Consider the following 72,089-nt stretch of genomic DNA (forward strand, 5'->3'; position numbering starts at 1 on the left):
CGAACCTGCATACACATTCACAACATCGGGAGATTGGAAACAAATTGAGACACTCGCCGAGCAGCACCCGCAGCCAGCAACAGTGCAGTGGTTGGGTGCGTCGCTCTAATTTGCCAGTGTAGAACGTTGCGTCGCATTAGTTCCGCTTTTGGCGCTCGCGTGTAAAATCAAAATAAATGTATACTTTTTTATTTGGTCAGCACGGGGTGGCCAGTGACATGTCTACAGAGGCACGGGCCACCCTTGGCCTCCGTGTAGAACCGCCACTGATCATAAAGACCTTTCTGTTTAGTTATAAAATCAAAATTAACCTATTAATCATATTAATATGTTGTAGGGGGGAAATAGAACAGTATAAGACTTTCCCAAACACATTTTTATAGGTTCAAAAATAGTGTCTGTTATAGTTGCCAGCAAAGGACCCATGTATGACTTTTTGTCAATATCGCACACCCCTAGGCTGCGTAAACATGCAAAGGTAAGCTATTATTAGAGTAATAAGTTATTTTAGACTTATATGCGCATGCCCAGTTACGTGATTGGTCATGTTTCATGCGTTTATGGTGGTGTAGAGTGTGGATGAAGATTCTTTTTAAAATGCCAGTATAAACGAGGATCGTTTTCATTTTAAAATGCCGTTTTAAAACGCAAATGCTCTAAAACCCCATTCACACAGACCTCTGTGTTGTAATACAGTAATTTTGACAATGAGTGGTGCTATTGAGTTACATTGAGATGTACTGCCATCTAGTGTCTGTTTGAAGTTCTGGTTGTATCTTGTGAATAAACAAGTGAAAGCAACAGGTTATGGGCCCAGTGCATCGCTAAAAAGCTGTGTTACACGGAGATTTGTGTTAGATAGACAGTGTTGTGGAATTCACAATGGAAGATAAGCTGTTTATTGACAAGCTGAGCGGACCAGAGAACTGGGCAACATGGAAATTTCAGATGGAACATTTTCTGAAAGCGAAAGGACTATGGGGCATGCTAATGGAGACGGATGTCCTAGCTAATGATGCTAACGCACACACACAAGCTGAATTCGCAAAACGGAGAGAGAAGGCATTCTCTATGTTAGTGCTGAATGTAAGTACACCCCAATTGTATCTGATAACAAGCTGCAAAACTCCAAAAGAGGCGTGGGACACGCTAAAAGGACATTTTGAGAGAGATACTCTGGCAAATAAATTGTTTCTGAAGAAAAAATATTTCAGATGTGAAATGAAGGAAGGAGAAAGATTAAATGAACACTTAAAACGAATGAAGGAACTTACTGATCAGCTAGGAGCAATAGGTTCTGTGATTGAAGAGGAAGACCAGATTGTAACACTCCTGGGTAGCTTACCACAAAGTTATGCTACAATTGTCACTGCACTAGAAACAAAGATAGACAATTTGACACTGCAATTTGTTCAGCAAGCATTAATAAATGAAGAGCAAAAACGAGTCAATGCTACTGATATCAATGATACGTCAGGTGGTGCATCCGCCATGTCAACACAGTTTCGTGAAAATATGCAGGCTAACTCCAAAGCAGTGGGAGCTGAAAGACCCAGCTCGTGGAGATTTTACAAATGTGGGAAAGAAGGACATTTAAAGCGTGAATGTCCAAGTTGGAAAAAGAAAAATAAAACCCACAAAGCCAAAAGTATGATTTGTAAAGATGCAGATGACTTGTCTGAATGTGCCTTTGTTGCTGAAGAGGCAAACCCGATTAAGAAGCCACAACAGATTCTCAGTGGGAGCTGCTACAAGAAAAGGAAACACAGTGGAGTTCAAGAGGTCTCGCTGCTACATACGCTGGAAAGATGGAACACTCCAAGGAATGGGAACACAAAGATCTGATGGACTGTATCAGCTGGACGATGAAGGAAGTTCGTCTGTTTGTTATGGTGCATCAAGTGTATCAGTATCCGCCAGCCTGTGGCACCAGCGCCTGGGACACACCACAAAGCTGAAGGAACTGAAAGATCTTGTGACTGGAGTGGAGTTCTCTGCAGAGAAAGAGATTCCTTTCTGTGAAGGATGTGTGGAGGGCAAGCTCTCTAGAAAGCCATATAAGCCAGTGGGAGAAATACGCTCCAAACGCAAGTTGCAGCTGATCCATAGTGACGTCTGTGGTCCCATGCAGACTGAGTCTATAGGTGGAGCAAAGTACTTTGTGACTTTTATCGACGATTTCTCTAGATGCTGCAAGGTATATTTCATGAAACAGAAAAGTGAGGTCCTAAGCAAATTCAAGGAATTTGAGAAAACATACTCCAAAGAATGTGGACAAAACGTCACAAAACTGAGAACAGACAACGGTGGTGAGTACACATCAAAGGAGTTTCAAGAATATTTGAAGGATCAAGGTATTCACCATGAGTTAACTGTACCTCACTCACCACAGCAAAATGGAGTTGCAGAAAGAAAGAATAGGACGTTAATAGAAGCAGCTAGAAGTATGCTATCTCATGCTAAGTTGCCAAAGATGTACTGGGCAGAGGCTGTAGCAATCGCAGCTTACATACAGAACAGACTTCCAACATCTCTCCTGAAGTCAGAGACACCCTACGAGAGATGGTGTGACAAAAAACCTGACATGAGTCACATGAGAGTGTTTGGCTGTGTTGCTTATGTGCATATGCCTGACATAGAAAGGAGAAAACTGGACAAGAAAGCTGTGAAGCTTCGTTTTGTGGGATATGCAAACAACGCAAAAGGCTATCGTCTGTTTGATGAAGAGAAAAGGAGAATTCTAATTCGTCGTGATGTCATCTTTAACGAATCAGATTTTGATTGGAAAGATGAAGTGGAAGTAACCTGTTCAGAGAACGAGGTAACTGTGAACACAAATGAGAGTGGAACACAAGAAGAAGAGGTTGCTGTTGATGAAGCTGTTAGAAAAAGCAGCAGAATCAGAAGGGCTCCGAGGAGATATGGATATGAGGAGTTTGCTGATATGGTGACTGTTGATCATTATGCCAATATGTGTTGTGTTACAGAGCCACGCACACTGCAAGAAGCAATGATGAGTCCTAATGCAAAGGAATGGCAGGAGGCCGCTGACTTGGAATATGAGTCACTGCTGGAAAATGAGACGTGGGACTTAGTGGATTTACCAAGGGATAGGAAGGCCATAGGATCAAGATGGGTGTTCAAAGTTAAGCATCGTAGTGATGGACGAGTAGAGAGATACAAGTGCAGACTAGTCGCCAAGGGCTATTCACAGTTGTATGGTGCTGACTATGATGAAACCTTTTCACCCGTGGTACGATTCAGCTCAATTCGTACATTACTGTCTTATGCTATCCAGAATAATCTACATGTGCACCAAATGGATGTCGTGACTGCATTCCTAAATGGACACCTAGAAGAAGAAATCTACATGGAGCAACCAGAGGGATACATCAAACCTGGACAAGAACACCTGGTGTGCAAATTGAATAAGTCAATCTATGGACTTAAGCAGTCTCCGCGCTGTTGGAGCAAGGCTTTTACGGAGTACATGAAAGACATTGGATTCAAACAGAGCACATCAGATCCCTGTGTGTTTGTGAGATCAACACAAGAGCTTGAGATTCTTGCTGTTTATGTCGATGATCTAATTCTCATTACGGAGTCGATTGCAAGCATGAACGAGCTGAAAATGTCTCTCAAGAAACGCTATAAGATGAAAGACATGGGTGAATTGTCTTACATTCTGGGCATCTCTGTTGTCCAAGACAAAGCAAATAACTGCATCTGTCTTCATCAGAAGAGTTACATTGAAGCCATTCTTCAGAAATACGGGATGGACAATGCAAATCCTGTTGCAACTCCTGCTGATGTCAATGTGAAATTAAAGAAGGTGGATGGTGTCAGTAAATCGGTGGACCAAGGCATCTATCAGTCCATGGTAGGGAGTCTGATGTATGCTGCGATGGCCACACGACCAGACATAGCTCAAGCAGTGAGTGCTGTTTCAAAGTTTAATGCAAATCCAGATACTGCACATCTGACTGCAGTGAAAAGAATTCTTCGTTACTTGAAAGGTACAGCAAACCTTGCTCTCAAGTATCAGCGGTCAGAGTCTGGAACTTTAATCGGCTTCTCAGATGCTGACTGGGCCGGTGATCAGGATGACCGCCGCTCAACAACTGGCAACATATTCTTACTGAGTGATGGAGCAGTTAGTTGGCTTAGTAAGAAACAGGCAACAGTTGCACTTTCAACACCCGAAGCTGAATATGTAGCACTCAGTCAAGCTGCACAAGAGGGTACCTGGCTGAGACGATTACTGAATGATCTCGGAATGGATGCTTCACCTACAATAATCCTGGAGGACAACCAAGGAGCTATTCCAATTGCGAAGAATCCAGTGGATCACTCAAGAACTAAACACATAAGGCATAAAAAAAATAAGTTTGGTTCTGGTTGGTTGTCAGTTTAGGTCATGGGTCGGTAGGGAATTTATTTTATTTTTTATTTTTTTTTTACAGTGGCAGCAAGGGATAGGTAGGAAATTGTTAAATATTTAAATTGAATAGCGGATATATTTGAGGTGACTTTGGCCATATTGCGTGTTTGTCTCACGCAGCGCAGAGCCACGTATCTCCACGGATTATCTCTTTTTAATTTTGTGTGTGTGTGTGTGTGTGTGTGTGTGTGTTTGTGTGTGTGTGTGTGTGTGTGTGTGTGTGTGTGTGTGTGTGTGTGTGTGTGTGTGTGTGTGTGTGTGAGAGAGAGAGAGAGAGAGAGAGCAGTAAATGCAGCTGAACGAATACACTGCGTGTTTTAAAGTAAAAAATAAATAAATAACGAAACGCAATATGTGGAGGCCGGTGTTGAATCTGTCTAACTAGAATTAGTCTAACTTATGTGTGGGAAACACTGTATGATATGAAAAATATCTTACGTGAGCCTGTGACTAAAGTATAAAAGTGGAACTCTTTGTAGCATAATCAGGGCTTGACATTAACTTTTTTGCTCACCAGCCAAAGTGGCTAGTTGTTTTTCAAAGGTGCTAGCCAAAGTTAAATTGTATATGATTAAATTTGACTTTGGCATCCTAAAATGACTTTAATTCGAGCAAATTTACTTGCTAAATTAGATGCAGACTGAATTTCAAATGCAGTCTGACTACCCGAATTAAGACAACATTTATTAGCTGGTATATAGCTGGTATATCAGTATAGATCATATAAGGTGCATGAAAAACATGCTAGTAAGTAAGGCATAAATAGATTAACTTTGAATGAATATATTAAAAGTAGAGCAGGGGTGTAGAAGAAACACTAATTCTAAACTGAAAAGATAAACACAAAACCCATCGATAACCACTTTAAATATTTATTAACAACAGCAGTAAATACTGTCAAGATATGTACATTAATTTTACTGTCATGCAGATGTATTTTATAAGCTAAATGGTTTCTGATAAAAGTGATTTAAGACTTTTAATGACAAATGTCGGGAGGGCATTATTGTTACATAAAAATGATGCGTGAACCTCTCGATGGCGGGTTTCTTTTGATTTCGTGTGCATTCAGGTACGCTGAATTTCTCTTCGCTCTTGCCCTGAGAGTTTGCACGCAATTTATATCTAATCAATCACTTCCATGCAATTGTTTTATCTTTCCCGAAGTGTGTATGCGCTCAGACTGCGTCCTCTTGTGCATTGGCAAAGCCATCAGCTCTTGCGCGCTCTCTGGAAGGTGACGCTTTGGTCCGCAACGCCCCGCTGATCGCATGCGCGTCTCTCAACAGATCTCTGTGCGTTGCTCTGGGTGCAGAATGCTTATGGAAGTTGTAGTTTCCCAGTGTCGCATTGCGTATTGTTTATCATTTCGCATAACTTTTAAGAAAACAGACCCGCCTTACGGCCGATATCTTACCCGCGTTTGGCGGTGTTAAATGTCAAGCCCTGGTCATAATACCATCAATTCAAATATTATAATTCACTTACTGCCAGCAAAAATGAGCCTTGGTTTGTGCTCTCTGGAAGAGAAAAGCCCACTTGCATATCGTTGTTCAGCTCGTCTTTTTTGTTTGTAATTTACAACTTTCGGCGAGGCAAAAGATCACGTTGCTGTGCACGAAACAGCATCTCGAATGCACACCAAAAATTACCACTTTACCAGTGCCTTTGTAACTGGCGACAACGATCTGTGAACTATTGTGTTAACGACTGTGTAGCTGCTTTGTTTGTTGCTGGAGGACGCGTGCTTTACAAAAACGGTGCTGTACTAAAAGGTAAATTATAGTTCGCCTCAAAGGTTTTTTTATTTGTGTATTTATTTAATGTGTATTATTTCTTCCCCAAGCTCATAAAATAAATTTGGGTCGCACATAAATTGGCAGGGTCGGTCGGAAACCGGAACCAAACAAATTTTTTTTTAGGCCTAGACATTCGCTACCACTACATTCGTGAATGTGTGCAGAATGGGCAAATATAACTAAAATATTGTCCAACAAATGACATGAAGGCAGATATCCTGACCAAGCCACTGACTAAACAGAAGTTTGAATATCTTAGAAGAGAGATTGGGCTTTTTCCCATGTAATTGTTTAAAGTAATTACTGGTATAGGCACTGTTTTTTGTGTTGAGTAAAAGAATGGTAAATGTTAAGGTAAAAGAAGTAAGAAAAATGGATTCTTACAAAGTTTTTTGTTGTTGTTGTTTAGTCTGAATAACAATTATCTTGATACTGTTTATGAAGAAGAGCACGGCTCTTAGTAATATAATTTAGTATGAAGTGCCTTAATGCCATTGTAAAAATTTAGTGGGAGTGTTGTAATACAGTAATTTTGACAATGAGTGGTGCTATTGAGTTACATTGAGATGTACTGCCATCTAGTGTCTGTTTGAAGTTCCCGTTGTATCTTGTGAATAAACAAGTGAAAGCAACACTCTGGTCCCAGAAAATACCCGTAAAATTGCCAGACAAGCGTCTGTGTGAACAAAAACTCGTTCCGTTTATCTTCTGGGATCGTTGCCGGAAAGAGGACCTAGTAAAGCCCTTTTCACACAGAAATTCCGTTAAATACCCGTAAAATGCATCCTGGATTTTTCCGGAATAGTTAGAGGTTTTTTTCGTTCACACTGCCAAGATTACACAGCATCTGATGGTCCCGGAAAGACACTTGACATGTTGAAAGTCCCGCCCTCTCTTCCACGCAGCGTCTGAAGTTTGCATATTATATATTATTTCTCTCTCCAGAAACAACTCGCGTGCATTTTTGTTTATGATAAGACTACAAAGGAGCGCGTGAATGCACAGTTCCATGCTGGTGAATGATCTCAGCTTCAGAGTGGATATTTGACGAGCTCCCTGATTTCTGCTTTGATACAGTTTTCAGACATTTCTCATCGTGATTGTTTATATGCATTTAAAACCCGCATTTTGAGGAGCTGAACAGAACAATATATCTCGTTGGGATGACATGCGGGTATTTTCGTTTATGAGCGTCACGTGCTCAAATGAGCACATGACGCGATATTCTTTTATGCTGCTGAATGATCTCCGTTTCAACGCAGTAAGTAACGAGCTAACTTACCTGATATCTGCTTCAGTCTAGTATGCTGCCATTTCTCGTCGTGAATGTTGTAAATCCCTCATTTTAAAGAGTTGAACCAACTTCATGTTGCCATGACACGCGCGTCCTCACTACGGCATGTGCGTCATTGTTTATGCGTCTCATATATCATTTTCTGATAACTGCTTCAATCTAGTTTGCAACATTTCTCGTGGTGAATTTTTATATGCATGTTATCTCTCGTTGTAAGGAGCTGAACCATAACTTGCGTTGTGATGATGACGCGCGCGTCCTCACTTCGACACGCCCTTTACGGCATTCTTGTTCACACAGAGGGTTACCCGCGTATCTTACTAGGTCCTCTTTCCGGCAACGATCCCAGAAGATTAACGGAACGAGTTTTTGTTCACACAGACGCTTGTCTGGCAATTTTACGGGTATTTTCTGGGACCAGAGGTCTGTGTGAATGGGGTATAAGATACGCGGGTAACCCTCTGTGTGAACAAGAAGCCGCAAGAATGCCGTAATGGGTGTGTCGAAGTGAGGACGCACACGTCATCATCACAACACAAGTTATGGTTCAGCTCCTTACAATGAGAGATAACATGCATATAAACATTCACCATGAGAAATGTTGCAAACTAGATTAAAGCAGTTATCAGGAAATGATAAATGAGACGCATAAACAATGACGCACGTGCCGTAGTGAGGACGCGCGTGTCATGGCAACATGAAGTTGGTTCAACTCTTTAAAATGAGGGATTTACAACATTCACGACGAGAAATGTCAGCAAACTGGACTGAATCAGATATCAGGTAAGTTAGCTTATTACTTACTGCGTTGAAACGGAGATCATTCAGCAGCATAAAAGAATATCGCGTCACGTGCTCATTTGAGCTATAATAAACGAAATTACCCGCGCGTCATCCCAACAAGATAATATCGTTCAGCTCCTCAAAATGCGGGTTTTAAATGCATATAAACAATCACGATGAGAAATGTCTGAAAACTATATCAAAGCAGAAATCAGGGAGTTCGTCAAATATCCACTCTGAAGCTGAGATCATTCACCAGAATAGAACTGTGCATTCACGCGCTCCTTTGTAGTCTTATCATAAACAAAAATGCACGCGAGTTGTTTCTGGAGAGAGAAATAATAAATAATATGCAAACTTCAGACGCTGCGTAGAAGAGAGGGCGGGACTTTCAACAGGTCACTTGTCTTTCCGGGACCATCACATATGCCGGGTTAACTTGGCAGTGTGAACGAATAAAATATCAAGCGGTCCCGTAAAATTACAGGATGCCTGTGCCGTGTATCTTATGGAATATCTGTGTGAAAAGGGCTTAATGTAAACATGGCCTCAGTTGGTAGTTGCATACGTGTGTCTCCGTTGTTAAAGTTTATTGTATGATTTATCGTTAATTTGAGACTTATTTTAACAATCAGGAGTCATGTAAACATGACATCATGTGCGTCTTTTCTGGTCAGTCGTCATGAAAACATGGTGTTTGGAACAGAGTGAAAACAAACTACATATCACTGTATACCACCAGTAGGCTACCGGTAAGTTATATGTGAAATCACTAACTGTCTGACTATCAAACTAGACAAATATTTTTTTAGTTTGTCACATGTAGACTAATATAAAGGGGATAACGTTTTTAACCCATAGTGCAGGAATCACAAGTGTTTTGTTTTAGACATATAGTAAAGGTAATGGTTCAGTTAAAGGACTGTTAAAAGAAAAGCTGCAAATTAACAAACTATTAATAAACCTACCATATGTTGTAGGCATAAAAGTTATAAATTAGGAGATTTGTCATTTTGACAAAGGCTTAAAACGTACACTGTATATTCACATAAAACCATACCCACACTGCTGGTGTAGCCCACCTTTTGTCCTGAGACTTTAATATGGCATTAATGGCAAAAATGTGCTAGCTCACCATTAATTAGAAATAAAAAGGTTGGCAAAAAAATGCATCTGAAAACTCATCAGATTGATGCTTTAAAATATGTTATTTTAAAAAAATTCTAAGGGGGAGCATGCTCCTGAACCCTAGAGGGGTAATATTCTTCTCATCTTTTTCACCCCTGACCCATTTTCATGCCTGAAAGGTCTCCAAAAAAATCTTTATTTTGGAGTTAGTTGAACCAATGTTAAAATGATAGCTATTTTACAATAGACATATTATTGGTTTCTGTAGGAAAAAAGAGTGTGTGGTGGCAGCGGAGCTCATTGGGTGCTCAGCACCCCTAAAGCTCTAACCCTAGAATCGCCTCTGCTCCTCTGGCACCCATCACGCACCGGGTCTGCTATTCTGTATGGTGTAGCTTAAGTGCAACATGGAGTTTGAAGATGTAAAGAAAAACAGGAGAATTAACTTTAAGCTAGTTTGGAGGAAAGTCGGAAGTATGGAACCAGTTATACATTCTCACTCGTGCCAGTAGCCTACGCCTTCTTTGTTTTCCTTTGCTTAAAGGTGCAATTTGTAAGATATTTGCAGTAAAATCTCCAAAAACCACTAGGCCAGTGTTATATATTTTGTCCAGCTGATTACTATCAATATCTGTAATGTTTTCAACTACTTGTAAATCGTGAGAAAATTTCCATTAAAAACATTGACACGGGGCAGTGCAGTCTCCTGTCAATGACGTTAATATCCATGTGACCCTTTGTCACCGCCTTTACTGACGTAAACCACATGACCACACTGGTCGAGCTCGAAAAAATAAAATGGCGGCCAAGGAAGCGGCTGGAGCACAAATTTAGTGAAAATAAACGTATATTTTCACTTTTTAAGCATTTTAATTTCATTTCTAGCGAGAAATTTGTATTGTAGTTTTCAAATATGTGATTAGTTATCACAAAGGCGCTCTCTGTTTATATTTCAAACACGCTGCCTTTGAAGTGCGTCGGAAAGCCTTTCTCTGAGCGGCCCTCAGGCCTACGAGTCCGAAGTCATGTCCTCATGAGGCAGCGAGGCAAGTCCTCACTGCCTTGAGTTTTCGGACGCAGCCAGTGTTGTGGACAAATGCGGAACTATGCACTTGCTTATGGACTTATGGATATCTCTGTACCATCTGCCGCTGGTTGTGTCAGCTCCTGTAAGCGTACGGGCCAACCAAACGACCCAAGAAGAGTTTGGAACAAAACGAGAGACGATCAATTTGGTGTTGCATTATCTGGATAGAGAGAGCTTCACGACAACATTTAACTAGACCGAGATTCTGATCCTGCTTGTGTTTTACGCGATGGGTGAGTTGTTTTGATTCGTAACCCTTCAAAAAACGTATGCTATTATATTGATCACAACAGTATGTGTACTGTAGATTGTAATCAGCGCGTCTTCCCGCGGACGATATGCACATCAAAAGGTATTGTACAGCAATATAAATGGTCATTTTAAGACACTTCACAATAAGATTTGTACTGTCAATACATTATGTGAAAAATCATTGTAGATTGTAAGTTGAAAACTTAATTCTGTGTTTACCTTCGAATTTGGACTAATACTGTAATATCAATATGACTAACAATTTCGTTTTGAACATCACATATAAACTTACATAATGAAATAAACGTCATCAAACGCAACATTTATAAGACTTGATTACCTTATCCATCATCGTGATTTCTCGTCTGATTGATGGCTAAAGTTAAAGACTACAAATCCCATAATTCCACGCTGCTCCAGAGCGTCAGTAAACAACATCATTGTTTTTGTTTGATCTGGCGCCATCTTTCGGCGCATAAATACAAATTGTATCTTTAAGTTTTTAATATTTATACATTTTAACATGGAAACTTTATTGACATCACTCGAGTTAAAGGTGCAGTGTGTAATTTTTAGAAGGATCTCTTGACAGAAATGCAAAATATTATACAAAACTATATTATCAGGGGTGTATAAAGACCTTTTTATGATGAACTGTTATGTTTTTATTACCTGAGAATGAGACGTTTTTATCTACGTACACAGAGGGTCCCCTTACGTGGAAGTCGCCATTTTGTGCCGCCATGTTTCTACGGAAGCCCTTAACGGACAAACTTTTTTTACTAAGTTGTCTCCGTCAATTACATGTTTTTCCGGTGGCGGCTACCGTAGCTTCTCTATGCGTTTCAAAAGTGAGGGGTGAGCGGTGGACTGAGCCATTGGTTGCAATTCGCAACCTCACCACTGAATGCCGCTAAAATGTACACACTGCACCTTTAAAGGTGCTCTAAGCGAATTGACGCGTTTTAGACCATAAATTTTTTTTTGTTACATACAGTAAACATCTCCTCACTATCTGCTTGCTGCCTGTCCGCTGATCAAACTGTAAAAAAACGCGATCTCTGTAGACAGCTCAGGCTCGACAAACGACAATATCAACATAGTGGCCAAACCTAGCACAACAAAACATAACAAAGTGTTCCAGCCAATAAACAACAAGAAGGATTTGGGGGTGGGGGTTGGGCGCGTTCATGAAAGCACGGACGGGAGAGGGAGGGGGAGGCATTAGCTACGCTCCGTTTGTTTGAAAACATCAACAGGAAGTGACGTCGCACATTATTCGCTTAGAGAGCCTTTAAGGCGATTAGTGGACCTTTCCATTCACGGGTTTCATTTAATTCTATTTTTTAAACGTAAATGTAATATTTTTGTCTTAAGTTTTGTTTCAGTTTGCCATGCCTCCTGCACGGCGGTGTAAAAATAAGATCTTTTTAGACTTTAAAATTCAAACATCATATCCTAAATTGTTGGAATATATAATGTATTAATTTGGATTTATAGATGTTTAACATTAAAATCGATGCATGGGAATAATTTATATGAATTTTTTAAATACCCACCACTCTTAAATGCGCATGTTCCTTAAAATGTAGTTCCTTTCATGTCGTTTTAATAATTTACTTAAATCTTTTTTACTTTAAATGTTTACTTTAAATGTTCTTTTACATTTACATGTGCGTTAAACACCGCAAAACAATTTGGCTATGTTTTTAAATAGTTTTTAAAAAGATTACCTTTTTCTGATATGTGAGTCATTTGGACAAATAACGCTAGTCCTTGGGACTTTTGGGCTGTGTTATTGAAAAAAATCCAAAATTCTCTTCTGAGACATTGCGAAGCTGATAGATAGGCTACAGATAGCCTAGTAATTCGTTCTATGTGGCTGTGAGTGTGCGTGCTTGTGTGTTATGCTTATACGTATACGCAGCTTATGGGCTGAATCACATTCACGTTTTCAAAACAAATCTGATTGGCTAATACACACTGAAATAAATTAAATCATTTTAAAATTACTAAATTAATCATTCTCCCTTCATCATATTGGAACAGTAACAAACAACAATCAGAGACATTTATAAGCTATCATTTTATGGTCATTGCATACGCCCATGTCTCAGAGGTCCTCTGTGTTTTTAATCCCGTCCGAATCGGCCATGTCTGTGTTTTTCTCTGACGACCTCCGTAAGAATTCCAGAGCAATTTACCTACTGTTTTTCGCCGAACTCAGAGGTCCTCTGAGAAATGTAATCCCGTCCGAATGCAAATGTCTGTGTTTGCCCGCAATATCTTTTGAAAACGCGGTTCATTTCATGTTTTGGCCAACGTGATCTGCCGTAAGGTCTTACTAATGCGCGTATATTGTATTTCCTGAGTCCCATTCATTCAGATATGAATGTTTTTTTGCATTTGGCAAAATAAAATAATTAAATTAAGACGAGCTGAATATCAAACACTGTTCATTCTAAACACTGTAATCATTAACGTTATAAGAAACTCCGATCAAAGTTGTTCAACTCCGGAATGGTAATGTTAATTAATAAAGATGATACATTTTTATTAATCATTATTTCTTCATTTCTTTTGTGTTGATTATAAGCAGACAGTTATATAAAACATGTATAACGTTACTTTAGTAGGATTTGTATATTTTATTTTGATTTGTAAAAATTTTATTAATAAATTTCATGTTATGTCATAATTTTACATTTAAAGAAAAATATTAAACATTACAAACACGCATATCCAGAGCATGTGCTCTTCTGCAACGCCCAAATGCGTGAAACAGTCACTCCCATCTCTGGAATAGCCTGCATCATTTTAATCCCATCCGAATCTGTACATAAAATCACGTTGAAACTCAAACGTCGTTTGGAAAACTAATCCCGTCTGAATAGTGCTTTTGTTAATAAAACATCATAAAAGCAAGAAGGAGAGGCAGAAATATCATTGGCTATATCAATGTCCCAGGGCAACGTGGGGGTAACATCGTCCTTCGCGCTGCTATTTCACAGCATGGGGTTCTCCTCCATCATGCCAAAATGGGCCCTTAGAACACACCTCACATTCTCACATTTTTAGACCGATTGCACCACATTGTCACAGCAGGTATGAAATGCACCAGATACATTACACTGTCATCTGGGACAATGTGTCATTCCACCGCTCTGCTTTGGTCCAGAACTGGTTTCAACATCATCCACATTTGACCTTCCACCAAACTCTTCATTTCTAAACCCTATCGATGAGTTTTCCTCTGTATGGCGGTGGAAGGTTTAGGATCTCCAGGCTCAGGTATCCCTCATTCAGGCCATCGAGGATGCCTGTGACCAAGCTGTGCAAGGATGTATTCAACATTCAAGACGGTTCTTCCCACGTTGTTTTGCTAGTTTTTTACGATTGCTTACACACTATAACTAATTTTTTCCCACAATTAGCAAAACCTAACACTCAAGGAGCAAAACACAAGGCTAGATTGGCACAACTGTAAGCACATTGTCAGCTACACACATTACACAGTGATTTGCAAAACACTAAACACGCTTGTATACATCTGACACAGAAATATATCAGGATGTCACTTCCTTGCAATTCCAAAGCACTGACTGTCAAATGACCACACTTATGAGCCAATTTGTTAAACACAGCCATCAGGTGCACAAACACACTATTGCTAAATTGTAGACACACCAATCAGGTTTAAGCACTATAAAAATGCAGCAGGTTCTGCATTAAAGGCGGAGTCCATGATGTTTGAAAGCCAATGTTGATATTTGAAATCACCTAAACAAACACGCCCCTACCCCAATAGAATCTGGACCTTCTGTTGATAGACACACATACGCAACGCGGCATTTGATTTGATTTGATTGGCTATAAGTGTGTTTTGGTAGGCGGCCCGTCTTCTTTTCCAAAGCGTTTTTCAAACATCGTGGACTCCGCCTTTAATTCATATTGATGAGACAGGGTTCAAAATCACAAAAGCAAGACAGTATACACTGTCATTTGGGACAATGTGTCATTCCACCGCTCTGCTTTAGTCCAGAACTAGTTTCAACACCATTCACAGTTGACAGTACTATACCTTCCACCATACTCTCAGTTTCTAAACCTTATCGAAGAGTTTTTCTCTGCAGGGCGGTGGAAGGTTTACGATCTCCAGGCTCAGATACCCCTCATTCAGGCCATGGAGGATGCCTGTGACCAAGTTGACACCGTAGCTGTGCAAGGATAGATTCAACATTCAAGATGGTTCTTCGTGCGTTATCTTGCTAATGAGGATATTGCTTGTGATGTTGATGAAATTCTTTGGCCAGATCCAGCTAGGTGAAGAGATAATGTATAGTATCCCTGCTGAAAAAACAGCATAGACCAACATCATTCCCATGCTGGTTTAGTGCTGGTTTAGCTGGTGGTCACCAGCTGTTATTGCTGGTATGATGGTTTTTCCAGCAGGGATGACCGTAGTATTTTCTTTACAATATTGTTTTTTTTCTGATTATTTTTATGGTTGTTGTTATTTACTGTAATTCTAAGCTGTACTGGATACAGTATTTTACGCTTGTCTGTTGTTTGCTGAGCTAACAGTGTTATGCACACTACTGTAGTAGCATGACAACTGGGACATGTTTGGTTTTGATTCTTCATGTTGACTGATTTGGGTATATGGAGCGAAATCAATGATATTTTCCTCCGTCTGCAATATTGGTCATGTGTAGTGTTTGGTAAACTATTGTACACTGTAAAAAAATCCGGTAGAAATTGCAGCTGGGTTGCCGGTAAATTACCGTAGATTTAAATGTATGTTTTTTACTGGCAACATTTTGTTCAAAGTTTAATGAACATTAAACATTTACAAGTCTTCGTCTTTACAGAGCAAAACCAAAAAAAACAGCATCAAGCAAAACGTTCTGGGAAACAAAATCTGAAGCAAAAAACAGAAAAAGGTTGATGATGATTTCTGGTACCCAGAATGCCTTGCATGAGGCTGCCATTGTATAGTTTTATTCTGTAACTACACAATATTATTTAATAACCTATTAAATATTGAAGTATTCAGCTTGTCGCTGCTGGCTGTTGATGTTCTCTCTCACCGTGCATCTTAATTTGGCAAGACACAAAGAGGGCAAGAAAACATCTTGATTACTTGAGAACCATTGCAAACCTCTTAATTGGATCAAACTGAATCAAATGATCATTGTGTGTAAAGTTTTGAAAATTATTTGAAACTAAATCTCTTAACAGGAAATTAGTTTGTTATTTTATATGAGCCTATTTGTGAAATAATACACACAGCATATTACAACAGATGGGGACACATTTGAAATCAGTAAAAAAATACAAATGAGACCATGTTCTTGATGCCATGGGGCTTTTCACACCAGCACCTAAACGTTGAGTCATCTTGGTTCTGAACCTCGTTTTTAATCATAGGTTGAATATCGTTTTACATTTGTAATTTTGAAGTTTAGGTATGCACTGTGTGAAATTTACAATCCAAAAACATTGTTTATAACAACAAAAACATGGTGTCCCTGTACATTTCTTATAGTAATACATAAATGACATAATAATTAATAATTCATCATCCTAGTGATTCATAATTTGTATCAAGAGTTGCAAAAGAAAGAATTTGCCAAAATCAATGGTTAGGCAGATTGCATGAAATTTATTGAATGCCATTGTTTCTCTTTTAAGGAATGGCTATCCAACAAAAAAAAAAACTTCCTTGGAGTTACATATATCATATATTTGCACATTTAGATGCACACATACAAGCTAAGAAGTTGCATCCATATCATTTTTCTGTCTAATAATGTGCATAAATTGTCCATTAGGAAACCACTGAACAAGAGCAGTTAGAAGATTTCAATAATTCATTTTTAGTGTGGCTGTTATATTATCTAGAGCAAATTTCCTGTGTGTCCTAATGTTGCCAAAGCATCGAGTAACGCAAGCTGCTTTCTGTTTCCTATGCAGTCACATGTTTCAGTATATTGAAACCTTTATAGGAAATGGATATGAATAATACATTGCACTAAATTAAAAAATTAAAATAGAAAGAAAGAAAGAAAGAAAGGAAAAAAGAAAGAAAAAATAGCTTCTCTACAAGCTTTATTTTAAGAGTGTACATGCACTCACACCTTTATTTCACACCTTTACAAACTTTACACAGGCCTCTACATATCTTTTTTAGAAACAAGATCATCATACTATTAGATCATTTATTAGATCGTTTAAATTTAGTTCAGGAAAACAGAAACAGCCATAACACTGTTGTAAGCTTGATTTTATGCTTATGAAATATCGGGTGAACTGAAAGAAAGAAGAAACTACCTAGAAAGAAGTGCGAGAGAGAGAGAGAGAGAGAGAGAGAGAGAGAGAGAGAGAGAGAGAGAGAGAGAGAGAGAGAGAGAGAGAGGGGTGTGACTTTGAACGTGAGCAGAGCGATTAAAGGCTGGTGGAGCGTGCACTCCTGAGAGAGCGTGAGGAGCGCGTGCTGGAACAAACACATTGATCTCGATATACGAGGTGGGTTACAATAAATTATTACATTTTTAGTTAAATAACTGTCTAACCTTGAATATAGAGCATACGAGTTTAAATATAGCACGAGACGAAATAAAAAAACTCTCATCAATAATGATAAGATGGAAGTTGATGAAAGCTGAACTAGTTTCATTCGTAAAACAAACGCATATATTTTAATATACAACTGTTTAATAGCCCAACTATTGAGGGCGTGGTGCCTTGTCTTTCGTAACTTTCGTCTCTTCTTATGTTGTAACTTTGGTTGCAAGACAAATTTCCCGTCAATATGATGAGACACATTTATAGCTTTATACGACGTGCAATGCAGGAAAACCCCGTTGTTTATGTTTCACACGCAATATTCATGGTGCTGAAAACGAATGGTATGCTAAACCTTTTAGACAAAATGCTGTATGTTTTCCAAAATAATAATAATAATACATTTAGGAGGCTATATTATTGGAGTAGCTACAGATAAAAACAGCGCAAATTCAGTCAGGCTACATGTTTTTAAACAACAATACTTTGCTACGCCAGCTGCGGTGCAGGAGGAGGTTTTATGTGCACATTTTATGAGCACATGATGAAATAAATATGTCGTTTTTGTAAATTATTCAAATAAATGTCATTCCTTTGGTTAATTTGTTTCTTTCAAAAACAAATTGTTAAATGCTTCCTCGTGTGCAAGTCATTTTGGACAAAAGCGCATTGTATATGAATAAATAAATATAATGTCCTGCATAATAGCTGAAATTGACGCATTCTGTACTTGTATTCAAATATTTTGGTATATAACATATTGACATTTTGTTTATTACAGTTTTTTTAATGGCTAAAACATTTTTTTAACCATCCCTCATTTTCTCAAATCCTTAAACACAAATCCATATTGTCAAACTAAATTCACAGAACCCCTGAATCTTAGCAAAATCAAACAATTCCTTCAAAACTATTTCACCTGTTCTCAAAATCAAACTAAGCTTTTAAATCATACACACATAAGTATATAATATAAAACACTAGAGAGCATTAGACACTACCTTAAAAAATGGAAAACAACAGGACATCTGCTTACAGAAAAATACATTTGTATATAACAACACACGTGACAAGTACTGATAAAAGTCTCTAGTAATCATAAGTTTAGTTTAGTGAATATAGTGAATACTTTACTAAGTACTGAAAGTAGTCAGTTTTAAGATTACTTTAATTTTTTTGTAAAAAGTCAGCAATCCAGCTGCAAATTTTGCCAATTGCATCGTCTCTGGTGTCGTGTTGTTCCTCATACTCTTTATTTGCCTCTCAGACTGTTTCCAATCCACACAATTGGTAAAAATACCATTAGAAAAAAGTGTGTACAATTTTGTGTTTGCTTGATGACATCTGTTTTGTAGTTGTGTTCAAATTTTGCCTGTCTGGGTTTAGCATTTATAAAACAAGTGCATTGCATTGTGTGTTTTGTGAGAAGTTTGTGTTTAGAGTATTGCAAAAAGAGTGCAAATGGGTGTAGGCCACTGTGAATTTGGTTCGAGGGTTGCGGTGTAGTGTTTAGCAATTCAGAATAACTGTATTAATATTATTTATACCACAGGGCTGATGAATGCTTTATTCTGATTATTCATTGATTATTTATCTGTAAAGCGCACACCTGATTTGTCAAATGTCTTAAAAGAACCACTAGAGCAATGTCTGTGGTAACCGTGGTGTAAGCAGAATAATTGACTACGGTCCTTTGAACACAGTGTAATAGCGCTACGCTTCACCTCGTGCTGTACTACCACTTTGGGGTGTGCATTATTTTCGAATAATTAAATGGCCCGTCATCAATTATTCCTTACATATAGCCTAACATATATTTGCGCATTTGCAAATACAACATGAAGAAAGTCAAGGAAATGCATGCATGCTTTAGCTCATCCCAACATTAAGGTAATTTATTTTGGGAAATAATTTTGTGTCAGTTACACATATGACTGGTAAATGTCAAAGATAAAGAATGTTTTACCTTCCTTTTGTTATTTCTTGGATTGGATATTGTATGTTAAGGGATGACAGAATGATAAGCATACATGCTGTTTATGACAGGATGTAACTTTTAGTAGGGATGCACGATATATCGGCCGACATATCGTTATCGGCCGATAACTGCTTATTTTTAATATTATCGGTTATCGGTCTGATAGCAAAATTAGGCCAATAAGTGAAAGCCGATAAATTATGGATTATTTTGGTTTGTTGAACCACTTCACTTGCTCATTGCTGGCCATGGGGAGCTTTGATTGGTGCTTTCTGTGACATAGCACGAAGATGACACATGTTGCGGGCTTAAGAAGAGTATGCTAGTCTAGCACAAAGACAAGATCTCTGCGGTCTGGGAGTTTTTCATTGTGAAAATAATATGAATATTTATCGGCCTATATATATTGGTTATTGGCCCCCAAATATAAAGAGTTATCGGTTATCGGCCAAAATTTCCATATCGGTGCATCCCTAACTTTTAATTAAAGTGGCTCTCCTCCTGACTCTGTCCTCTCAGTGTGGCTCTCATGAAAAAAACACTAACTAAAGTTTGAAAAATGGGATCAGGAAGAATGTGACCTTTAATTTTGGGGTGAGCTATACCTTTAAAACATTTTATTATTGGTGAAACATTTTTGTGCCTAAGTAGCATTGCTGTATCAAATGTAGATAGATCACACAGTAATATAGTATATTATATTTTAAACCAATTATTAACTGATAGCTATTTTCCTGATTGGTACATGCAATTAACTCATGGGCAGTGTAGGCCTGGCATGGAAACTACTGCAATGAATAGACTTTATCGATGATGCTCTGTGGTTTTATAGAATGAAGCTTCATCTATTTCCTTCTTTCAGATTCAAGAGATTGCAGATAAATATGTTGTAATGAGAACATAAAACCAGATACATCACATCACTGACTGGAAGGAAGAACATTTTTTATATGAAGTGTGAGAAAAGAGGCGTTATTCTCATCACTGAGAGCTGTTCTTGTATAGTTATTTGAAAGATAACCATCATTATAAGCGTTACATCATTATAACCCCAACCGAATGTTAAGATAAGTGGTGCACCAGTATGAGATTCATCAGTGCTGCTTCTTAAAATATTTGCACCCCCCAAACGCAGAAAACCTCATGTGATTACAAATTTGCATCAGATTTACATTTAAACATTTGGCAGAGGCTTTTATCCAAAGAAACTTACAAAGTATTCATTTTTTATCAGTTTGTGGGTTCGTTGGGTTTTTGCACTGCTGACGCAATGCTCAACAAAAATACCTATGGATTTACTACAGTGGTTAGTGTAGTAAAAAATAGCCATGATTTTGAAAACCGTGGTTTGCTAATAGTAATCAATGCACCAAAAAACCACGGTTACTACACTTTTACCACAAAAGCTAACTACCACTGAGCTAAACAAACGTGATCTCATGAGATTAAATAGGTATATTTTTGTAAAGTGTGGTGGTTGTACCACACATACATTTACTTACGTTTTAATACACACGGAAACATATAATATCTACGCGTTGACAGGACTAATACGTTAATTATTTACATATAACAGCTTTACAGACGTACAGATTTGTACGTATTCCTATTTATAAATATTAAAGGGGACATTTCACTTTTTTAAGATGTCAAATAAATATTTGGTGTCCTCACAGTATGTATGTGACATTTTAGCTCAAAATACCATATAGATAATTTATTATAGCATGTTAAAATTGCCACTTTGTAGGTGTGAGCAAAAATGTGCTGTTTTGGGTGTGTCCTTTAAAATGCAAATGAGCTGATCTCTTGGCAGTGCTGTGGTATTATCCCCTTCTGACATCACAAGGATAACTAAATTTCAATTAACTATTTTTCACATTCTTGCAGAGATATTTACCAAAACTAAGTTACTGGGTTGATCTTTTACACATCTTCTAGGTTGATAGAAGCACTGGGGACCCAATTATAGCACATGGAAAAAGTCAGATTTTTATGATATGTCCCCTTTAAAATCAAATTGATTAAATATTTAAAATTCGTGTTTTCTGATATATTTAAGACAGATTACTCATCAGTTTATGCATCTAATGAAATGTTCATGACTTTAGTAAACAAGACTACACTTTAAAGCAACACTATGTAGTTATTTACATTTAAATAATGTCTCTAAAATTATTTCAGTGATAGAACAACTTTTAACTGGACAAATTGTACTGTTGCTGCAACCTGAGCAGCCTCCTAGCTGCTACAAGCACACTCTGAAAGTGTCGGTGGAGGGTAGGAAACACAGCTCCACCCCTCCCCCTGCCTGCAGAAGAGTGTCTGATACCAGGCACTGTTGCGCTTTTCAACCACATGGGGGAGCTGTAAGTCATTTTTACATGGAAACTACATAGTGTTGCTTTAAAACCTTAAAATGTATACAATTTCTGTAATCATTTAACCATTTTGTAATATTTAGTTTATTTGCCATGACACACAAAAGGCGTTTTCTCCTATACAACAATAATTACACCAAAACACAACATAAATTCACAAAAGTTGATCATTTTATAAATCCACATTTTTAAAATTCATACGATTGTGAGGAAAAGATCCAAATTCAGCCCTTTATCCAGCGATCTTGATCCCGGTTCTCATCAGCGACCACAAATGTCAAATCAAGCATTTATTGTGAAATCAAATTCAAATATTGCGCCTCAAGAAGCTTTACGACACATTTCACGGCACTGATATCAAACGCTCATTGGATCTTGCGTGCTACGTCACATATTTATGACACTGCCGTCTTTCAATCTATGTACTTTTGAAATTTGAATTGTGCACCTTTACAGAGAGAAGCCGGATTAATGATGACTTATGTTACGATTAAATGTTGCATATCCGTCTTCATTGTATGCTTTAGCATCTATTTAAACGTACAAAAAGTGGCGGCCGGTGACTTCTTTTTTCGAGGGCGCATGATGCAAAGTGAGCGTCTCTTTTATCATAAATGGGTTTGACGCAGCAACTTATTTTGACAGAACACATGATGCACGTGGTGTATATGACACGAAAGTACATTTTGTGTTTTGAATGTATTAACAGTGAGACCAGACTGGCTTAACATGAGCACTTTACAGCGAAACTTTATTAAACTCACAAAATGAGAATGTGTAATGCTCATAATGTCTTATTTTTCTCGTGCATCTCTTTTCAGATGTCCAACATGGTGACCCCTGCAGACTGGACGACTGCCGTCGAAGTTTTCGAGAACCAAACGCCAGACGGAAACACATCCTCGAAATTCATCGACTCGGAGTTTCGTTACACCCTCTTCCCCGTCTTCTACGGCGTGGTCTTTGTCTTAGGATTGGCAGCCAACTGCTACGCACTTTATGTATTGCACAATATGCGGGACTCTAAAGCCATGAATGAGATTCGCATCTACATGACCAACCTGACGGTTGCAGACTTGCTGTTCGTGTCCGCTCTACCGTTTTGGATCGGGTACTACGCGAACAATGGCGACTGGAAGTATTCGGATGTTGTCTGTCGTATCACAGGGTCGTTCTTTTTTATTAACACCTACTGCTCCATCTTCTTTCTTGCTGTTATCAGCATTAATCGTTACTGGGCTGTTACCAGGCCACTGATCGCCGCTTCTTCCGACTGCTGGAAACGTGGAGCGATCATCTCAGCGGGCGTCTGGGCCATCACTCTTTCAGCTTCGATTAAATTTCTCATTGATCCTGGGCTCCAGAAAGACGGCGAGAAAAACCGCTGCTTCGAGGGTTATCATAACGAGACTGATGATACGAAATACGCAGTCGCCACAACGCATTTCCTTATTATCGGCATGTTTTTTGTCGTCTTCTTAATGGTGATTCTGTGCAACATCTCGATCGCTCGAACTCTTCTGTCTCAACCCATCAGTCAGCCCCGAGCCAGTACGGGGAAGCGACCCGGCGGCACAAAGCGGAGAGCTTTGAAGATGCTGTTTGCCGTTGTGGGCGTGTTTGTGATCTGTTTCCTACCCCATCATGTGGTGCAGGGTCCGTGGGTTCTGGTAGTGTTGGGCCTAAGAAAAGATAAATGGAGCGATGAGACTCATCAACTCATTAATGATGCTCATCAGATCACACTCATGCTGATGGGATTTAATTGCATTCTGGACCCTCTGGTGTATTGCTTTGCCACCACAAAGTTTCGCAAATACATCCAGGGTCACTTTAAAAAGGTCAAGGATAAGAAAAACTGCTCACGTCAGACGCTAAGCACGGCTATGTCTTTGAAGAGCAGAAATTAGACCGAGTTATGAATGTTGCCAAAAGTATAGATGACTCTCGATGTTCGTTTATTAATTTATTAATTCATTTCACAATTCAAAGTTTGCTCCACAGTTACTTGCACGCATTGGTGGTGTAGCACCTAAACTATTTTAAGCGTTATTATTTTATGTGTTTGTTAAAAGAATGGCTTAAAATGAAAAATACAAACTTGTACGACACAAAGCTGTCGTATGGCTTGAGATAACTTGAAATTTAATCACATGGACCACTTTGCGGTTGTTGTGTTGTTTTTTTTAAGGCTTGAAGCATACAAAACCATGGGTTACAGATCATGGTTTTGCCAATGGTAAACTTTTCGTAAGGGTTGTTAGTGCAGTGTTTTGCCGACGGTTTCATGAAGAATGATAACGTTTATGCCAGAAGCTGAAGATTGACAAAGACAAATAAGAGGTCACATGTGGTTGATCTGTAAGATAGCTTTTATTTGTTCTCAAAATAACCTTGAAGTTGCTGTTTATCTTTTCAGTCTTTGCAGTTCAGTCTTTATAGCAGGACACAGTCTGCATCAAGGTTGTGAGTTTAACTGAAAACAAAACAAAAAATGTTTGATTGCACTGTAAGTCGCTTTCTATGTAATTTCTAATGTAAATGTATTTATAATCTTAAATGCACTTTGTAAAAAAACAGCTTTGAGGTAGTTTGACTATGAAAACAAATATTAATTGTTTTGAATGAATGGGCGTAAAGTAGCTGTAAGCAGCGTTTCTGTGCAGAATCATCACTGAAATTATAGCACTTAGGGGTTTCCCGGACAGGGTTTAGTTTAATCCAGGACCTTGACCTTTGTTTTATATTACGAAATTGCATAGTTTTTACAAAAATATAATACTGGTGTGCATCTTGAGACAAAACAATGGCACTGATATATGTTAAGGCAGCTCAAACATGCATTTTAGTCTGGGACTGGGCCTCGTCCAGGAAACTGCCCCATAATGTTTTATTAGTAGTATGATGAAAAAATTAACTAATATGCAGTTAAAGGTGCAGTGTGTAAATTTTAGCGGCATCTAGTGGTGAGATTGCCCTGCTCACCCCTTGCTTTTGAAACACATAGAGAAGCTACTGTAGCCACCACCAGACAAACAGGTCATTGTCGGAGACAACTTAGTAAAAACATTTGTCCTTTAAGGGCTTCCATAGAAACATAGTGGCCCAAAATGGCGACTTACATGTAAGAGGACCCTCGGAATGTAGATAAAAACGTCTCCTTCTAAGGTAATAAACACATAACGGTTCATTATGAAAGGTCTTTATACACTCCTGATAATATAGTTTTGTATATTATTTTGCAAGAGATCCTTCTAAAAATCACACACTGCACCTTTAAAGTATTGTTTATTATGAATTCATGGCAACTAATAACAAACAAAACCTAATTGTTAAGTGGTACCTTAATATGTTTGGTTTTATTAAATAATAAAAAATATCTATATTTTTATTGTTGTCAATATTCTTTTTTTTAAGTTATAACAACCTAATTATTAAAATTATTGAGTTTTGACTTGTGATGTTAAATTGACGTAACCAAGTTAAAGTAACAAAAAACATATATTGATATGATATAATTTTGACAGTGTGTTGTACATTTTTGTTTATATGTAAACTATATATATAATCCTAATTTAGCGGGTCACCTTTTACATTTACATTTAGGTATTAAGCAGACGCTTACAAAGACCAAGATCAAGAAACAATCAAGCGATTTGTCATAGGGAGGCAATAATACAAGCACTTATACCAAGTTACAAGTTTTTACAATCAAGAAACAATACCTGTTTAGAGACAAAGACAATTCGTTTTTTTTCACCTTTTTTCTCTATCTTAAATTAACAGCGAGCTCAGGCTCACATGCTATATCTGAGTCACATGCTTGTTCCTGGTTTCCATCTCAAGAACTTTTTCAGGAACTTTTCTTTTCTTTTGCAATAATTTGTTGCTCAAAAGGAGAACTTGAACATTTCAAATGAACAAAATGTCTTTTTATATTTGACTTACATTGATAAGTTTAAAAGTTCAACATTTTGAAATGACACTCAGAAAGAATTTTATGTTGTGTTCCCAACTTCGGACATTTCAATTGTGAAAGGTATTGTATTGTTATTTAAAATAGATTGTAATATTTCTTGTTTATATTGTTTTGTATTTTGTATGGTGTACAATTATATTTTTAAACCTTGTCAGATGTGTTCATTTTATAAAATATGACTTTTTCCACACTGAAATCTTTGATACATACAGTAATTTATGCTTATCTGTGTTTTTCTTTGATATAATATCACATTTCATGATATTATAATGGCGCTAATGATTCAGCTTTATGTCCATCAAGCAGGAAATTAGGCAAAAATGTGTTGCTAATGTCTGCTAATGCTTCAGACAAATGTGTGTAATGTTCAGAAAGATGGGTTATTGATGACTCCATTTTATTCTCAGGCAACTGTGACTCAGGCATATTATTGTGCGGCTACTATTTATTCAAGTTCTCAAGAGTTCATTCATCTTTGTACATAAAATACTAAAGTTGATGTCCATGTAAATTTAAATCAATTAAATAAACTTTGTTCATTAAGCTGGATGTTTTGCTTTTCTGTTTATTGCTTTTGACAAAGATTTCGGTAACACTTTACAATAAGGCTCATTAGTTAACATTAGTTGATGCACTGTGAACTAACTAACATGAACAAACAATGAACAGCTTTATTTCTGTTAACTAACATTACCAAAGATTAATAAATACTGTAACACATGTATTGCTCATGGTTTGTTCATGTTAGTTAATAGGGGAGAGCGGGGTTGGTTGGCACACTTTTCACTCTCTGTCATATTTATCAGTCATGTAATATTTTTAAAAAAGTCTAACCAGTAACAACTGAAAGGTTAAGATCTCAGCTAATCAACAGATACATGTTCACAAATGATTCCTAAAAATGTTTTATTTATCATTAAAGTCATGTTGTGCACTTGTGCCAACCAGCCCCAGTATGGGGGTTAGTTGGCACATGCAATGGGGTTGGTTGGCACAGTGTGATGGTTACATGGTGGTCATAAAGGGTGGACATGGTCAGAAACAATGCTCAGGTAGGCCGTGGCATTTAAACGATGCCCAATTGGCCCTAAGGGGCCTAAAGTGTGCCAAGAAAACATCCCCCACACAATTATACCACCACCACCAGCCTGCACAGTGGTAACAAGGCATGATGGATCCATGTTCTCATTCTGTTTACGCTGAATTTTGTCTGACAGAAATAGAGACTCATCAGACCAGGCAACATTTTTACAGTCTTCAACTGTCCAATTTTGGTGAGCTTGTGCAAATTGTTTTTCCCTTTTCACTCCATTATTTGTAAACCCTAGAAATGGTTGTGTGTGAAAATCCCAGTAACTGAGCAGATTGTGAAATACTTCACACCAAAGACCATGCCACGCTCAAAATTGCTTAAATCACCTTTCTTTCCCATTCTGGCATTCAGTTTGGAGTTGAGGAGATTGTCTTGACCAGGACCACACCCCTAAATGCATTGAAGCAACTGCCATGTGACTGGTTGATTAGATAACCTCACAATTCTCAAAACTGCACACACAAAATGCAAAATAGACCCCTTCACGGTTCATGTCACAGGCGGTTCCCACTGCGCATGTCGGGGTCAGAAAAGTCATTACAGCAGATTGAGTTGCGTATTATTCGGTATCGTCAAAAATGCCTACTTACATCGTGGGCTGCGAAAATCGCACCAGGTCTTCCGTTAAGTTTTCGCGATTCATGCAGAATCTAAAAAACAAAAAAAAATACAACATCTGAGACTGCAAGCAATTAACGTGCAGACTGGGACAATGCAAATATCAAAGAGGCTTGTGTTTATAGTGCTCACTTTATTTGAATTAAGTCACAATTTTTCAGCCCTGTTAGATTAAACTAGAAAGCCTAAATGGTATGAACAGTTTGACCCCATGCTGCGCGCGCACCCGATAGTCATTCAATGCTTACAAACCTTGAAGGGGTCTATAGCTCACATCTCCTTCAAAATGCAACACTGCAATAAAAATGCCACAAACACATGTCAGAATCAAGCATTTGCATCAAATGGCAAACACTTCTTTCATAATAATAAATTTTTGGATATACCATGTAAACACTGCTGTTCTAAATCTAAAGCTCTTTGGTCTTTCTTTTTGCAGATTGCCAAAACAGGTAATCTGACCTTTTCTTTTTTGCATCGTGTAACGCAAGCTGCTTTCTGTTTTCTATGCAGTCACATGTTTCAGTATATTGAAACCTTTATAGGAAATAAAAAAATGAATAATACTATTACACGAAAGAAAGAAAGTAAGAAAGTAAGAAAGAAAGAAAGAAAGAAAGAAAGAAAGAAAGAAAGCTTCTCTACAAGCACCTTTATTGTAAGAGTGTACTAACACTTTTTTCAAAACACTACACACAATTCTCTACCTAAAACATAAAGATCTATGAGGAAGTGACTTGCACAGATACACGCCTCACATGTGCAAACACTAAATGCTTAACTGATCACTAACCAATCACTGTTTTACTTTACAGTAGTATAGATAGGCCTATAAATAGGTCAAAGGTCAGATTACCTGTTTTGGAAATCTGCCCCCTCCCTGCCAATTCCTGGACCGAGACCCCACACACAATTTACTGTATTCTACTATAAAGAATACAACAGTAATGTTTGGCCTAATAAATATTTTCTGTTTCTACATTGCATTGGCGTTTTCAGTGTACTTGTTACCCCTCTCAGCAGATTACTTTTACTGTTGAACATTGTATTGAAGTGTAGATATAAGCCTATGAAAGACCAAAGAGCTTTAGATTTAGAACAGCAGTGTTTACATGGTATATCCAAAAATGTATTATTATGAAAGAGGTGTTTGCCATTTGATGCAAATGCTTGATTCTGACATGTGTTTGAGCCATTTTGAAGGAGATGTGAGCTACTTTGCATTTTGTGTGTGAGGTTTTGAGAATTCTGTGTAGAGTTTTGAAAACGGAGACTTAGTTTTGAAAACGTGTGTAAGCAATTGGTAAAAACTGTAAATTTAGTTCATGAAACATAAACAGTCATAACACTGTTGTTAGTTAAAGCATGGCAAAAATCTCATAGCTGTTGCGAGCCAGAAAGAAGTGCAATAAAATTCCTAAGAGAGAGAGCGAGGGAGGGAGAGAGAGGGAGGGAGAGAGAGGGAGGGAGAAAGAGAGGGAGAGAGAGAGAGGGAGAAAGAGAGGGAGAGAGAGAGAGAGGGAGAAAGAGAGCGAGAGAGAGAGAGAGAGAGAGAGAGAGAGAGAGAGAGAGAGAGAGAGAGGTGTGACTTTGAACGTGAACAGAGCCGTTAAAGGTCGTTGCGCGCACTTCAGAGAGAGCGTGAGGAGCGCGTGCTGGAACAAACACATTGATCTCGATATACGAGGTGGGTTACAATAAATTATTACATTTTTATTTCAATAACAGTCTTATCTTGAATAAAGTGCATACGAGTTTACATATAGCACGAGACAAAATTAAAAAAAAACTCTCATCAATAATGATATAATGGAAGTTGATGGAAGCTGCTGAACTATTTTAAATAATAAAAAACGCTATATATTTTAATATACAACTGTTTAATAGCCTAAGTTAACTATAGTGGCGTGTTGTCTTGTTCTCAGAGTCTTTCGTTATTTTCGTCTCTTATGTTGTAACTTTGGTTGTAAGACAAATTTTCCCGTCAATGAGCCACATATTATAGCCTTTATATGACGTGCAATGCAGGAAAACCCCGTTGTTTATGTTTCACACGCAACATTCACATGATGCTGAAAACGAATTTTAGGCTAAACCTTAATTTGAGGCAAAATGCAGTATGTTTTGCAAAAAAATAATAATAATATTAATGAATTTAGTAGGCTATATTGGAATAGGCTATACAGATAAAAACATCGCAAGTTCAGTAAATAGGCTACAGGTTAGTGCAGGAGGAGGTTTTATGTGCACATTTTATGAGCACACGATGAAACAAATATGTCTTTTTTGTAAATTATTCAAATAAATGTCATTCCTTTGGATATTGTATATGAAAAAAAATATAATGTCCTGCATAATAGCTGAAATTGACATCTGTTGTATTCAAATATTTTGGTATATAACATTTTTAATGACGCAGACATTTTGTTTATTACAGTCTTTTTGAATGGGTAAAATTTTTTTTAAACCATCACTCATTTTCTCAAAACCTTAAACACAAATCCATATTGTCAAACTAAATTCAGCGCACCCCTGAATCTTCTAGCAAAATCGAACAATTCCTTCAAAACTATTTCACCTTTTCTCAAAATCAAACAAAGCTTTCAAATCACAAACACATAAGTCAATAATATAACAGAGCATCCATTAGACACTACCTTAAAAAAAATGAAAAGCACAACATCCAGGACATCTGCTTACAGAAAGATACATGTTTATTGTATATAACAACACATTTGACAAGTACTATTAAAAATCTCTATTACTGTTTAGTTATATAGTGAATATAGTAAATACTTTAAGTTCTGCAAGTAATAGTAAGTTTTCAATATTACTGTAAGCAGCACTTTTATTTTGCAAAAAGTTAGCAAATTTTGCCAATTGCATCTTCCTCATACTCTTTATTTGCTTCTCAGACTGTTATTTTGTGTTTGCTTGTTGACAACTGTGTTGTAGTTGTGTTCTTTTTTTGCCTGTCTGTGTTTAGCATTTATAAAACAAGTGCATTACAGTGTAAAATGTGTGTTTTAGTGAGACGTTTGTATTTAGATTATTGCAAAAGTGCATGATTTGACAAATGGGTTTAGGCCATTATGAATTTGGTTTGAGGATTGGGGTTTAGTAGTTAGCAATTTAGAATAACTGTATTATTATTATTTACCACAGGGCTGATGGATGCTTTATTCTGATTATTCATTGATTATTTATCTGTAAAGCGCACATCTGATTTGTCAAATGTCTTAAAATAACCACTAGAGCAATGTCTGTGGTCACTGTGGTGTAAGCAGAATAATTGACTACGGTCCTTTGAATCAGGGCCGTGCACAGGGGGGTGGCCCGGTGGCTAGAGCCACTGCCCCTCTGCCCTACCACCAACCCGTGTCAAAGTGTTCTGTTACCGCTCGTCTAAAGATCCACCTTTTCTGGTAATCCACTTCGTGATTTCCCGCCCGCTATGCAGCATCTCTCACAATCTGTGTCCACTCTTTGAGGGCCGAAGATGACAGTTTGTTGAATTAACAGGTAGATTCATTACATTACCTGAGTTGTTGAGCTGCTCAATTAGTAATTTGGTAGTTTGAAGCCGAGAGAGGTTGTGTCCTACATTTATTTTTGCTTGGTTGTTTTCTCGTGATCACGACTTAATTTTCTCCTTACCTTATGAATTGGTTGGCCTATTCATGAGCATACATCATGTTTAGGGGAATAGGGCATTGCCATGTACACTGCAAAAAAATGATTTTCAAGAAAAAAATGTCTTTGTATTTTTGTCTTGTTTTCAGTAAAAAAAAAAATATCTAAAAATTCTTAAATTAAGATGTTTTTTCTTAAAGAGCAAAACGACCCAAGAAAATAAGTCTAGTTTTTAGACCAAAAATATCAAATTTAAGTGATTTTGTGCATAAAACAAGGAAAAAATCTTAAATTGTTTTAGAAAAATGTTAAAGATTTTTTGCTTACCCCATTGGCAGATTTTTTTTGGTTTTGTGCACAAAATCACTTAAATTTGATTTTTTTTTTGGTCTAAAAACTAGACTTATTTTCTTGGGTCGTTTTGCTCATCAAGAAAAAAGCATCTTCATTTAAGAATTTTTAGATATTTTTACTGAAAACAAGACAAAAATACAAGATTTGTTTTCTAGAAAATACGTTTTTTTTGCAGTGTAAGGTGAACAGAAACACACCCCTTGTCCCCCCTTGGGCTTATCAGCAGGTGGTCACCCTAGATGTGATTAAAGCTTACGTGTATTCAAAAGAACATAATTTTTAGACAGCAAAAGCATATTTAGCTTAATTAGCATGAATGAACAAATGAGATTTTACTTGGATCAGGGATTCGCTCAAGATGAAACAGATTTGCCAATAATTGACCATTTGATAGTGGTGAATTTAGGGACCGTCTATAAAGTAACTCCATATACGTTTCTACTTTAAACAGCATTAAAATGGAATTACTTAAAGTCAACAAACAGTCACAAAACCAACTGGAAAGTGTTCATGTGGTTGTCAACTATGCACACTTTTTTAGATTTTTTATTTTTATTTAAATAAACTGTTAAATACTATTGAAGATAGAAACGTGTGCATTGTTACTTTAAACCCCTTAAGTGGCGCAAATACCTTTAGAGTGGGGGGGTGAAATTGTGATATACATCTTCAAATTAATATAACTCTGGCATTTTTTGGTCTAGAGGCCTAATATTGGTCTTGATTTAAAGAAGACACCTTGGGGGTTTTCACAGACGTGAAAGGAGGTGAAAATATTAAATATTTCAATTGTTATAGGAGTTTACATCTGCTTTAATAAATAAAAACAATTCCATAACATACCAGTTCTATAAATAAAATTATAAAAATTTTAATGTTTCAGAAAAGTAATAATGCAAACATGAAGCCATAAGTCTCAAGTAGTTCTGATCCAAATTTCAAGTTAAAATCACAAAAAATGAGGTGTGTGTCACACTTTTAGTGGTTTTGCCAACAACGGCCAGTAGGTGTCAACGGTTTGCAGCATACACTTGTGACAAATTATTCAATTACTATCACTGCATTATTATTACTGCAAAAATATTTTGAAATATGAAAACTACATTCTTAGAGCTTTCCAACAATATATAGTTTTGTCAATATTTTTGAAGATTTATAATATGATATTAGAATTATGAATATATAAAATTAATATGCATTCCTATGGGGGGTGGGGTCATATGTAACTAAAAACTGTCACTACATTATTTCTATCATCAAATGACTTTGAAATATGAAAACTACATTCTGAGAGCTTTCCAGTGATATATAGTTTGTCATGATTTTTTAGGTTTAGAGTAGGGTTTTAGTCTTATAAATACGTAAAAACAAATTATGCCTACCTGTGGCCCCTTGACATTTTAGAAACTGACTCTCATTACGTCATAATTCTCCCAAAATGGCAATGAAATATGAAAACTACACACCTAGAGCTTTCCAACAATATATAGTTTGTCATGATTGTTTAGGTTTGGAACAGGGTATTAGTGCTATACATATGCAAAAACAAATTGAGTCCAACTGTGGCCCCTTGACATTTTAGAAACTGACTCTCACTACATCATTATTTTCCCAAAATGGTGATGCAATATGAAAACTACACTCTTAGAGCTTTCCAGTGATATATAGTTTGTCATGATTGTTTAGGTTTGGAACAGGGTATTAGTGTTACAAATATAAAACAACAACGTGGGCCCACCTGTATACCCGTGGCATTTTAGAAAATAGCTCTCACTATGTCATTCCTTTACCAAAATGGTGATAATAAATGAAATCTACACTCTTAGAGCTTTCAAATGATATATAGTTTGTCATGATTGGATAAGAATTCATATGCAAAACACTGAAGTAAACGTTGGTGTCCCTCTGGCGGGACAGTGACATTTATCAGGATATAAATGTTTTGAGGCGCACTCTCTTTAAAATTGAATCAATTACTCTCCCTACATAATTTATTTTATAAAACACTGTTGATATATGTATTCTAGAGGCTTAGACCTTTCCAACAATATATAGTTTATTGTGATATACATAAAATTTATATGGAAAATATTGACGTAAACTTAGGTGTCCCCGTGAGAGGGACAGCGCCACTTAAGGAGTTAAAGATGGTCCCTAAATTCATGAACATCAAACATCCAATTTTATTTATTAAGTCTGTCGACAATTAGCTACACGTGGTAACCCAACTATGCATCAGCAGTCCACTTCAAAATAAACAAAATATTATGGGCAGGAAATCACATTTGGATTATCATGTCAGGATAACAAGAAAATAACTTTTCTTATCTCGAGATCATGAGAAAATTAAGTCGAGATCATGAGAAAACAAGCAGCAAAAATAAAAATATGGATGACCTCTCTCGGCTTTCGTATGTTTTTGTATTTCTGTGGGTAATGATTTGCTCTTGGTCTTCTAAAAGTGCTAACAACTTAGCAAGTAAACATTCTTAGAATTACAGTGATTGTCTAATAAAAGTAATGTACCCGATGAGATCTAATATAAATAACACCAAATTTGCTGTTGTTGGCACACTTTGTAGAAAAAAATAAAAATAAAAAACAATGTTTTCATAAAAAAAAGAAGACTGCAAAGGAAGGCTGCAAAAGCTGTTCAAAATTGTAAACATGGATTCAAAGCTTCAGCACGTAAATCATATAGAATATTAGGCAGTTTTGTCACACTTTAATTCTTGTTACTAAGTATATTATCCATTATAATCACTTCTCTTTTTCTGATACTAATCTATAACACATCATATTGTTAAAACCATATAAATTGTGCCCTCCCCCAGTGCCCCCTTTTTGGTTTGGGCCACTGCCCCTCAAAATGTCTGTGCACGGCCCTGCTTTGAATTATTCAAAAATAATGCACATCCTCAGTGTAACAATGCTACGCTTCACCTCGTGCTGTACTGTCACTTTGGGTGTGCATTATTTTTGAATAATTCAATGGTCGTCATTTATTCCTAATGTATAGCCTAACATATATTTATGCATTTGCTCAAGAGTACATTTATGTGCTGTTTTCAAAACATGCTAATGTTAAAATACCTATATAGGTGTATTTATGTCAGACAGAGAAATGAAAAGGCAGTGAGTTTGTAAACAGCTTGTAAGCAGTGGTGTAGTGGTGTCTGGAGAAGTGGGCATACTCTTAGTTTATGCCCCTAGTAGAAGTGGGTATACCCCATGCCATCAAATATAGAGGTGGGTATACTCCGTATACCTCCGTATACCCTGCACTACACCACTGCTTGTAAGTATGCTGAAGTATGTTTGCATATACTTCATATACTTTGCATATAAGCCCAATTCAATATAAAGTTGACATCCCCGTTGAAGTCTTTTCTGAATTATGTAATCCCAGACTGGTTCGATGATGGTTATATCAGGGCTCAGTGGCGGACTGTTTTTTTTTTATTAAAATTAGTTATATGGAAAAATTATTTAGTTTTGACACACTGAAGAAATTAAAGAAACATATTAAAGAACATTTTGTTATTTTTACTCACGCTTGTGTTGATCCCCAATGTCTTTCTTTGTTCTTCAGAACCCAAACGCAGATAAATAAATAAATAAATAAAAAACTAACCCATGCCTATAGACCCCTTCACGGTTCACGTCACAGGCGGTTCCCACTGCGCGTGTCGGGGTCAGAAAAGTCATTACAGCAGATTGAGTTGCGTATTATTCGGTATCGTCAAAAATGCCTACTTACGTCGTGGGCCGTGAAAATCGCACCAGGTCTTCCATTAAGTTTTCGCGATTCATGCAGAATCTCAAAAACAAAAAATACAACATCTGCGGCTGCAAGCAATTAACGTGCAGACTGGGACATTGCTAATATCAAAGAGGCTTATGTTTGTAGTGCTCACTTCATTTGAGGTAAGTCATCATTTTTTAGCCCTGTTAGATTAAACTAGAAAGCCTAAATGGTAACAGTTTGACCCCATGCTGCGCGTGCACCCGATAGTCATTCAATGTTTACAAACCTTGAAGGGGTCTATATATACTGTGTTAGACTTTATGAGACTAGTTTTAGTGCACTTACGTATTGTTGTTCTTGTGTTGCTAATTGCTTCTATTGTTACCTCATTTTTATAAGTCTCTTTGGACAAAAGCGTCTGCTAAATGACTAAATGTAAATGTAAAAATTTTTTCCTCTATTTTAGTTCATATTCTGTGCTTTAGGATGTTTAATTTTAAATAATGTGTAACAACTAAAACAACAGCGATATCCACAAGAAGTAGAGAAGAAAATGTCTCACAACACTTAAAGGCGGGGTACATGATCTCTGAAAGCCAATGTTGATATTTGAAATCACCTTAACAAACACGCCCCTACCCCATTAGAATCTGGACCTTCTTGTATTAGACCCACCCACACATACGCAACCCAGGCAACAATCTTGGTTAGTAGATACGCCCCTTACTGCTGATTGGCTATAAGTGTGTTTTGGTACTCGGCCTGACTCCATTCTCCAAAGTGTTTTTCAAAAATCATGCACCCTGCCTTTAAATTATACTGTATGATACAAGTGGAATGAATTTATTAATTTAAAGGTCCCGTTCTTTCTGTGTTTTTGAAGCTTTAATTGTGTTCACAGTGTGCAATATAACACATGTTCATGTTTCACACGTAAAAAAACGCAGTATTTTTCACACAATTTACTTATCTGTGTACCGCTGTTTTCACTGTCCTAACAACGGGCTGATATCTTCCTTGTTCTATGAAGTCCCTCCTTCAAAAATACGTAAGGAGTTCTGATTGTGTAGTTTGTTTAGTGTGTTGTGATTTGACAGCAGCTTAGCTTAGCAGAGCCGTTTAACCAAAGCTGGCGACTGACGTTTCCTGTGGGCGGAGTTTAGTCAAAAACTCTTATATTGACATCATTCAATCAAGTAGAGGGCTGTAGTCAAAACCAGTCGTTCACTGTAGGCTTTGAAAGGGGACTTCTGTTAAAGAAAATATATCGCCTGCCAGTGAACTTTAAGCTTTATCATTTTGCAGGTATTATTTATGCTCTAACATAACATTACACACTAACTAAAGTTTGAAAAATGGGATCAGGAAGAATGTGACCTTTAATTTTGGGGTGAGCTATACCTTTAAAACATTTTATTATTGGTGAAACATTTTTGTGCCTAAGTAGCATTGCTGTATAGATCACACACACAGTAATATAGTCTATTATATTTTAGACCAATTATTAACTGATAGCTATTTTCCTGATTCCTTTCAGATTCAAGAGATTGCAGATAAATATGCTGTAATGAGAACATAAAACCAGATACATCACATCACTGACTGGAAGAAAGGAAGAACATTTTTTATATAAAGTGTGAGAAAAGAGGCATTATTCTCATCACTGAGAGCTTGCTCTCCCACATGTATAGTTATTTGAAAGATAAACATCATTATAAGCGTTACATCATTATAACCCCAACCGAATGTTAAGATTAGTGGTACACCAGTATGAGATTCATCAGTGCTGCTTCTTAAAATATTTGCACCCCCTAAACGCAGAAAACCTCATGTGATTACAAATTTGCTTCAGATTTACTTTTAAATATTTGGCAGAGGCTTTTATCCAAAGAAACTTACAAAGTATTCATTTTTTATCAGTTTGTGGGCTTATTGGGTTTTTGCACTGCTGACGCAATGCTCTACAAAAATATACCTAGATTTACTTAAGTTGAAACAAACAAAAAAAACATGGTTAGTGTAGTAAAACCATGGTTACCACAAAATAGCCATGATTTTGAAAACCATGGTTTGCTAATAGTAATCAATGCACCAAAAAAAAAAAAAAAAAAACGGTTACTACACTTTTACCACAAAAGCTAACTACCACTGAGCTAAACAAACGTGATCTCATGAGATTAAATAGGTATATTTATGTAAAGTGTGGTTGTTGTACCACACATACATTTACTTACTTTTTAATTCCCACTGAAACATATAATATCTACGCTTTGACAGGACAAATACGTTAATTATTTACATACAACAGCTTTACAGACGTACAGATTTGTACGTATTCCTATTTATAAATATTAAAGGGGACATTTCATAAGACTTTTTTAAGATGTCAAATAAATATTTGGTGTCCTCACAGTATGTATGTGACATTTTAGCTCAAAATACCATATAGATAATTTATTATAGCTTGTTAAAAATGGCCACTTTGTAGGTGTGAGCAAAAATGTGTTGTTTTGGGTGTGTCCTTTAAAATGCAAATGAGCTGATCTCTGCACTAAATGGCAGTGCCGTGGATGGATAGTGCAGATTAAGGGGTGGTATTATCCCCTTCTGACATCACAAGGAGAACCAAATTTCAATCAACTATTTTTCACATTCTTGCAGAGAATGGTTTACCAAAACTAAGTTACTGGGTTGATCTTTTACACATTTACTAGGTTGATAGAAGCATTGGGGACCAAATTATAGCACTTAAACATGAAAAATGTCAGATTTATTGAACGCATTTATTAAATATTTAAAATTTGTGTTTTCTGATATACTTAAGACAGTTTACTCATCAGTTTATTTATTTAATTAAATGTTCAGAGAATTACACATTAGTAAAGAAGACTACACTTTTTAGAAAATATGCAAATTTTTCAGCTCCCCTAGAGTTAAACATTTTATTTTTACCGTTTTACCATTAGCATCGTGCTCAAAAATGACCAAAGAGTTCTGATATTTTATTAATGATATTACGCGGTGCCCCAAAATAGTGCCCTGCTATTAAAAGTTACCTAAGGGACTATTTTCAGGCGGTGCATAATATCATTGCGCCTCCTGCAACCATGTTACGACAGCAAAGTCCTTGATTATTACGCCAGAATGAGAGTATAGTTCCTAGCCATATCGGACTAGAAAATTGCAACTTTAAAGTTTCTGTCAGTCTTAGTTCACGATGTAACTACATAAGAGTCAAGTTTTAAATAGGAAAATATTGAAACTCTTCGGTTATTTTTAGCGCGATGATAATGGACAAATCAGATTCAATGTATTGTGCTAAGCTATGCTAAAAGTGGTACCACCAGACCCGGAGATCAGCTGAATGGATTCCAAAAATGATAAAAATCAAATGTGTAACTCTAGGGGAGCTGGAAAATAAGGCTATTTTCAAAAAAAGGGGAGTGTCCCTTTAAAGCAACACCAAAAAGTTTTTTTACCTTAAAATAACGTTTCCAAAAAAGTTTCAGTGGTTCATCCACTTGAAACAGTGTGAACGGCACTTTCACATTTGCTTTGCAGCCCTCTATCGACCAAAACCGCACTAAAAAAGTTTCCAACCGTCGGGTCGTGGTCCTGTAGTTCGAGTAAAAACTACAAAAACTTGCTTTACGGCAGACCTACAATCCAATCAGAGCCAGCTATGCTGCAATATTTACGATAGTGGTAATGGACAATTACGCTTCTAACCTGTAGGGGGAGCAAAGAGCAAAAACTCTTTAGTGTTGCTTTAAAATGAATAGAATTTCTGTAATCATTTAACCATTTTATAATATTTACTTTATTTGCCATGACACACAAAAGGCGTTTTCTCATATGCAACAATAATTACACCAACACACAACACAACATCAATTCACAAAAGATGTTTATTTTATACATTCGCTGTAATCCACATCTTTAAAATTGCAGATCCAAATTCATATCCTGTGATCTTCATCCTAGTTCTCATCAATGTCAAATCCCACATTCATTATGAATTCAAATTCAAATATTGCACCTCAAGAAGCTTTACGACACATTTCACGGCACTGATATCAAACGCTCATTGGATCTTACGTGCTATGTCACAGATTTGCAACATTGCCGTCTTTCAATCTATGTATTTTTAAAATTTGAAATGCACACCCTCTGAGAAGCCGGATTAATGATGACTTCATTAAAATGTAAAAATGCTATGATTAAATGTTACAAATACGTCTGTCTACATTGTATGCTTTAGCATCTATTTAAACGTATAAAAGTACATTTTGTGTTTTTGAAAGTTACATATTAATACTGCATATTACCAGTGAGACCAGACTGGCTTACCACTTTACAGCAAAACTTAACAAACATAAGAATGTGTAATGCTCATAATGTCTTATTTATTTCATGCATCTCTTTTCAGATATTCAACATGGAGTTCATCGAGTCGGAGTTTCGTTACACCCTCTTCTCCGTCTTCTACGGCGTGGTCTTTGTCTTAGGATTGGCAGCCAACTGCTACGCACTTTATGTATTGCACAAAATGCGGGACTCTAAAGCCATGAATGAGATTCGCATCTACATGACCAACCTGACGGTTGCAGATTTGCTGTTCGTGTCCGGTCTACCGTTTTGGATCGGGTACTACGCGAACAATGGCGACTGGAACTATTCGGAAGTTGTCTGTCGCATCACAGGGTCGTTCTTTTTTATTAACACCTACTCCTCCATCTTCTTTCTTGCTGTTATCAGCATTAACCGTTACTGGGCTGTTACCAGGCCACTGATGGCCGCTTCTTCTGACTGCTGGAAACGTGGAGCGATCATCTCAGCAGGCATCTGGGCCGTCACACTTTCAGCTTCGATTAAATATCTCATTAATCATGGGCTCCTGAAAGACGACGGGAAAAAACGCTGCTTCGAGGGTTATCATAAGGAGACTGATGATATGAAAAACACAGTCGCCACAATTCATTTCCTTATTATCGCCGTGTTTTTTGTCGTCTTCTTAATAGTGATTCTGTGCAACATCTTGATCGCTCGAACTCTTCTGTCTCAACCCATCAGTCAGCCACGAGCCAGTACGGGGAAGCGACCCGGCGGCACAAAGCGGAGAGCTTTAAAGATGCTGTTTGCCGTTGTGGGCGTGTTTGTGATCTGTTTCTTACCCCATCATGTGGTGCAGGGTCCGTGGGTTCAGGCAGTGTTGGGACTAAAACAAGAAGAATGGAGCATGAAGACTCATCAACTCATTAATGATGCTCATCAGATCACACTCATGCTGATGGGATTAAATTGCATTCTGGATCCTGTGGTGTATTGCTTTGCCACCACAAAGTTTCGCAAATACATCCAGGGTCACATTAAAAAGGTCAAGAATAAGAAAAACTGCTCACGTCAGACGCTAAGCACGGCTATGTCTCTGAAGAGCAGTATTCAGACCAAGTTATGAATGTTGCCAAAAGTATAGATGACTCTCGATGTTTGTTTATTAATTTATTAATTCATTTCACAATTCAAAGTTTGCTCCACAGTTACTTGCACGCATTGGTGGTGTAGCACCTAAACTATTTTAAGCGTTATTATTTTATGTGTTTGTTAAAAGAATGGCTCAAAATGAAAAATACAAACTTGTATGACACAAAGCTGTCGTATGGCTTGAGATAACTTGAAATGTAGTCACATGGACCACTTTGTGGTTGTTGTGTTGTTTTTTTAAGGCTTGAAGCATACAAAACCATGGGTTACTGTAGTAAGACCATGGTTTTGCCAATGGTAAACTTGTTTAATTTTCATAAGGGTTGTTAGTGCAGTGTTTTGGCAACGGTTTCATGAAGAATGATAACGTTTATGCCAGAAGCTGAAGATTGACAAAGACAAATAAGAGATCAGATAGCTTTTATTTGTTCTCAAAATAACCTTGAACTTGCTTTTTTATCTTTTCAGTCTTTGCAGCTCAGTCTTTAAAGCAGGACACAGTCTGCAAGGTTGTGGGTTTAACTGAGCAAAAAACAATGTTTGATTGCACTGTAAGTCGCTTTCTATGCAATTTCTAATGTAAATGTATTTGTAATCTTAAAGGCGGAGTGCACAATGTTTGAAAAACGCTTTGGAAAGGAGACGGGCCGACTACCAAAACACACTTATAGCCAATCAGCAGTAAGGAGCGTATCTACTAACCGACATCCTTGCCGGGTTGCGTATGTGTGGGGCGGGTCTTTTAAAAGAAGGTCCAGATTCTATTGGGGTAGGGCCGTGTTTGTTTAGGTGATTTCAAATATCAACATTGGTTTTCAAACATTGTGCACTCCGCCTTTAAATGCACTTTGTAAAAAACAGCTTTGAGGTAGTTTGACTATGAAAACAAATACTAGATTGTTTTGAATGACTGGCCGTTAAGTGGCTTTGTTACTGTAAGCAGCGTTTCTGTTCAGAATTATCACTGAAATTATAGCACTTAGGGGTGGTTTCCCGGACACGGTTTAGATTAATCCAGGACTAGACTTTAGTTATATTAGGACATTGAAGTAGTTTTTACAAACATGCCTTACAAAAAACTATATCTTGAGACAAAACAATAGCACTGATGTTAAGGTCTGTCAGTATACAGTGTTTTTTTTAAATTATGGCAGCTCAAACATACATTTTAGTCTGGAGCTAGAATAAACCCTGTCTGGGAAACCACCCCATTATGTTTTTTTAGGGTAGCAGAATTAATTTTTTTACTGAATCTATTCAATTAACAGGTTTCCCAGACAGGTTTTAGCTTAAAGGGACATTCCACTTTTTTGAAAATATTCCCCTAGAGTTAAACATTTGATTTTTATCGTTTTGGAATCCATTCAGCTGATCTCCGGGTCTGGCGCTAGCACTTTTAGCATAGCCTAGCACAATCCATTGAATCTAATTAGACCATTAGCATTGCGCTAAAAATAACCAAAGGGTTACGATATTTTTCTTATATAAAACTTGACTCTTCTGTAGTTACATCATGTACTAAGATCGATGTAAAATTAAAAGTTGCAATTTTCTAGGCAGATATGGTTAGGACTATACTTTCATTCTGGACTTTGCTGATGTAAGTGATATTACGCACTGCCCGAAAATAGTCCCCTTGGTTACTTTCAATGGTAGGGGACTATTTTCCGGCAGTGCGTAATAGTGTACACGATGTAACTAGAAGAGTCAAGTTTTAAATAGGAAAAATACTGAAACTCTTTGGTTATTTTTAGCGCAATGCTAATGGTCTAATCAGATTCAATAGATTGTGCTAAGCTATGCTAAAAGTGCTAGGCCAGACCCGGAGATCAGCTGAATGGATTTTCAAAAAAAGTGGAGTGTCCTTTAATCCAGGACTAGGCAATAGTTATATTATGGGGCGGTTTCCCAGACAGGGCCGAGTAATTTAAAACGTAGTGTTTTCTTGATAAAAAACAACTTGCACTGGCATATCTTTAAAAAAAATGATCTTGTGTCTAAAGATGCACACCAGTAGTGTTTATTCATTTTAAAAATTATTTAAATATCCTAATTTAACTAAGGCATAGTCCTGTTTACACAACATGTAAATACAAAAAGTTCTGTAAAAAATGAACACATCCTTTTTTTAAATAACTTTTTGTGTTATGATTTTAACATGTTATGCAATTTTAACACATTGGGCCCTATATTGCACCCAGCGCAATTGACTTTGTCAGTGACGCATGTATCATTCGTATTTTGCACCGGCAGGGTTTTCCCTCCACAGACACACGCCGGCAAACTAGGGAATGAACTTGCGCGTGTTCCTGCGCAAACCATCCCTGATGCTATTTTGCAGTTTCAAAAAACAATTGCGCCACTGAGCAGAAACAATAGTCTAAAGTCAGTGGCGCGTTGTGCATTGTTCATTATACTATTTTAAGGGCGCATGCTTGACCATAATGTATAGCATGCACAACGCGCACACTTTTTGCTTATCTAATCTACACAGATGCAACAGTTATTTTTGCAAATCATAAATTGTTACAATAAAAAATATTAACACATAAGATAAGGGAAATCATTGTGGTTAGCATTGTGGTGATAGTTTTTATTTATTATGTGGCTGCATTAAAAAAATGATCACGCAAATAACGATTAAAATATTTTCATAAGTTTGTTGTGTGGCTGTATTACGTTTATTTTATGTAAATAATAATTAAAATGTTTTTATAAGAAACCTTAATGTATGTGAACTTGATTTGTAAGTGTACTTTGGGGTTGGACTGCTTGCGTTTCTTGGCTTTCAGCGGTGAGGGTGGACGCAGCGATGTCCTCTGCTGGCGTCAGGTCCTGTGTAGAGGCAGATCCAGCTCCCGTTACACGGTGTGCCCGATTTAGGCTGGCAAGCTTGGGATTCCCCCGTCTCCTGACATCATTGTAGCGCTTGCGGCGCAACGTCCTGGGGATGCCAGCTGATGAGACAATTGTGGGTTTTTCCTCCCACGCCTGTTTAACCGACGCTAATTTGGGCGGGTTTCTCCCATCCCCATACAAAACAACTTCTCTATCTTTGACTGCTCTTACAAGAACGTCGGTCTCCTCGGCTGTGAACCTCTCCTGGCGTGCGCCTGGTAAATCCGTCATAATAATAGCTACCCGCCATGGAACTTGCGCACTTGCGTTTAAAGGGAATGTTGGATGACGTTCTGATTGGTTTATTTGACGTTACGCCCAAACCACACCTATGAATAATGAACCTACTTCAGACCAACCCCTTATTGATTTGCGCCTGGCGCAATAATTATTTCTCCCACCGGCAAAATAGCAACAGCGCCCAAGATCCGCCCACAAAGTCACTTGCGCTTTGCGCTTGACACTTGCGTTTCAGATCGTTAAAATAGGGCCCTATGTGTCATGTAGTGTGTTTTCCCAGAATCAACACTAATGTGTTGTTTTTAACACATCTGTTCTAAGAGTGTAAGACATTTAAGGGAACCTTACAAAAAATAATACTGGTGTGCATCTTGAGCAGGGCCGGAGTGGGACTCATTTTCAGCCCTGGAGTTTCATGCCTTAGACCGGCCCACTTTAGTTCACGACTGACTATTAAAATAATATCTTTAAACCCTCAGTAGTATAAGTCTGCAGTAGTGCACGGTTCTCCGCAGCCTTGCAATTCACTGTATTTTTCAAATATATAATTTCATATTCCGTGCAAATGCAGTAAACAATTATACCCTACCATAAGAGCATAATATTACTAAAGTAAACTTATTCAAAAACTAAAGGAAACAAATGTGTTTGTGTTTTCCTCTATATTTCTATTTCTAAAAAATGGTGAGTCTTGAGATTAACTGTTGGGTTGATAACGTTTGGAAACCCCTGATATACAATACACAAGCAAGATTTATCAAGTATGCATTGGAAACAAATGGAAAAAAATCTGTATCTTTTTTTAGTACTTAGATCACGTCTATTGCTAAATAACGTAGGCCTACAATGTGTTAAAAAAAGAAAACATCATGGATATACTTTTGAAACTACTTTTTTCAAATAAACTAATGAGTTTTGCATCAAATAGATTTTTGTTCCTCTTACAATAAACGATGAATAATGACTATTCATAGAGAATTCATCTATTACTTGGATAAAAAAATACGTTTTGTAAATTCTTTTCCTTTTAGAGGCCAGCCCGTTTGTATTAAGACGCGCTCAAGTTTATTTAAAATATAATAGACGCGCGGCCGGCGAGCGCACTCAAAAGACGCGCTCAAGTTTATTTTAAATATAGACGCGCGGCCGTCAAGCGCACTCAAAAGACGCGCTCAAGTTTATTTTAAATATAGACGCGCGGCCGGCGAGCGCACTCAAAAGAGGCGCTCAAGTTTATTTAAAATATAATAGACGCGCGGTCGGCAAGCGCACTCAAAAGACGCGCACAAGTTTATTTAAAATATAATAGACGCGCGGCCGGCAAGCGCACTCAAAAGATGCGCACAAGTTTATTTAAAATATAATAGACGCGCGGCCGTCAAGCGCACTCAATATAGACGCGTCTGAAACAAAACTCGCTTTGAAAACCAGAAGACGTCCTGCGTTTCCCATGCGTTTTAGATGTCAATGAACCCTAATGCAAGAATACTTCCAATAAGTGGTCGGGACTCGGGACACAATCAACTTGACATCTCTCACCCGCAAATACGCGTCATCCCGGTGGCATGACAACACCGGCCCTCGTGGCCAAAAAAACAGACCGGCCCACCGGGAATCCTCCCGGTTCTCCCTATGGCCAATCCGGGCCTGATCTTGAGACAAAACAATGGCACTGATATATCTTATGGCAGCTCATTAGTCTGGGACTAAGCCCTGCCTGGGAAACTGCCCCATAATGTTTTATTAGTATGGCAAAAAATGAACTAATATACTGTTGAAGTATTGATAACTAATAACAAACAACATCTAATTGTAAAGTGGTACCTTAATACGTTTGGTTTTATTAAATTTAAAAAGAAAAATATATATTTTTTTATTGTTGTCAATATTAAAGGTTTTTTTAAGTTAAACAACCTAATTATTAAAATGATTGAGTTTTGACTTGTGATGTTAAGTTGACATAACTAAGAATAACAAGTTGAAATGATTAAACTTCATTTTTTAAGTTAAAGTAACAAAAACATATATTGATATATGATATAATTTTTTTACAGTGTGTTACAGTACATTTTTGTTCATATGCAAACTATATATAATCCTAATTTAGAGGGTCACCATTTACATTTAGGCATTTAGCAGATGTTTACAAAGATCAAGATCAAGAAACAATTAAGTGATTTGTCATATAGGGAGGCAATAATACAAGCGCTTATACCAAGTTATAAGTTTTCACAATTCGGAAACAATACCTGTTGAGAGAGAAAGAAAGTTAGTTTTTAAGGCTCACATGCTGTATCTGAGTCACATGCTTGTTCCTGGTTTCCATCTCAAGAAATGAATTGCTTTTTTCAGGAACTTTTATTTTCTTTTGCAATAATTTGTAGCCCAAAAGGAGAACTTGTACATTTAAAATGAGCAAAATGTCTCTTAACAGTGATTAGCTTAAAAGTTTAACATTTTGAAATAACATTCAGAAACAATTTTTTGACAACATTTTGCGTTCCTAAAAGAACTTTAGACATTTCAATTGTGAAATGTATTGTATTGTTATTAAAATCCAAATGTAATATTTCTTGTTTATATTGTTTTGTATTTTGTATGGTGTACAATTATATGTAGCTCCATTTTTAAACCTTGTCAGATGTGTTCATTTTATAAATATGACTTTTTCCACACTGAAATCTTTGATACAGTAATTTATGCTTATCTGTGTTTTTCTTTGATATAATATCACATTTCATGATATTAAATTCCGCTAATGATTCAGCTTTATGTCCATCAAGCAGAAAATTAGGCAAGAATGTGTTGCTAATGTCTGCTAATGGTTGCATGGTTCAGATAAATGTGTGTAATGCTCAGAAAGGGGTTTATTGATGACTCCATTTTATTCTCAGGCAACTGTGACTCAGGCATATTATTCTGGGGCTACTATTTATTCAAGTTCTCAAGAGTTTATTCAGCACATAAAATAATAAAGTTGATGTCCCTGTAAATTTAAATCAGTTAAATAAACTTTGTTCATTAAGCTGAATGTTTGGCTCTTCTGTTTATTCTCTATTGCTTTTGACAACTGAATTTTAAGGAATCTTGTAGGATTTCTAACCGGTCTGATCATCACAAGTCAGAACCTGTCTGGGGAATTTTGGTGGATGTAGTTGATATAAGTGGAGACTGTCCTCCAAAAAATAACAACCTCATAAGCCTTTGTGCACACACCTTATTACGACGTAAAGTGACGTATTAAGGCATTAGTGTCTATAGCGGCATTAGCTTATAAATACAATCTGTTGTTACGTTTTAAGGTTTTTGCCTTATACATCAGATTAAACACATTTAATTTTATGAATTTGTAAATGTAGAAATGATTTTATAAACATTTATGGTTTTAAAGATATTTTGGAGCATCTAACCCCACCCTCACCCTTACCCTAAACCCAACCACTTCTCAACCATATAAAACACAACATGCAAGTAAAACTACAGTCAGGTATTTATTGCATAAAACAGTTTAAAAGTATTACAAACCATTCGCAATGCAAACCTTGCAAACTGAAGCCATACAATTAATTTATATAAAGAACGCACAGTCAGATCTCATTCAAACATATAAACCAGCATGACATAGTCGGTCACGAGCCAATAGCGCTTCACATTCTTAGCTAACGTAATGATGCAATCGGTCACGAGACACACGAGAGCCAATGCTTTTTCACAATCATAGATGGCGTATCATCACTTCTTCTTGCGGCAGTTTTTGAATCGGTGTACACCGGATCTGATATTTACAGCGGATTGTCATCACTTTTGTATCTTTTCTTCAAATAAATCGATCGTTTGACCTCGGTACACTTGGAATATTTAAGTAAATTTTTTAAAAGTTGTGACTTAAAGTTGTGTTTATATCATATAATAAATAAATTGGTACATTATTTGCCCTAAAGCCTGAAGAGTATAATGTGTAATAAAATACAATTAATCCGGGGGGTTTAAATTGAGAATCATATCCCAGTACATATCATCATTGCAAAATTATCAATATATATAATTTCATTCCCTAATATATTAAGTTTCACTTGCTGCCAGTAGAGGCGCTAATTTAGTAAACGCATCTTTTGGTCGTATTTGGGGGAATGGACAAACGATCAGTGCAATCGTACACTGTTAGACTTAACTGTAATTTCTACAGTTACTTACCACAAAATGCCCAGTAAAATACCATCATTTTATTTTCCAGTTCATTACTGTAATATGCATTGCATTATGGGTATTATCATTTAATTTACAGTGATTTACTGTATGTTTTGCGGTAAACTGCTGTAAAACAACAGCAGTAGTGCTACTGTAGTTGAATAAAACTACTATAAAAGTTATAAAAGCATATAAAATGGAAAAACAAAATATATCTATGAAATGAAATACATTTTATTTGTTATGCTTTTAGCAGTGAAGCAATTTTCAAAATGTGAATTATTTTTCAGCAGTATAAATAATTTATTGAGAATTGTATTTAGAAACAAAAAAGGAATTATGGATAAATGCTTGACCGTCAGACTTGGATTTGACCCTGAAGACTTCAAAACACTAGTGATGCCAAGATTTCACTCCTTGGAGTGTCGGGAGAGTGACAGAAGAGGCTACTTGGGGAGTGTAGCGAGTAACTTTTCTGAAGTGACTATGTGGCACTGTGGTAGTGTTACGGACCTATTACATGGATGACCTGGTTTGACTCCCCTTCAAGGCAATATATTTTTTAAAACTAGGTTACAGTAAGGGTATTATACTGTAAAATGGAACTGCGGTAAAGGCATCATACTGTAAAAACATGTACAGTTATGGTACTGTAATGAGTTACCGCATATATACAATAAAAAGTCTAACAGTGTATGGGTTGGAGGAAGTGTGGTAGGATGACATATGCAGTTTATTTTATGAAACAGCGCTCAGATATATAGTATGAAGTAGGTATATATATAGTATGACAAGCTTAATACCGTTCTTCTTCAATATAATACATGGTAAATGTAAACAAATAATTGTGTCGTAGAAGCAAGCTTCACTCAATTTCTTATTTATATTGTAAGAGTGCTTGACCAAGCGTATAAGTAATCTCAAAGAAAAAAGGGCCGCACTTTGCATATAAAACGAGTTTATTGCACAGAAAAGTTAGAAACGTTTTGACAAAACACATGATGCACACAGGATCTCTCAAAGCACAGAACACATATTTTGAAATTACGAACCACACACATGATGGGCTACATACATGTTGTGACGAACTTCGCATCGAGCGCCCTCGAAAAAAGAAGTCACCGGCTGCCACTGACACTCCGAACACATATTTTGAATTTGCACCCCTTGGATGAGCAGTCACAAGCCCCCAATGAATCTAAACAATCTTTATCCACTACAAAGAAAGTTCTTTAAGGTTCTTTGTGAAACTACACAGCCAAAAATATTTCTTCTATGACATCATGTAGCACCTTCATTTCCTAAGTGTATTTATTTATCAAGACAATTTAGGTCTAAGCATGCTAATATATACAAAGATAAAAGCAGGGCAGGCAATAGTTAATATGATAATTTCAGCTTCTAAATATCCATGAACTTTTAACAGCAATAAAGGCATGTCAAGCATTTTTACTGCACTAAATATAAAAACAGATCTAAAGCCTGGATTCTAGAGAAATTCGAACAGCATGGGGAAGTCCGAGAAGTTTGGTTTCCTGGGACTTATAAAAAGGGCTCAGAGGCAAACAAGCACCGACATGTAGTATCTTTTACAAAAACCTGTTCTAAAGCCTCAAAAAACACGTCACATATCGCTTATTACAGGAATGGAAATTTGCATTGTAACAAGCAGATGGCATGTAGTCAATAATATTAAAATGTTGCACCCTTGCTTAAGGGTATACTGTAAAGGTTGTGTTTTATAAATCACCCCATATGAGATTAATGTATTGGAAAATAATTAAAAACGACATTAAGAAACAAAAAACGTCCTAAAATTATTTTTCTTCCTAACATTTCTACTATTACAGAGGACGTTTTGCTAGAAACGAATTACCAGTGAAACAGTTCCTCAAAATAAAGCTTAAATCAGCAGTACATTGTGATGTAATTTCCCCCTGCGTGTGTTTGGTTAACAACTCTACCCTCTACATAGCCTATTTTGAGCTTTTAGCACCTGATCACATATAACAGTCTTTTAGGATTAAAAAGATGCAGAAATACAAATTCCCAAATACCCATATGCAAGAATTAACCAGATTTCAATGCTATGAATCCAAAAATGTTTATAAAAAAATGTGTATAAATTTAGTAGCAAAGACATCTGAGTTCATAATGGTTTCCTTCCTTCTGTGATGCATTTTAGGTGTTACCTAGGTTACTGCTGTTGACTTCCTTTATTTTGTCATTTAAAGGCACGGTATCTCATTTGATCCTGAAACATTTTTAGTTATGCTGGTAAAAAGTCTCCTCACATCTTGATTGCAATCATTATGTTAAGTTGTTTAAATGTATTTGTAGAAATTTATGTCATCTGTGAAAGACGTAGGACCAAAAAATGTTCAACCAATCATAGATCTCAGTCCGAACGGATGTTTGCCTTTGACCGTGCTCAACTCTAGATGCAATTTTTTTTTTTTAAATACATTTCTCTGGCCAAAAATATATTTTAAATATATGCTAAATACATTTTGTAGAAAGTAATGATCAATTGAAAATATTTTTGAATTTTAACCTTCATATTGTGGCATCGTGAGAGGGTATGCTATAGAGGCAAAGTATCTGCCATCTAGGGCTGCGTTCCACTCCAGTTTTAGACACGCACTCGCGAACTTCCCTAAACACTTCCCCTCGGGGGAATCCCTGTCGCCATTTTGAAGTGCGTTTCACTTCGTCAAGTGGATGAGGGAAGTTTGTATGGACAGACCCTCGCTCCCTCGATTTTGACCAAGGGAGCGTGTCTGCTTCATATGTACATTTCATGCAGCTCCATATCCCACAATGCAACATGATTGTAACGTCACTTCAGCAACTCCCGCATTGCACAGTTGAAATGATGGAGGGGGTGGTCTCCACTTTCCATGTGATCAAGGGTTTAGGGTGATCCATTTGAACCTTCTTCAAGTGTTTCAGCAGTAGTGGGCACTCATACAACCTAAGCAATGACGTACATCCAAGTGAACAAAACTAAGGGAAGTTAGCGAGGGAAGGTCATTAAAAAACGAACTGGAACGCAGGGCTTGTGGTTGCAGCATAGGGACTACAAACCAAGATGGCCACCGGGTCCCGGACTACAATTACCAGGTTCCTCAATGGTGGAGACAGCTGTTGCGAATGAAGGAGAAAAGCCTCTACACTTTCTCCCTGTTAGTGAGCTGAGAACAGAGAGTCTTGTTTGTTTTGTGTTTGATAGGGCACACAAAGAGAAGCTCGAAGAGTTTTTGGTTAAAAATTGTTTTGGTGTTTAAGTTGATGGTTAAAAAGAACCCAGTGATTTGATCTCTGCCTGGACTCGATTTGTGAAACAACCCACACTTTGGTGATACCCTACCTCTCACGATGCCACATATGGTGGAGAATGCGGACAGTATTATCCCAAACACAAGGGGGAGAGGAACATCCAGTTTTTTATATAAGCAGGAAGTTAGCAAAGCATGAAAAAAATTACTCCACATTGAAAAACGAATTTTTAGGAATCAAATGGGCATTGGAGACCCTTCGATACTACCTTCTAGGGCGGAAGTTTGTCCTGGTTACAGACCATGCCCCATTACAGTGGATGGCAAGGAATAAAGAGACCAATAGAAGGGTAACTCGATGGTTCCTGAGCCTCCAAGCATTTAATTTCTCTGTCATTCACAGGCCCAGACCTTGCCATGGCAACGCTGATGCCCTCTCACGACGAGAGACCCTCTACACTTTCTCCCTGCAACCACGAGCCACAGAGCAGAAAGGGGGGGGGGGCATCGTGAGAGGGTATGTTATAGAGGCAAGGTATCTGCCATCTAGGTGGTTGCAGCATGGGGACTAAAAACCAAGATGGCCACCGGGTCCCAGACTACAATTAACAGGTTTCTCAATGGTGGAGATAGCTGTTGCGAATGAAGGAAAATAGCAGTTAATGAGCTGAGAACAGAGAAGGCTTGTTCGACAGCCGGATGACGTCAAAGTACCGCAAGAGTGAGACGAAATTAGACTTTGTCCGATTTCTTTAATCGTTCTCGCATTACTTTGACGTCACCCGGCTTTCAGTTCTTACAGCGCCGCATGAAGTCGAACATGCCTGGTGTCTTGTTTGTTTTGTGTTTGATAGAGCACACAAAGAGAAGCTGGAAGAGTTTTTGGTTAAAAATCATTTTGGTATTTAATTTGATGATTAGAAAGAACGCAGTGATTTGATCTCTGCCTGGACTCGATATGTGAAACAACTCACACTTTGGTGATACCCTACCTTTCACGATGCCACAATATAATAACATATATTTTAAAATGTATTTCAAGGGTAAGCAAAAACATTTCTAATTTTACATCCCAAATGTTTTATTTACCAAATTCATTTTTAAATATATGCTAAATACAAGTTAATTTATAAATATATTTAATTTTAACCTTTTTAAAACTTATTTTTTACAAGTGCGACGTGAATATACAGGGAGTGCAGAATTATTAGGCAAGTTGTATTTTTGAGGATTACTTTTGTTATTGTACAACTACAGTGCTCTTGGTCAATTCAAAATCTTAACAAACCCTCAAACCTGAACATTTAAGTAATAAAAGTGAAATTTTGGCTTTCTTAAGAGAATATTTCTATGTACATCATTATTAGGCAACTATTAGTGTGCAGAATTATTAGGCAACTAAATGAAAAACAAAGATTTTACCATCTAACTTGTTTTTTTTTCAACTGTTAAAGTGAGAATAATAATCAAACTCTACATTTACAAAAAAAAAATAAAACAATAAAAAATAAAAAATATATAGACTCAGTGACCAATATAGCCACCCTTCTTTTCGATAACAGTCACAAGCCTAAACCCATCAGTTTAAAAAGTTTCATATGAATATGATACAATTTTGAAAGTCCATTATATCTTTGTTCTTTTTTGACAAAAGGTAGGCCTATAACTTATTTGGCAAAGTGCTTAGGCTACATGATAAGTGCTAAAAAATTAAGATTATTTTTCCATTTGTTTTCCCTGCATACTTAATAAGTCTTGCTTCTGTATTGTATATCTGGGGTTTCCAAACTTTTTCAACCCCTTTAAATAAAGTTTAGTTTCGCGTGCGCAAGTGAAACTATCTCGTGCTCACGTGAAACTTTCACGCTTGCACGTGAAACTAAACGCGGTAGTTTCACATGCGCATGCGAAAGTTTCACGTGAGCACGCGATAGTTTCACTTGCACACGCGAAACTAAACTTTATTTAATTTTTGCTCCATGTCCACTTAGGGGCTCCGTACGTATCAATAGAATGGGATGAATTTTTCATATGTATTGCACAACTTTTCACACTGCATGCTATTTATATGCATTTCATGAGAATGGGCTGACTGCAGACTTCTGTCGCCTACTAAGGATTTAATTATATTATTTTAATATAGTTAGTCATGAACTAAAGTGGGCCGGTCTAATGCATGAATCTCCAGGGCTGAAAAGGAGTCCCACTCCGGCCCTGATACTTCGGAATCTTCTGCTGTTGACTTTCTTGAGATAACAGGGTCAGTGTGTTCCAAAGCAAACATGAATTACTGAAATGGCGCCTTCATGTGAAAAAAACTTTTTACAACATCTATAATTCTAAAAATTATAGCTATAAACTGGCCTATAATTAAAAACTATTTAAATAGTTTAGTTCTTATTCTTTAACCAAGCAGAAATAATCAAAATATTTGGTGCAAACGCTTTTAGGTAATCATCACAGCATTATGGACACTAATATAACTAGAATGAGATTTGTTGTTTTTGCAATGTTAAAGTGATCTTATATAATTGTTTTTCAGCCTCTTTAATACAATACATCCAGAAAATACAGAAAATGTGTATATAGTACTAAAAACTGTATAGAAATGTAAACTGATGTTTCAAGTTTTTAGGGTAAACTCCCCTTTCACTTGAGCAATAGCAGGAAACTGCAGGATCTCTTAAACCTAAATAAAATTAAATCCTAATTTCTCATTTTAAAGAAATTAGTCTTTTTACTTCATTCTGCTCAAAAATGCTCAAGATGTGTTAGGGCGGCAGTGGCCTAGTGGTTCATGTAGGTTGTCTACAAACCGGAAGGTTGGTGGTTCAATCCCCGGCTCCACTGGACCAAGTGTCGAGGTGTCCTTGAGCAAGACACCTAACCCCAGCTGCTCCCGACGAGCTGGCTGGTGCCTTGTATGGCTGACACTGCTGTCGGTGTATGAATGTGTGAGTAAATGGGTGAATGTGAGGCTAATTGTAAAGCGCTTTGGATGGCCATAAATGCAGTCCATTTACCGTAGTGTCAAGAGAGGTCACATTAAACACCCACAACGATGCATAAAGACGACTTTAGTCCTGATTTTTTTTTTGGTATACATATTTCCTGTATTTTTGGTTTGTATCTTAATAAAAGTGATTAAAAAATAAATATGGATGGACATTAAAACTTTTAAAACAACAAGTCTGGTGCACAGTACTGTATATCAGTTAATAAGCTAAATGAACTTAGGTTTTTATTTATAGGACCAAAATGCCAAATTCTATTTAGTCATGATTACTTAAAGGTCCCCTCATGTGTTTTCAGCAATATAAAAAAGTATCCCCTCTGGTATCTCCAGAATGTGTCTGTAAAGTTTCAGCTCAAAATACACTGCAGATCTTTCATTATATGATGTTGAACATGGCCATTTTTGGCTCCAATAAAAACATCCTGACTCTTTAAATGCAAAGAAAGCTTCTGCTTTGGACTACATCAAAACATCTGTCTCTGGCAGAAGGTTAAACTACACGCTCATAAGGCGGAGTCTGTGAGCGGTTATGGGTGGGACGTAATCAATGTGACATCACAGGGAATCCCCAACAGCCTGTTTTGGTAACTGTTGTGTTTTAAAGGTTACACAAAGAAGAAAAGATGGATTTGTATAATAACCGGATGTTTCTGCAAACACACTGGTGACTCATCTTCTACTGGAAACACATTTAAAAGTGCATGTGTTAGGTTAGGGGGGCTTAAAGTAAGGACAAGGCATTGATGCATTCCTACAGTAGAAAGATTGGACATTTGAGACATTTGCTTTACGTGTCCTCACAAGTCGGATTTCAACATGACTGTGACCTAGTCTGGGAAAGCCCAGATAGAGTCGTTTTTTTGTGAATTGCTGTTTTCGGCATAAAATCAATCTAGATGTAAAGAACATTCTGTGAAAATATAACCTTGTTATCTTTAATAATGACTAAGACTGTATCAAATATTGAAATCAAACTTTGATGCTCCTAAACCATAATCAGATTATGAGACTTTAACCTGGATTTCACAGACAGTGTCACATACTATTTGCGAGAACATTTAACAACAGCACTTCACAAATATAACTAAACTTACACACACCTATTTAAAGGAAAAAAACACCGGTTTTCTATATTTTACTATGTTCTTACCTCAACTTAGACAAATTAATACATATGTATATTTTTCAATGGGTGCACTTAATCTTTGCACAGTGCGTTGTGAATGTGTTAGCATTTAGCCTAGCCCCATGCATTCCTTAGGATCCAAACAGGGCTGAATATAGATGCCACCTAACACTTCCATGTTTTCCATATTGAAAGACTGTTTAAATAGGGCACTTAGCACTGCAACAATAGTGAAAAACTGTGGTGTTTTCCTTTAAAGGTGTAATATATTTATCCTGAGACTGAGGCCTGTGGTGGCGCTACGTTCTTGGCTGACAGGGGGCGCTGTGCTGCCTGGTTCAGTGGATGGAGCCAGATGCATTGATGGTCAAATGCTATACAACACACAACTGTACACATTATGCAATATTTAAATTACAGACGGATATTAAATGGCAAATGGTAAAGATACATTTCATATTCACATATGGCAACCTGCAGCATTTCCGCAGTAGACAGTTTTTAAACAAACAATGTCACAGGTCAGCAATCGTACCCATGTGGATATCTCTTCCTTCCTCTCAAACAGTCTTGATCTCTGGAGTGTCAGACTTTCAGGAAAACAGGAAAACCTTTGTCCGAGCAGCAGCTGGCCAAATCATCTAGTGATTTTGGCGATTTGGCCTTTACAATCCATCTGCATTGAAGCCTGGATATGGTTTGGATAAAGCAAATTACATTTCTCTGAACTGCTGAACTGTCTATGTGGATGTATTTTTGCACAGGACTGATTTACTCATTTACTTGGATAATGAACAGGATTAATGATCGCAGTAATTGATGTCTCTCTGATTTAGATGATGGTGTCCAGAGATTACGAAGCTAAGAACAAACACGACTAATGGCTTGTCTTGAACACTTAAACAAAATTGTTTAATACATAGTGTCACAATATGGATAGCTGAATGAGAGTAAGCCAGCTGTCTGTTTATTAACTTGCATATTAACTTGACTGACTTGGCAGGATTTCTTATTGCATATTAGGAGGCATCTGATTGCAGCCTGCTGTACGATAATACATTAGTTCTTGACAATAATGAAATGGATTTAAAGCTCATTCTTTAAATTTAAAAGTCAGGATTTTCCTTTAGTATTTAAAAGTGAGGTTTACAATTTTAAACAAGCCAGTTTCCATCCAGCCATTTTATTAGACAATAAGATCGGAATGCATAAACTGTTTTATGGGTATTCCATTTATTTATCGTCCCTCTTCTTTTGGGAACCGAAACCTTTCTATTTTCGACAAGATTTTCGTCCCAGAGGTCAGTTTAGTCACCAGGCAGACCGACAAACAAGCACCAAGTTAACTTCCGGCCAGATGCATAACCGATGAAACCGTCTTCAGAGAGTAAACATTACAGTAGCACCAAGACCGAACAATAAAAAGCCATTCTGAACTGAAATAATCTAAGTTTGCAATTAAGAATAGCTAATGTGAGGTTAGTTAATAAAACTTTTCAATAGGAGAATCAAAATACATTTAAACAAAGGATGTTGTTGTGAAATAAGACATAAAACAGATAAACTCTTTGTGTGGTTTCCAGGACAGGGCTTTTCCTAGTCCCAGACTAAAATGCATGTTTAAGCTGCCTTAATTTTCAAACATCTTGAACATATATAAGTGCCATTATTTTGTCTCAAGATGCACACAAGTTTTGTTTTTTGTAAGGTTTGTTTGTAAAAACTACCTAAATGTCTTAATTTAACTAAGGGCTAGTCCTGGATTAATCTAAACCCTGTCCATAACTGCTCCTTTATGTACTGTATATAAAAACTCAAAAGTGTTTATATTGCAAAAGATGATCTAATATTTCCATCCGTTTCACTAGAGGGAGACAAAATCCAGGACAACAAATTGCCTTCCACTTGTTTTCAATCAGCACTTGGACAGCAGCAGGTCAGATTCAGAGCAGTCAACAATGCACAGCGACTCATTTCTCTGCAACAAATGACCACAAAAATGACCAAAACTCTGGGCCAAATGCACTAAAATAAATCAAGATCAATGTGGCACAATGTTAATATCTTATAAATATTCAAATCTATTTCTTCTAGCTCAATTTGAGCATTGGTACAGGTCAAACTGGATTTTTGTAGTTGTACGATATATTTGTCTCAAGCTGTGTATAAAAGGTGGCCTGGCAAAATATTCTGGGAGCCATTCTGTACCCAGAAACTCCCACACTCTGTGTGTATTCAAACCTTATGGAGGCATCCTGTAATCAGGAGCTCCCACACTTTTTGTGTGTATTAAAACATCATGGAAGAAATCTTTAACAAGAATCTTCCTAGACCACTTTGTGTGTCTTTAATTGCCAGGTATGCTTTGTTTTTTGTGAAATGTTCATTTTTCTATGCTGATCTTTTAGTGAATGTTTTGATATATTTTTGATGGATTTGAATAACCAAATTATTGATTTAAGTGTAACCTGCCTGGCAAAATAAATTGTTCATCTTTATTGATTTCAAAACTTGTCATATCTTTTATTATATTTTCAGGGTTTAAGATAAATATACTGGAGGGGGCATAGATTAGGAGAATTGCCTCTATTGAAATATTACTGGAGTAATTACCTCCCCGTTTAAGGTTGGATGGAGAATTGCCTCAACCTAAACATAGATGGATCCTCTTATTTTCAATGTGTTTTGGAGAAACCTCTAACTTTAACTTAAGTTAGAAGGAGAATGCCTCTATGCCCAGCTGTATGGAACTGCCTTAGCACCTTCAGAACTACACCTTATTCTCTATGTGAATATAATTCATTCTAAATAAATATAATAATAATTATATAAATTATGATCAGCATCAGAATAGTATTGATAAAATACAAATTGGAGTCAGATTATAATGCGAACCATGCGAACACATTGTATAATACCATATACACTAAATAACATAGTTATTTTAGCAATGAAATAGGTGCACTTTAAAGACAATTTTCTCAATATTTCGATTTTTGCACCCTCAGGCAGTGCAGCGCGCCTGACGTTTCCATGCGTTTAAAACGTGTTAAAATGTTTCTCTTGAATGCACTATGAGTCGCCTTTGATAAAAGCATCCACTAAATGCATAAATCTAAAAGCATCAGAGGTGTTCAGAAGACAAACAGATTTGTAATAAAGGATAAATGATGGCTGAATTCTTACTTTCTCCTTTATAGAAAGTGTGAATGTAGTTGTGTCTGTTTGTTTTTGTAAGATGCCACCCATTGGCCCAACGACGGAATCCAATGGTGTGGTGAAGGGATCACGTGTTATTTCCGTCTGTACCACTTCTAGAAGAATAATTCCATATTAGGATTAATTTAATTTCTTTGACCTCTGTGTTTAAATTATAATCTGACTCCAATTGAATATAGTAAGAATTTAGTACACTGTTCCAATTATCTGTTGATCATAATTTAGATATTTGATTATTTATAAATTCCGGGTGCGCAATTACGTGGGGCCTCGCGGGCTTGGGGGCCCCCTACTGGCCACAAGGTGTGCGAAAGTATGTCACGTTTATTCAGACCCAAATCTAAGGTACGGATAAAGCACGCATGAGCGAGAGATGTGCGAGTATGCACGCAGAATAATATTTGCGCGCATCCTCGCGAGGGCACATATACTGTAGGCTACTTCATGAGCGAAACTCTACGGGAATGCGCAACTCTGCTCGGCGAGCACAAATGCAGCCACACAAGTGCTGGTAAGAGCGCTCGCTCGACTCTCTCTCTGTGCTCTTGTAACTCCACAACATTCACTCGATGGTCAAGTTTACTTTAAAGACTTTGGGCTTCACACATGTGATTGGTGGTTTGGTTTGATTAGTGACAACCATCTTTTGTTTCACGCTCGCTTGTACAGGTATAAACATGAAAAAGACTCCACACAGGGGTTTAAATCACATCGAAAATACATAAATCATATTCTGTATCTCATCATTGTAATTAAAATCTCATCTTTAGTGTATGTCTAGTCTATATGATTGTTGTATCTCACAGTAAGTTTGTTTTTGCAATATAAACATGAGAGTTATGTTATTCCCATCCATAAATTCAAGCAATAACCAACTTACAATGTTGTTTGCTGGTGTTTGTTAGTTCAGTTTGTTAGATCAGTCTGAATCATAATCTAATGCTTCCTCTTTATCCTCATTTAGTTTTTTTTAGTTAGATTTTAGACACAGTTGCAGTCTTAATTACATTGTTTTAAATATAAGACATTTGCAAGCAAAAGACATTTGTTTAAACCAAGAAATTTTGGCATACCAAACTGTAACAATCTAGTGTTATTTTAAGCAGTGTAAAACAAAATTCACACGGTTTAAATATATCTCACTTAATTCTATATACTGAATCTTATTGTTGTGCATTTGAATTGAAAAACCTGGGGCATGGGGGGCCCTGGTTCTTGGATTTTGCATAAGGCCCCCAAAATGGTAAACACGCCACTGTGCACATGATATACGTCGGCCGTTGCGTATATCTCACGGACACAAAATTGCCGGTTCTGATTTTAGTCAGAGGTTGCCGGGTAAACTAATGCTTGCTCGGATCATAAAAATAGTTACTTTAGTCACGATCATGCAACTTGTTAAGTCAGGTGATAGACATAATTCTGTGATCATATCCTGACATACTTATTTTGCGGTAATACCAGACTCCTTTTATACACAGCTTGAGACAAAGACATCGTAAAAAAACCCAGTTTGACCTGTGGCAAGTGATCTTAAAGAACACCTAGTCAAACTAGCCAGAAGTATCTGGCAAAACCCCACCTCTACAAGAAATGCATCTTCTATCCTAAGTTCTAAAACCTTGATCCATCTTATCTGAGATTTATAGAAATGAGACCTTTTACTCATCGCACCACGACCTTTAAAATAATACTAAACATGAATATAAAATTACAATCTTAGAACCACATAATATGTATACATTACATCATATATTTCAGCAGATACCCAGTGATGTGAGTGCAAAAGCCTTTGTGATGAAGACATTTGGAGCAGAAAGATTTTCATGTCTGTAACCAGTTCAACCTGAGGGTCAAATTTCGGTTAACAACACCACCTGAGGTTTAATTGTTTTACAATGTCTCTTCATCAATATCATTTTTCTGGCTAATAATGTGCATAAATTGCAGGGGTGGACTTACCCATTAGGCAAAGGTCGGCAGTTGCCTTGGGCCCCGCCTTACCAAGGGGCCCCAAAACGCAGGGGTGTACTTGGTGAGCTGCCACTTTTTGCCCCTGCTTATCATCAAGATTCCCAGAAAACTATCATAATTTTGTTTAATTAAGAATTCTATTTAAACATCTTTTGTGTTTTTCAGTATATTCCCATAAAAGGTTTGAACGTTATTATTACATCTGCACGAATGCGCCCCCCATTATAGTTTAAAGTGGATCATTCCATGCAGTACCGGATATATGCGCGCATAGCTCAAATCAACAAAGCGAGCAGAGCTGCAGGCAGCAGCGAGTGAGTTTGATACATTAAAAGAGCGAAGCTGCAAGGAAATAAACTAAGAGTGAAACGTAGCTACACCAATGGAGCAGAAAAGATGATTCACACAAAAATGTTGCAAAAGTCTCCGCTTTTCTCCACACAAACACTGCCACGGTCTGTGCTGGTCTCAGCAACCTCTTTTCCGTCAGACACAGCTCTCTCTCGGCCACGGACACTGATAGTGTGCCGGTGAGTATGCCTTTAGGTAAGCTTTAGTCCGCCGAAATGTCTGCCCAGCACCACTAAAGATTGTAATTCATCCCCAATCTGCACACGAATTCGTGATCGCTTTAGTCTCATTTAATCTCATATGAAAACGGTAGCATGCTTCGGCTTTGCCCTGTATATCACTAGCGAACATCAAAGTACAAGATGTGTACATAGATGACATCTGTATAGTTCAATAATATAAAAACTGTTTACATAATGTAATGCAGAAGCAATACATGACGCTTTACCATCCATATAGAAAGTCAAATGTCACCCCTTGTTTATCTTATTTCGAGTTCTTAACACCTATGATTGCATTATTTTAAAACCATATTATGTTTCTTCTCATCATATTATGTTCATTTGAATACAAAGTATTTTAATTTAAAATATATTGTGGATGTAATGTGGCATTAAATGAAAATGTATTAAAGAAATTAAGTACACAAAGTAAAACAAAAAGTACATAATTGTTAAACACATCTTTTTACCATGTTGTACTGCGGTTAGTATAAAATCCAATCATATTATCAAACAGTATTAATCTCAACCTCATTGGGGGCTGAAACTTATGTAACCTAGAGGAAAAAAGAGATAGCGATGAGAAAGAGAGAAAAATACAGTAAAGGTTGCATAAAGGGTGCATAGTTAGGGCCCCGACACATGGTTCGCCTTGAGCCCCCAAATCACTAAATCCGCCCCTGATAAATTGTCCATTAGAAAACCACTAAACAAGAGAATCTATGGGCAGTTAGAAGAGTTCAATAATTCATTTTTAGTGTGGCTGTTATATCATCTTAATTTTAGAAACGATCATCATACTAATAGATCATTTATATAAGCAATTTTCCTGTTCTTATGAACAACTTCTTATGGCCAATTTCCAAATTTTCCCTATTTTCTCCAAGCAAATGGATTCTTATGGATTCCAAATGGATTAAATTTAGTGAAACAGAAACAGCCTTAAAGCATGGCAAAAATGTCATAGCTGCTGCGAGCCAGAAAGAAGTGCAATACATTTTCTGTGTGTGTGTGTGTGTGAGAGAGAGAGAGAGAGAGAGAGAGAGAGAGAGAGAGAGAGGGGTGTGACTTTGAACGTGAACAGAGCCATTAAAGGCTGTTGCGCGCACTTCAGAGAGAGCGTGAGGAGCGCGTGCTGGAACAAACACATTGATCTCGATATACGAGGTGGGTTACAATAAATTATTACACTTTTATTTAAATAACAGTCTTACCTTGAATAAAGTATGGAAGGTATTTTTGGTCTTTTTTTATTAATTAATTAAATGATAAAATAAAAAATTAAATCGCAAAATATGTCCCAAGTTTGAAAATTAAATGCTAAAATAAAAATTAAAACATTAAATTATTTCATTTTCATTTTCAACTTGATGAAGCATCATTCTGGCCAAATTGAAAAATAAAATAAAATTAATGATTTGACATTTCATTTTCCATTTTATCTTGAGGGCAAGACAGCCAAAATTAAAATAAAAAGGCAAACTTGAAAAGGAATCTGTAAAAACATTTTTAAAAGGCTTTTTATTCATGCCCAAGCAATAATAGGGACAAAATTAAAATGTAAAGTTTAGTTTTAATTTTATGTTCTGTTTTTCATTTTCTTTTTCATGTTTCGTTTTCATTTTCGTGTTCATTTATTTTTTTACAAATTCAATGTTAATCAGTGGGTGGGGCTTACTTGCTTAAAAAAGGGGATCGGCTGAAGCAGTGTTGCCAACTCAGCGACTGTGTTGCCAACTTAGCGACCTTATTGCTACATCTAGCGACTTTTAGACCCATTTAGCCAAACTTAGCGACTGTTTGGATGAATCTTAGCTTCACATCTGTACAGATAGGCTACTGTGTCGATTGTACTGGCCCACAAGTAATATTCAAAAATAATGCACACCCACAATGTAACGGTGCTTCACCTCGTGCCACACTACCACCTTGCATTCTGCATTATTTTCTAATAATTCAATGGCCTGTTGTCAATTATTCCTTATATATAGCCAAACATATATTTACACATTTACTTAATAGTACATTTATGTGCTGTTTTAAAAACATGCTAATGATAATACCTATATAGATGTATTTATGACAGACAGAGAAATGAAAAGGCAGTGAGTTTGTAAACAGCTTGTAAGTATGCTGAAGTAGGCTATGTTTGCATATGCTGCATATACTTTGCATATAAGCTCAGTTCAATATAAAGTTGACGTCCCCGTTGAAGTCTTTTCTGATTTATGTAATCCCAGATTGGTTTGATGATGGTTAAATCAGGGATCAGTTGCTCAGACTGTTTTTTAATTAAAATTAGTTATTATGGAAATCAAAAATTTTGTTTTGACACACTGAAGAAATTAAAGAAACATATTAAAGAACATTTTGTTATTTTTACTCACGCTTGTGTTATAAAGTGTCATTTGATCCCCAATGTCTTTCTTTGTTCTTCGGAAACCCAAATGCAGATATTTAAATAAATAAATAAACCCATATATATACTGTGTTAGACTTGATGAGACTATTCTAGTGCACGTATGTATTGTTGTTCTTGTGTTGCTAATTGCTTCTATTGTTACGATAGTAACTGTAATTGCTTCTTCTCACAACACTTAAAGGCGGGGTGCATGATTTCTGAAAGCCAATGTTGATATTTGAAATCACCTAAACAAACACGCCCCTACCCTACATATGCAACCCAGGCAACGATCTTGGTTAGTAGACACGCCCCTTAGTGCTGATTGGCTATAAGTGTGTTTTGGTACTCGGCCCGACTCCCTTTCCAAAGTGTTTTTCAAAATTCATGCACCCCGCCTTTAAATACTGTATGACACAAGTGGAATGAATTTATTAATTTAAAGGTCCCGTTCTTTCTGTGTTTTGAAGCTTTGATTGTATTTAAAGTGTGCAATATAACATGTGTTCATGTTTCACACGTAAAAAACATTGTATTTTTCGCACAGTTTACTTGTCTGTATAGCGCTGTTTTCACTGTCCTCAAAACGGGCTGATGTCTTCCTTGTTTTATGAAGTCCCTCCTTCAGAAATATGTAACAAGTTCTGATTGTGTAGTTTGTTTAGTGTGTTGTGATTCGACAGCAGCTTAGCTTAGCAGAGCCGTTTAAGCCATTCAATCAAGTAGAGGGCTGTAGTCAAAACCAGCCGTTCGCTGTAGGCTTTGAAAGGGAACTTCTGTTAAAGAAAATATATCGCCTGCCAGTGAACTTTAAGCTTTATCATTTTGCAGGTATTATTTATGCTCTAACACAACATTACACACTAACTAAAGTTTGAAAAATGGGATCAGGATGAATGTGACCTTTAATTTTGGGGTGAGCTATACTTTTAAAACATTTTATTATTGGTGAAACATTTTTGTGCCTAAGTAGCATTGCTGTATCAAATGTAGATAGATCACACAGTAATATAGCATATTATATTTTAAACCAATTATTAACTGATAGCTATTTTCCTGATTGGTACAATTAACTTGTGGGCAGTGTAAGCCTGGCGTTGAAACTACTGCAATTATAAATAGACTTTATCGATGATGCTCTGTGGTTTTATAGAATGAAGCTTCATCTATTTCCTTCTTTCAGATTCAAGAGATTGCAGATAAATATGCTGTAATGAGAACAGAAAACCAGATACATCACATCACTGACTGGAAGAAAGGAAGAACATTTTTTATATAAAGTGTGAGAAAAGAGGCGTTATTCTCATCACTGAGAACTGCTGGTTAATTGAAAGATTAACATCATTATAAGCATTGTGATACAATCCACACCCCAACCGAATGTTAAGATCAGTGGTACACCAGTATGAGATTCATCAGTGCTGCTTCTTAAAATATTTGCACCCGCCACATGCAAAAAACCTCATGTGATTACAAATTTGCATCAGATTTACATTTAAACATTTGGCAGAGGCTTTTATCCAAAGAAACTTACAAAGTATTTATTTTTATCAGTTTGTGGGTTCGTTGGGTTTTTTGCACTGCGGGCGCAATGCTCTACAAAAATACCTATGGATTTACTTAAGTTGAAACAAACAAAAAAAAACATGGTTAGTGTAGTAAAACCATGGTTACCACAAAATAGCCATGATTTTGAAAACCATGGTTTGTTAATAGTAATCAATGCACAAAAAAAACATGGTTACTTTTACCACAAAAGCTAACTACCACTGAGCTAAACCAACGTGATCTCATGAGAATACATACAGTGAGGAAAATAAGTATTTGAACACCCGGCTGTTTTGCAAGTTCTCCCACTTAGAACTCATGGAGGGGTCTGAAATTGTCAACGGTGCATGTCCACTGTGAGAGACATCATCTAAAAAAATCCAGAAATCACAATATATTATTATTTTTTTACTATTTATTTGTATGATACAGCTGCTGCAAATAAGTACCCGAACACCTGTCAATCAGCTAGAATTCTGACCCTCAAAGACCTGTTAGTCTGCCTTTAAAATGTCCAGCTCCACTCCATTTATTAATTAGATGCACCTGTTTGAGGTTGTTAGCTGCATAAAGACACCTGTCCACCCCATACAATCAGTAAGAATCCAACTACTAACATGGCCAAGACCAAAGAGCTGTCCAAAGACACTAGAGACAAAATTGTACACCTCCACAAGGCTGGACGGGGAAAGATAATGGTCTAATTGGATTTTTATGGATTATGCTAAACTATGCTAAAAGTGGTACTGCCAGACCCCGGAGATCAGCTGAATGGATTCCAAAACGATAAAAATCAAATGTGTAAAAATTAGCCTATTTTCAAAAACAGTGGAATGTCCCTTTAAAATGAATACAATTTCTGTAATCATTTAACCATTTTGTAATATTTAGTTTATTTGCCATGACACACAAAAGGCATTTCATCCTATGCAACAATAATTACACCAAAACACAACATAAATTCACAAAAGATGGTAATTTTATTCATTCGCTGTAATCTACATCTTTAAAATTCATACGATTGCGAGGAACAGATCCAAATTCATACAGCGATTTTGATCCCAGTTCTCATCAATGTCAAATCCCGCATTCGTTATGAACTCAAATTCAAATAATGCGCCTCAAGAAGCTTTACGACACATTTCACGGCACTGATATCAAACGCTCATTGGATCTTACGTGCTATGTCACAGATTTGCAACATTGCCGTCTTTCAATCTATGTACTTTTAAAATTTGAAATGCACACCCTCTGAGAAGCCGGATTAATGATGACTTCATTAAAATGTAAAAATGCTACGATTAAATGTTACAAATACGTCTACATTGTATGCTTTAGCATCTATTTAAACGTATAAAAGTACATTTTGTGTTTTTGAAAGTTACATATTAATACTGCATATTAACAGTGAGACCAGACTGGCTTACCACTTTACAGCAAAACTTAACAAAAATAAGAATGTGTAATGCTCATAATGTCTTATTTATCTCATGCATCTCTTTTCAGATATTCAACATGGAGTTCATCGAGTCGGAGTTTCGTTACAACCTCTTCCCCATCTTCTACGGCGTGGTCTTTGTCTTAGGATTGGCGGCCAACTGCTACGCACTTTATGTATTGCACAAAATGCGGGACTCTAAAGCCATGAGTGAGATTCGCATCTACATGACCAACCTGACACTAGCAGATTTGCTGTTCGTGTCCGCTCTACCATTTTGGATCGGGTACTACGCGAACAATGGCGACTGGAACTATTCGGATGTTGTCTGTCGCATCACAGGGTCGTTCTTTTTTATTAACACCTACTGCTCCATCTTCTTTCTTGGTGTTATCAGCATTAATCGTTACTGGGCTGTTACCAGGCCACTGATGGCCGCTTCTTCCGACTGCTGGAAACGTGGAGCGATCATCTCAGCGGGCGTCTGGGGCGTCACTCTTTCAGCTTCGATTAAATTTCTCATTGATCCTGGGCTCCAGGAAGACCACAAGACCGCGAAAAACCGCTGCTTCGAGGGTTATCATAACGAGACTGATGATACGAAATACGCAGTCGCCTCAACGCATTTCCTTATTATCGCCGTGTTTTTTGTCATCTTCTTAATGGTGATTCTGTGCAACATCTCGATCGCTCGAACTCTTCTGTCTCAACCCATCAGTCAGCCCCGAGCCAGTACGGGGAAGCGACCCGGCGGCACAAAGCGGAGAGCTTTAAAGATGCTGTTTGCCGTTGTGGCCGTGTTTGTGATCTGTTTCCTACCCCATCATGTGGTGCAGGGTCCGTGGGTTCTGGCAGTGTTGGACCTAAAAAAACAATGGAGCGATGAGACTCGTCAAGTCATTAATGATGCTCATCAGATCACACTCATGCTGATGGGATTAAATTGCATTCTGGATCCTGTGGTGTATTGCTTTGCCACCACAAAGTTTCGCAAATACATCCAGGGTCACTTTAAAAAGGTCAAGGATAAGAAAAACTGCTCACGTCAGACGCTAAGCACGGCTATGTCTCCGAAGAGCAGTATTCAGACCAAGTTATGAATGTTGCCAAAAGTATAGATGACTCTTGATGTTTGTTTATTAATTTATTAATTCATTTCACAATTCAAAGTTTGCTCCACTGTTACTTGCATGCATTGGTGGTGTAGCACCTAAACTATTTTACAGTTTTTACCAATTGCTTACACACGTTTTCAAAACTAAGTCTCCTTTTTTCAAAACTCTACACACAATTCTCAAAACTGCACACACAAAATGCAAAATAGCTCACATCTCCTTCAAAATGCAACACTGCATTCAAAATGCCACAAACACACGTCAGAATCAAGCATTTGCATCAAATGGCAAACACTTCTTTCATAATAATACATTTTTGGATATACCAGGTAAACACTGCTGTTCTAAATCTAAAGCTCTTTGGTCTTTCATAGGCTTATATCTACATTTCAATACAATGTTCTACAGTGAAAGTAATCTGCTGAGAGGGGTAACAAGTACACCGAAAACGCCAATGCAATGTAGAAACAGAAAATATTTATTAGTCCAAACATTACTGTTGTATACATTAGCATACAACAAAACTATAAACATGTAAACCAAACCTATATTCTTTACAGTAGAATACAGTAAATTGTGTGGGGTCCCGGTCCAGGATCTGGCAAGGGGGGTGGGGTGCAGATTGCCAAAACAGGTAATCTGACCTTTGACCTATTTATAGGCCTATCTACTACTGTAAAATAATGCAGTGATTGGTTAGTGATCAGTTAGGCAATTAGTGTTTGCACATGTGAGGAGTTTGTCTGTGTGACCTGGTGAATAAGTGTAGCATTTTGATTGGTTGTGTTTGAAAAAAGGAAAGCAAGTCACTTCCTCATAGATCTTTATGTTTTAGGTAGAGAATTGTGTGTAGTGTTTTGAAAAAAGTGTTTTATGCAATTGAAAACTGAGTCAAAGGCTGAGAAATAGCTTATGGTTTTGATGATTTGGCATGTAGTTTTGCACTTTGAGTGAGAGGTTTCAAAAATTGTGTGACATGAAAAGATTTTGTGTCTAACCAATCGTAAAAACCTGTAAAAGAATGGCTCAAAATGAAAAATACAAACTTGTATGACACAAAGCTGTCGTATACGGAAGAGGATTAGGGCCACTGGTATTCTGACTTTAAACTCAGAATTCTGATTTTAAACTCAGAATTCTAACTTTAATCTCAGATTTCTAAGATTAAAGTCAGAATTCTGAGATTAAAGTCAGAATTCTGAGATTAAAGTCAGAATTCAAATATTTTTTTCACCAGTGGCCCTAATCCTCTTCCGTAGTCATATGGCTTGAGATAACTTGAAATGTAGTCACATGGACCACTTTGCGGTTGTTGTGGGTTTTTTAAGGCTTGAAGCATAGGTTTGCTACAAAACCATGGGTTACTGTAGTAAGACCATGGTTTTGCCAATGGTAAACTTGTTTAATTTTCATAAGGGTTGTTAGTGCAGTGTTTTGGCAACGGTTTCATGAAGAATGATAATGTTTATGCCAGAAGCTAAAGATTGACAAAGACAAATAAGAGGTCACATGTGGTTGATCTGTAAGATAGCTTTTATTTGTTCTCAAAATAACCTTGAACTTGCTTTTTTATCTTTTCAGTCTTTGCAGCTCAGTCTTTAAAGCAGGACACAGTCTGCAAGGTTGTGGGTTTAACTGAGCAAAAAACAATGTTTGATTGCACTGTAAGTCGCTTTCTATGCAATTTCTAATGTAAATGTATTTGTAATCTTAAATGCACTTTGTAAAAAAACAGCTTTGAGGTAGTTTGACTATGAAAACAAATATTAATTGTTTTGAATGACTTGGTGTAAAGTAGCTTTGTTACTGTAAGCAGCATTTCTGTGCAGAATCATCACTGAAATTATAGCACTTAGGGGTTTAGATTAATCCAGGTCCTTGACCTTAGTTATTTTATGAAACTGAATAGTTTTTACAAACATATCTTACAAAAAAAACATACTGGTGTGCATCTTGATATAAAACAATGGCACTGATATATGTTAAGATCTGGTATACAGTGTTTTAAAATTATGGCAGCTCAAACATGTAGTTCAGTCTGGGACTATAAACCCTTTCTGGGAAACCACTCCATAGTGTTTTTTAGGGTAGCAGAATATACATTTTTTTAGTGAATCTATTAAACTAACAGGTTTCCCGGACAGGTTTTATCCAAATCCAGGACTAGGGATTAGTTATATTATGGGGCAGGACTTAAGGCTAGTCCCAGACTAACTTAATTAAATGTTAGTGTTTTCAAAAATAACTTGCTCTGGCATATCTTAAAATATGTGTCTTGTGTCTCTAGATGTACACCAATAGTGTTTATTTATAAATTATGCTTTTAAAAATTACTTAAATATAATTATTTTACCAAGGCCTAATCCTGTCTTTAGGAAAGGATGTGTAAATTTTTTACACATCTTTTGGTTTTATGCTTTTAACACATTGTGTAATTTTAACCCATTATGTGTCATTTTGTTACAACGCATTTGGCGTGTTAACATTTAAAGGAACAGTATGTAGGATTGTGGCCAAAACTGGTATTGCAATCACAAAACTTGTGGCTAAAACTGGTACTGCAATCACACAACTGGTGGACAATACACAACATGACAACATAAACATCAGTTGAGGGCTGCAACTCCACTTTTTAAATGACAATATCCTGGTCAGACCACTGTTGTCAGTGATATAAGTATTTGAAATGAAAATGATTTCTTAATGTCTAGTGACATATCAGGGCCATTTTATGATTAATTGATATACATTTCTTACATACTGTTCCTTTAAGTTAACCTTACAGAAAATAATACTGGTGTGCATCTTGAGACAAAACAATGGCACTGATATATGTTAAGGCAGCTCAAACATGCATTTTAGTCTGGGACTGGGCCTCATCCGGGAAACTGCCCCATAATGTTTTATTAGTAGTTTGATGAAAAAATAAACTAATATGCTCACCCTTTGCTTTTGAAACACATAGAGAAGCTACTGTAGCCACCACCAGACAAACAGGTCATCGTCGGAGACAACTTAGTAAAAAAGTTTGTCATTTAAGGGCTTCTGTAGAAACATGGTGGCCAAAATGGCGACTTACATGTAAGAGGACCAGGGCCTGAAGTTAACTTTTTTGACCACCAGCCACTGTGGCAGGTGGATTTAGAAATCCACCTGCCACAGTGACTTTTTACCAGACAGTTTTTTTTTTTGCCTGAATAGTGAATGATATTAATTAATTGTGCGGTCACCCGTCCTTACGAGTCATCCAAAAATATTTTTAATGATATTCGGGCCGTGGTCAGTCGGATTTTTTGAAATTAAGATGCTAATTAACTATTTTAAACAATTGCGGGCGGGTTAGTTAAACGTCGGTTGGGTGCGGGTTGTTTAGCAGAGGTGGAAAGTAACGAATTACATTTACTCACGTTACTGTAATTGAGTAGTTTTTTTGTGTACTTTTACTTTTTTGAGTAGTTTTTAAAATCTGTACTTTTACTTTTACTTAAGTATGTTTTGTTTAAAGTATTGTACTTCGCTACATTTTAAATCATATCCGTTACTGAGTAAAAATATATTTAAAAAAAGCAAGGTGATAAAGACGGGCAACGCATGATTGATGGGCGGGGGAACGCGCAAAAAGAACCATGGAGACGGACGAGACAGGCGCGCGCTAATGCAGACCCGCCTCCGTTCAAATCTTATGAAAGAAACCCCTGGTCATATTTAAGCAACCACTTTCCACTGACGCGAAGCGAGTGAATCATTCCTATGAAAGGTAGGATTCATGCTCTCGAGTACGAAATTGCAGACCGGGTTTTACCGCTCATTTGCACGACACTTTTAATACAATGCGTATTATCCTCCGCAGTCTAGCAGCTTCGCGTCAAGTCAAACACAACTTCAGAACGTCCTCGAGAATGCACAGGTCATTAGACATTGCAGAAAGACAGAGAGAGAGAGAGAGAGAGAGAGAGAGAGAGAGAGAGAGAGAGAATAAAGATCTGACATCAGGTACCCAGGTCAGGGAAGCTATAAACGTGTCAAAAGTATACATGGCACTCATCTCATTATATGCTCATTTAAACTAGATATATAGTTTAATAAAATAATGTGTTACCAGCAATACATCAATTACAAGCTTACTATAGTGATTGTATTTACTAGCTGCTGACCACCTTCAAAAGTGCATAACTCACATGTAAAATCATTAAATAATTCCATAAATGTTTCTTAGTTTAAAAAAGCTTTTTATTTTATTAACTTTTTGTTATTGCACTTTAATTGTAAAGATGTTCCTACAATTAAAAACAACTAGTTTAAGATTTATATCCCCTTGTCGTTTTTGAACTATACTAAAATCCTCCACCTCTTCCCGCTGTAAAAAAGTAACTTTTACTCTGAGTAAAGTTAAAATGATTTACTTTTTACTTTTACTTGAGTAGATTTTTAGACCAGTAACTTTACTTTTACTTAAG

General features: G+C 36.9%; 3 protein-coding genes across 3 annotated transcripts; all 3 read left to right on the forward strand.

Moving 5' to 3' along the window:
* Positions 1–17,161: 17,161 nt before the first annotated feature.
* Positions 17,162–26,238, forward strand: LOC129417998 (platelet-activating factor receptor). The gene is made up of 2 exons (XM_073869715.1): positions 17,162–17,312; positions 22,532–26,238. Exon 2 carries the CDS (start codon positions 22,532–22,534, stop codon positions 23,618–23,620), a length of 1,089 nt encoding a protein of 362 aa, XP_073725816.1. The 5' UTR covers positions 17,162–17,312; the 3' UTR covers positions 23,621–26,238.
* A 2,733-nt stretch (positions 26,239–28,971) lies between these two features.
* Positions 28,972–41,010, forward strand: LOC129418184 (platelet-activating factor receptor-like). The gene is made up of 2 exons (XM_055173127.2): positions 28,972–29,087; positions 39,565–41,010. The coding sequence occupies exon 2, from the start codon at positions 39,574–39,576 to the stop codon at positions 40,591–40,593; it is 1,020 nt and encodes a 339-aa protein (XP_055029102.2). The 5' UTR covers positions 28,972–29,087; positions 39,565–39,573; the 3' UTR covers positions 40,594–41,010.
* Positions 41,011–62,182: 21,172 nt separating this feature from the next.
* On the forward strand, positions 62,183–68,727 carry LOC141365369 (platelet-activating factor receptor-like). The gene is made up of 2 exons (XM_073869716.1): positions 62,183–62,297; positions 66,586–68,727. The coding sequence occupies exon 2, from the start codon at positions 66,595–66,597 to the stop codon at positions 67,615–67,617; it is 1,023 nt and encodes a 340-aa protein (XP_073725817.1). The 5' UTR covers positions 62,183–62,297; positions 66,586–66,594; the 3' UTR covers positions 67,618–68,727.
* The last annotated feature ends 3,362 nt before the right edge of the window (positions 68,728–72,089 follow it).

The sequence above is a fragment of the Misgurnus anguillicaudatus genome, chromosome 7 (assembly GCF_027580225.2).
Source record: "Misgurnus anguillicaudatus chromosome 7, ASM2758022v2, whole genome shotgun sequence".
NCBI classification, from domain to species: Eukaryota; Metazoa; Chordata; class Actinopteri; order Cypriniformes; family Cobitidae; genus Misgurnus; species Misgurnus anguillicaudatus.

Coding starts and splice junctions, on each gene's coding strand:
- LOC141365369 (XM_073869716.1), top strand. CDS start 66,595: ATGGAGTTCATCGAGTCGGAGTTTCGTTACAACCTCTTCCCCATCTTC.
- LOC129417998 (XM_073869715.1), top strand. CDS start 22,532: ATGTCCAACATGGTGACCCCTGCAGACTGGACGACTGCCGTCGAAGTT.
- LOC129418184 (XM_055173127.2), top strand. CDS start 39,574: ATGGAGTTCATCGAGTCGGAGTTTCGTTACACCCTCTTCTCCGTCTTC.